At 42.1% G+C, this 72,089-nt stretch overlaps 2 protein-coding genes across 2 annotated transcripts in view; both read left to right on the top strand.

Moving 5' to 3' along the window:
- LOC308663842 (motor neuron and pancreas homeobox protein 1-like) overlaps positions 1-2,058 on the top strand; it is a gene marked incomplete at both ends in the record, with an annotated part of 20,287 nt that extends 18,229 nt beyond the window's left edge. Inside the window, 2 exons of the mRNA XM_081320587.1 lie at positions 261-421; positions 1,738-2,058. Coding sequence (XP_081176713.1) covers positions 261-421; positions 1,738-2,058 — 482 coding nt within the window. The remainder of the gene's footprint in view (positions 1-260; positions 422-1,737) is intronic.
- A 10,074-nt stretch (positions 2,059-12,132) lies between these two features.
- On the top strand, positions 12,133-57,438 carry CFAP65 (cilia and flagella associated protein 65). Its single transcript, XM_081327321.1, has 31 exons — positions 12,133-12,311; positions 14,427-14,529; positions 16,836-17,002; positions 18,457-18,653; positions 19,999-20,144; positions 21,424-21,646; positions 23,608-23,873; positions 25,276-25,476; positions 25,775-26,137; positions 26,479-26,616; positions 27,614-27,859; positions 30,369-30,593; positions 30,852-31,010; positions 31,308-31,473; positions 31,568-31,696; positions 34,561-34,777; positions 35,198-35,326; positions 36,075-36,251; positions 36,696-36,762; positions 37,717-37,827; positions 40,045-40,236; positions 40,874-41,032; positions 42,024-42,167; positions 42,927-43,043; positions 43,642-43,779; positions 45,333-45,398; positions 51,538-51,752; positions 52,495-52,665; positions 53,223-53,510; positions 55,655-55,792; positions 57,165-57,438. Exons 1-31 carry the CDS (start codon positions 12,136-12,138, stop codon positions 57,274-57,276), a joined length of 5,346 nt encoding a protein of 1,781 aa, XP_081183447.1. The 5' UTR covers positions 12,133-12,135; the 3' UTR covers positions 57,277-57,438.
- Positions 57,439-72,089: the final 14,651 nt, after the last annotated feature.

Genomic DNA, 72,089 nt, shown 5'->3' with positions numbered 1-72,089 from the left:
GAGCAAAGGATAGTGTACAGATCCTTGATGGTAATAAGAATACTAATTTAGTAATAATAGTTAACCACAAAATAAATAAAAATGTGTAAATGCTTCTGAATGTACTGATGTCACCTGCAAATAACTGCATCATAGAAACCTAAGCAATGATACAGGGTGTACAGTCTTGCAACAGTGGAGAAGTGTTAAAAAAAAGGTTGCATTTGGCGAGTGCTACTTGGATGCTCCCAACACATCCTGATTTTACTTTCTCTTTTCAGCTTCCCCACCAACCAACCTGATGGGCAAATGCCGTAGGCCTCGAACAGCCTTTACCAGTCAGCAGCTTCTTGAGCTGGAGAACCAGTTCAAGATCAACAAGTACCTTTCACGCCCCAAACGTTTTGAAGTGGCCACATCACTGATGCTGACGGAGACACAGGTATCACCCAGGAAAGAGGAATGTAATCTCAACATCTTGCCCACATTGTCAAGGTTGTTCGCAGCAGGGACACAATACACATACACATTTCACCTTATACCTTTTATCATTTTCGAAGTCTCCCTCGAGTCAAGAGCAAACCCTGGTGATTTCATGGACACCTCCAGGTGGCTTTCTAGTAACAATGTGAAAATGGTTTCTTTTTCGGTCGGGCTTTTTTCTTTTTTCTTTTTAAATCTTCCCATTTGCATTTGCAGCCTTGGGATTTCCTGATGATATCTCTGATCAGAGCTGAGCCAAGGTCTGCTAGTGCTGCCATCTGCTGATAGTCATGGGAGGAATTTTAAAAAAAAAGGAACCCATAACCTTGTGGAACAATAATACCACTGAGAGGCAACGGGTCAAAATGAATTTTTGCCTCTGGGATTCTACCACCAATATATCTGGAAATAACAGATATCTGGAAATGCCTGTATCTGGAAATAACAGAATGAAAACACTGGCCTATAATAAAATAAAATAAAATATAGCACATACATAAATTACTGATACACTCCCCCAGCTTGTATTCTTTAGCCCTCATCTACTTCATGCAGAATCATGTAAGCAGCACGTGCACTGCCCACTGTTCATCATGAATAGTAAGAATGGAGATCGCGCAGCCTGGTACAGTAGGTAGGAGAGATCTAGAGGTCCAGTAGGCCTCATCAGGTTTGCAGTGTGCAGCTCTCCACTCTTGACTCCTAGCAAGAAGTAGATGAGCTAGTCCTCTACATTTTGTAAGCAACGTCAGAATTGTTTCCTATCCTCAGAAAGTAGATATCTCATTCATTCAGTTTTTTCCCCCCATTCTCCTTCAGAAAAGGGATCTGCATCATACATAGACAAATGGGACAGCAATTATTAAAACAATTCAGAAATGCACATTGCCTCACTAAAAAAAAAAGAGGTGTATCTTCTTCTCTGGGAGTTGGATAGTGGGTACCCTTAGCAAACAGTTTGGAAACTTTCCGCCTTCTTTGATGAAACTGCAAGGCAATCTTGCGGAGAGAGTTTTATGGGCTGCAGAAACCGACCCAAAGTAGCTGTTTTACAAGTAATGAAAATAAGTACTTTTTATCCATCGGTCTCCGCGAGAGAGCGGTTAAGACGCTGGACCAACCTTGAGGGTTTTTAAAAGCCATTGGCAATTAAGGTGCAGTGAGGACAGTTTTTCACCCTTGAACTGTGCTTCACAAGGATAGTATAGAAGCTGGGAGAGTGCTGAAGGGTCATTGCTACGTGGTGGTCAGCCTTTGCCTGTTCATTTCTTTCAGGTGAAAATCTGGTTTCAGAACCGCAGGATGAAGTGGAAGCGAAGTCGTAAGGCCAAGGAGCAGGTAACCCAGGCTGAGGTGGAGAAGCAGAGAGTGGCAAGCAAGGCCCCAGAGAAACTGCTCCCCAGAGATGCGCGAGGGGAGGAGGAGGAGGAGGAAGAAGAAGAGCGCGGTGGTGATGAATGTAAGAAACACAGGGCCAGTGTGCAATTCCTGCACCATGATGCCGACACTTTCAGCTTCAGCTCAGACCCCTCGGGCTCAGAAGAGGACGAGGAAGTGCAGAACGCCACTCACAGGGAGAGGAATGTGCTGCTATGAGCAGAGGTTGTGGAGGCCCAAAAGAAAGACAGTGAGGAGCTTCCAGGAACTGGCTCTAGAGTCTGGACCATCAAAATTGGTTTGGTGCTCTTCTCCTGCTCATAGACTTTTAGAAAAGAAGGACTCTACCTGGGCCAGTGCCCTGGTAAAACTGTGCTGCTTAATTTATGTGTGTTTGGAAGATATTTATCGTGGAATTGTTCTGTAAGTGTATTGGGGGTGGGTGGATGGGATTAGAGGCACTCCTCGCCTGGGTGTTCCCTTTGTCCGGCTATAAAGATGATGACTTCAACAAAGACAAAACAAAAGTCTCCCTTTACTTGGTAGCTTCTACTAACTGCAGAAAAGAGAAACAGAACACTTGGAGACCGAGATGACAGGAAGCTGATCGGAGAACGAAGGAATGAATACATTAAGTACTCAGGGGCCATCTGCCACACAGTGTTCAGAAAAGGTTCAGAAAAAGGGAATGAAGTCTGGGGCAATAATAACCCTAGTAAGAATTCTGTCTACAGACATTTTTGATGTGATTTATTGAATACAATTCATTTAATTGTTTTGCCAGCAAAAAAGATATATAAATCAAAATGAATATAAGAAAGTCCTGCATAATATGCACTTTTACTTGGGAATAATCCCCAAGAAAATCAGTTGGATTTAATTCCAGGTAGAAATGCATCAAATCCAGCTGCACAGTACAACAACAACAACAATCCAATAGTAATGGGCTCCTTGGATGCAATCCCAAAACAACTGGAGAACCACTTGGACACCACTGGCATTGACAAATTTGCCACCAGTCAATTGCAAAAGACGGCCTTACTAGGAACTGCTTCCATCCTGTGATAATATCTGTAATACCATTAAATACCATCCACATCTGCCTATCCCAGCTCCTTGGTAAAGACTCGATACATAGACAAAAATGTCAAATCTAGTCTGAACATCTGGCTGACTGTGCGATAATCAATAATAAAGTTTATTTAGGCTAGGCCACAATTTATAGTAACCACAATGTTTATTATGCTCTCAAATTATAGGCATTCTTCAGGTGGGGTCTCCTGTTCCACAGTAAAAACCTTCTCTATAGATAATCAGCCATTTGGCTGAACACTTGCCAATATGTCCGGTCAGGAATTATCCATCCAAGTTATTAATCAAGCCTTTATTAACCTGTATACTCAATTCCTCAGCATCCAGACATGTTATCCAATGGATAAGTATTTTTAAAAAGGTTTACTTATATATAAAGGCCTGGAGTCCTTCTTCTTTTTAGATCCTCATATTCTGAAGCATTCCTCTGAGTGCCCATCAATCATGTATCATGGTGAGTTGAGCAAAATTTTTTAAAAAGGCGTACTCACAAAGTAACATATACAAAGCTTTGCTCCATTTAATTTCTATATTATATGAAAAGAGCAGTGAAGTTACTTTCAGAAAAAGAATTTTCAAGGTGATATGCAATACATTGCAAATAATGAGTCAAGTACAGTAAACCATGGCAATTAGAAAAAAGGGCAAAAAGGAAGGCACATCTGCTAAATGGCAGTAACAATAGCAGCAATCCATCATTTGACAAAAAAGAAACAGTGTGTTCTCTACCAGCCTACTACCGGCCCTGCAGAAAAGGCAGGGACAACCCCTTTTACAAGAAGGCAAGAGGCTGGAACTAAGCCTGCCAAATTTATTAACATAAAACAGAGCAAACAGAGCCAAGAGAGCAAACACGAACCATGAAACAGGAGCTATTCAAACGGTTGCCTTCAGCAAACCAGCCCTCCCACACATTCCCCTTTTAAACAGTTCAGGGCGTAGCTTCTCTCTGCCTCCTTCCGAGGTGCCCCATTGCCTTCCTCCGTTTACTCCTGATTGACTGCCTCCTGCATCGGGCGTCCTTGAACAGGGCCAGCTGTGGGTCATCTTCATCCACGCTGTCAGGCTCACACAGCTGGGTCTGCGTCGTGACCAGATGGGAGGGGCCTGGCTGAGGGCTTTGCGGAGCCTCAATACTATCCTCAGCAAGGTCTCCAACACCCCCCTCTTCCTCCTCTGAATCATCCGACCCAACTGCCGAACCCACAGGCTGACCCTGAATCACAACACAGTGCAATTCTAGCTGTAGGCAAGGGACAACTCAAAGAAATACAAGAAGGCAGTTTCAATAAATGAGGCAGATAAGAAGCTGAAATGAAAGAACCTGTAATAACAACAGAATGGTGAAAAAAGGGCAAAGAAGATCAAGCATTGGTCAGCACCAGGTGAAGATAAACTGCATGGTTTTCGGTTGGAAAATCTGACTAGTCTCCACCCACTCATTGCCAAGCAGTTTAACAACATACCGCAAGGAGATGAAATTGAAGATTGGTTACCAGCTGGTAAAGCCTGTCTGGTAATGAAAGATTCAACCAAAGGGCATAACCCATGTGGACATCTTGTTGCCCCAACAACAAATAATATGGAGATTGAACAATGAAATGGGAGGACAACTTGGAGATATGATGTAAGTTGTACTTCACTTTAGGAAAGTGTTGAAGTAATCTTTGAACTTCATAAGGATGGTGACTTAAAGATGTATATCAGCATGGTAACAGGTGTGCTCATTCTTCCAGATCACAACACACTGAAGCTGTGGGCCAGAGTTTTTCCAACTGTGTTTCGCAGAACCCTAACTTGATGATGTTCTGTGTGAGACTAAAGGCAAAAAGAAAAAGTTCATTCACAAGCACAGCTAATCTCCTATCACTAGAGCTTTGCCTTCTGATCAGGGGTTCTGGAAATTCTCTCTCTCTCCCTCCCTCCCTCTCTCTCTCTCTCTCTCTCTCTCTCTCCCTCTCTCTCTTTTCAAGTGGTTGAAAATCCTGGCTCTGTGGAGCAATACTGACACACACAGGGTGCAGTCAATAACTGCAGCAAAGACCTAGCTGCCCCACTGCCCTGAATTTTATAGAAATAACTTGAACGATACCAGCAATTACATAAAACAGCTCTGCACTATCCCCTTGGCCTTTCTTATTTTCTCAATCGTTGCTGCCTGATTTTGACCAGGTTTGAATGCGTTTAACAAAAAGAGGAGGAAACGGAGAAGATTTCTCATGGACATCTTAAATTCAATCTGTTGCTTTAGATATTTGAGGAAAAGTTCTCCAATGATATTTGTTTTTTGTTACGCTCTTCCTTTTCTGTGTTATATGTAAAGATATTTCCATTGTCGCTAGCCAGAACGGATCCTACTATGAGAAGAATCTTTCTAGTGAGCTGGATGTTTATCTTTCTATTGAAAGGGGTTTTAAAAAATAAAATACCACTCTATTAGCCTAGTACACAGGTCTGCAACCCGCGGCTCCAGAGCCGCATGCGGCTCTTTCAGGCGTCTCCTGCGGCTCCCAGTCCTCTGCCATGTGCAGTCCAAAAAAAAAAGCGACTAAAAAAGTTCAACCAATCAATTCAAATATGCAGGGTAGGTGCATATCTTGCCTTGTCTCCACTCTTCAGTCAAACCCTGTTCTGCACATGTGTGCATGTGCACACATTTTTTGCGGCTCCCAGTTTTTCCTTTTTTGAGGGAACCGGTTCCAAGTGGCTCTTTCACTGTATCAGGTTGCTGACCCCTGGCCTAGTATGTGTCTGCCACAACCCTTTTAAAGAATAATAGTGGTTCAAATATTTTCGAACACAGTACAGGCAGAAAAATAGCCACTTTGCAGTTTGCCTTTAAATCTAGATAAGGGACAGGAGGACTAAGGGTTTTGCAAGCTGATGATCCAGTTGGTGCAGTGGCTAAGGTACTGGCCTAGAAATTGGGAAGCTGTGAATGTTAATCCTCTCTTGGGCATGAACATGGGCAGGATGACTTCGAGCCAGTCTCTCAGCCTAACACATCTCACAGGGTTGTTGTTATGGGGAAAAATAGGAGACAGACAGGACTATTAGGATGCTGGCTATTTTGAGCTGAAAAATCTCTCTTTCTCTGTAAAAATCTAATAATAATGAATACATTTTCAATTGGATTCAAATATGCTCCTGAAAGTAAATTGATGTTCGGTTTTCCAGCATTCCTCCTTCTCCCATCCCAATTATTTTCTCACATTATTCCAGCTAAATCCAGAAACCTGGCTTTTCATTCCAGACATGGGTATTTCTGTGAATGAAGGCAAATATACATGTCCCAGACCCAGGACAATGTTGCAGGAACCAATCTGAGTCGGTCACCAGGACCAAAGATTTGTTCTTCCCAGCTTTTGAACTCATGCTGGAGCCCATCCTCAGGGAACTTCTCAATCTCCTGGATGTGTCTAATTCCCGGGATGGGTATTATCATCGCAAGTTCAGCAGAAATAAAATGATACTTTGGCATACTAAGTCCAAGTAATTACCCATATTTGTAAAATTTAGCTTCTTTTCCTTTGTTTAGTAAATTCTATTTTCCTAGTTTGGTGATGGCTGTTTCAACTTGATTTTCACTAGCTAAAGGATTTTTACCTGAGATGGAAGCTCTTTGGATGTAAAGATAAAAGACTTGTCTAAGACTAGCTCAAGTCTTGGTGGAGCAGTGGGCTAATGCCTCCTTAAGTAACACCAGCTGCCTGCAATTAGTGCAGGTTCGAGTCCCACCAGGCTCAAGGTTGACTCAGCCTTCCATCCTTCCGAGGTAGGTAAAATGAGGACCCAGATTGTTGGCAATAAGCTGACTTGGGGGGGGGGGCGAAAGCCCTAATAAGCAGGCATATACATAGAATGAAGGCTATTGCTAAGCACATTGACTTGTGCTTCTTAGATTGTAAGCCGCCCTGAGTCTTCGGAGAAGGGCGGGATATAAATGGGATTTTAAAAAAAAAAGTTCCTGCCTATTTGGGGCTGGGAAGATTAAAGGAAACTGGTTTGTCTTTGTCCACAATGATTTGACTTCCTCTTCTACTATAGAGCCTGGGGATTTCTTGGTGGCTTCTCATCTGAGGGCCGAATAGGTCTGACCCTCCTTGGCATTATTTTTGGAAATCAACCAACACCAGTTACGTAGATGCTGCCACCAATTATGAAAGATTTTAAAAATGGGACAGAAAAGATCCACTTATTTCCATCACCTATCGGGCTTTCCAAGACCGTTCTGAATTATCTAACATTCAATCTGCACGTGCCTGAAGGCTCCCACTCCATCAAGATTATGTAAGTATAGGCACAGATTGAAAAAGTAGCCACGTTTTTCCTCCCTGCCTTTTTCCTGGTTTATAAACATTCTGCCTGATAAAATAATATTCTAAGAACCCATAAATGTAGTTGCCTAATCAAAGTATTATCTCTAGGGATTTTTTATTTTTTCATAAAGCAGGACAAGGATTGCTTCTTATCTTTCCCCAGAGTCCTGCTTATCCCCTTCTGATAGCAAATGACAGGCCTCTTAAGAACAGCTTTGTTGGAATCTGATGGAAGACTCAGGGCCCTTCACTTCCTTAGAATCAACCTTATGGCCTGACTTCAGGGCTCCAGAGTATCAAGGGTCATGGGTTAAGTGGAAGCACACGGGGAAGGTGGCAAGAAACAAAGAAAGACGGGCAAGAAATGCGCATATCAGAATATCATGGGCTGAAACATTCCCTTTGATGGGCTGTGACAGGTTTAATTTCCAGAGTACATCCATTAAAGTGATAGATAGTGGCATTCAGCTCACACTCAGTCTGTTTGTGGGTCTCTGATGCTGCAGAAAGTATGTTATTTAATGGCTGTAATTTATGAGTGTTTCTGCTATATCTGGGCTCCTGTCCAACTTGAGGGGAGCAATGGTAGTAGAGAGAGAGGGAAATGGGTTGATTTAATGTCATACAGCAGTGTGATTCAGAAGGTAAACAGACATACCACATTAAATAAACATCTTTTGCAGTCTACCTCAAACCCAAGGGCACTTGCAAGGGTGTTTCTAGGATCCAGAAATTTCTTTCTCTAAGACATGAAACTTACACAGGAGAAAACACTTTTATAACTTAGCCAGTACAATTTTTTTTAAGTAGGGGGGCAGGGCAGAAGGAAGAGCTGCAACTAACATAATAAGAAATCATCTAAGGCAGCAATGCCAGACTAATAGAAGAAATTAGATAGAGCAAATAGATCTTGTTTGGAAAAGCAGATTGGGTATAATAAATTTGCTTCTTTGCTCAGACTTTGCTCCTTAATAGCAGTAACTGTGAGAGGGATCTTGGAGTCTTAGTGGATAATCAATTAAATATGAGGTAACAGTGTGCGGCGGCAGCCAAAAAAGCCAATGCAATCCTAAGTTGTATTAACAGAGGGTTTCAATCAAGATCACGTGAGATACTAATACCGCTCTATAAAGCCTTGGTAAGACCAAACCTAGAGTACTGCATCCAGTTTTTGACTCCACACTATAAAACAGGTATTGAGAGTGTAGAAAGAGTGCAGAGAAGAGCAACAAAGACAATAGGACTGGAGGATAAAACATATCCTCCAGTAAAGGAGCCTTGGTGGAGCAGTGGGCTAATGCCTCCTTAAGTAACACCAGCTGCCTGCAATTAGTGCAGGTTCGCATCCCACCAGGCTCAAGGTTGACTCAGCCTTCCATCCTTCCGAGGTAGGTAAAATGAGGACCCAGATTGTTGGGGGCAATAAGCTGACTTTGTAATAATGCTGCTTGGGGGGGGGGGCGAAAGCCCTAATAAGCAGGCATATACATAGAATGAAGGCTATTGCTAAGCACATTGGTTTGTGCTTAAATTGTAAGCCGCCCTGAGTCTTCGGAGAAGGGTGGGATATAAATGGGATTAAAATAAAAAAATAAAACATATGAAGAACAGTTACAGGAACTGTGCGTGGCTAGTCTAGTGCAGAGAAGGACCAAGGAAGGCACGATAGCAGTATTCCAATATTTGAGGGGCTGTCACAGGGAGGAGAGGATCAACCTATTTTCCAAAGCACCTGAAGGCCAGACTAGGAATAATGGATGGAAACTGATCAAGGACAGATTCACCCTAGAAATAAAGAAAATTTTTCTGACAGTGAGAACAATCAACCAACGGAACAGAAATTGTGGGAGCTTTCAGGAAGAGACTGGACTGCCATCTGTCAGAAATGGTGTAGGTAAGGTCTCCTGCTTGGGCGCGGGTTAGGACTAGATGACCTACAAGGTCCCTTCCAACTCTGTTGTTCTATTTCTATTTCTTTCCCTTCAGAAAGAAAGAAAATGTTGCAATTAGGAAATGCCCAGACTTCAGTCGGCTCTTCTGTACCAACGAATAAAGAATTACGAGAAAAAAGCGGCGTGTTTTTGCCTCGGGTGGGAGCGTAGTTCACAGCATCCGTTCAGAGACCACAGGGAAGCACCACTTTTACTTTTACTTTTAGGTTTAGGGCTAGGGTAGGCAACCTCGGCTCTTTTATGACTCATGGACTTCAACTCCCAGAATTCCTGAGTCAGCATAGCTGACTCAGGAATTCTGGGAGTTGAAGTCCATGAGTCATAAAAGAGCCGAGGTTGCCTACCTGTGGTTTAGGGGGTCGCCCCATTCCAGAGACTACTTTACCTGCTCACTCTCGTCGCGTCTCTTCCCCCCTCCCTCCCTCCCTCTGCACTTTCGTGTTAAAGAAGGGAGACGACGAGGAAGAGTGTTCCTCTCCGGCTGCCGTTCTTGGTTGCTCGGGAAACCGGCAGTTACTTCCGTGTATTGTTTCCCTAGCAACGCTGGCGTCTCGTGTTTTCCAGCTTCTTTGATCTTGTCTTTCTGTTCCGAAGCATTATTTTCCTGAGCTGGGGGAAGGTGCAGCTCCGGTAGGATCTTCCAGCACCCACGATCAGCGCCTACTAAAGGTTTACGGGGCTGGGGTAGATGCGATATTGGGTCTCCTCTAGTATTTCCTCTTAACACAATATGTGTGCATATGTATATGCGTGCATATACTGTATACATAACGTAAGGCATGTATACAGCTGTCTATATATAAGGCAAACGAGGTAGTAGCCAATGGATAGAAACAGTGATGGGGCCTCGGAATGGCTTTGGCTAGAATTACTATATCTGGTTGCAGACATCTGGAGAAACACTAGATGGCAGCAAAGAAGTCTCCGAATTCCTGCAGTCTGGATCTGGTAGCTTGCCTTCCCAAAGTAGTTCTTGCCCAGGCACTGTTTATCCATCTCTTCCTGACCTTCATATTACAACCGTTACAATTTGTATAGGGGTGTTATCAGATGGCCAGTGCAGGATGTTCTTTTTGCCTTAATGCTATGCTGTATATTCTTAAACCACCAACAACCCTTTGCTTTAGGCTCTGCTTAATAGCTGACAATTCATATGAAAGTATTTTACCCTATAGAATTTTTCTGGATCTCTCAAGCAGAGGCAGGATCATGGTGAACTACAGAAAAACATCCACTGGTAGTTTCCTCTTTTGATTTGTGTAAGTCTGGGTGGGGGATGGAGTGGTTCATAAAATTAGAAAGGATTTGGAAATGAATAATAATATAATAATAATATAATATTTTGTTTATAACAACTGGATCCTTAAATTGACTGAGTTTAACAGGAGTTACTTTCAAGTAAACAAGTGTAAGATTGGAGCTATACTATGATGATCAAATGCTTTTTTCACTTTGTATTTTTGAATTGAGAGATTATATTATAAAACTATCAAAGACTCCTGTTTTTGTAGCTTATTTGAGACTATGATATTTGAATTCAGAAACATCTGAATAGAATCAATTTTGAACTTCTTAGGTTTTACTTCTGAGTAAAGAATGGCTGTTGTCTGATGTTAAAAACTTTTTTGTAGTTTTTAAAAAATATTTTTTTTAATTCCATTTATATCCCGCCCTTCTCCGAAGACTCAGGGCGGCTTACAAGCTTAGCAGTAGCCTTCATTCTATGTATATGCCTGCTTATTAGGGCTTTCACACACACCCCAAGCGGCATTATTACAAAGTCAGCTTATTGCCCCCAACAATCTGGGTCCTCATTTTATCTACCTCGGAAGGATGGAAGTCTGAGTCAATCTTGAGCCTGGTGGGATGCGAACCTGCACTAATTGCAGGCAGCTGGTGTTACTTAAGGAGGCATTAGCCCACTGCTCCACCAAGGCTTTCCTGGAAAGAAACAATTAGGACCATAATTTCAATAAAATCATATTATTACTTTCTGTAGAAAGTAGCCCTGAATGTAAGCCAACCCGTTTACAAGGAAGTTTAGACAGAAGAAACCAGTCTGCCTTTATTTCTAAATTCTGAGCCAATCTAAGATACTCCCTCCCTAATTGTAAAATTACCGGTACATTATTAATAAGTCTGTTGAGGATTTGGCCTTCTTTAGGTAAATATAGTAGATGGTGTCACTAGCATGTTTAATGCTGTAGTCTATAGCGTTCTATAATTTCATTTTGTTTTCGATTTTCTCAGATGCAAAAATGCTCACTCAACTGCATGGATGTACAACCAAGAAAGATTCCCTTCAAAGACTCTGTCGTAATGGTACCAAGCAGGTGTGTAGATTTTCTAATTTAGTTAGTATGAGATTTGCCATTAGGTTGAAATCCAGTTTTACCCATACTGTCTAAACCCATGGTGGCGAACCTATGGCACGCATGCCACAGGTAGCACGCAGAGACCTCTCTGTGGGCACGCACGCCGTCTCCCCAGTCCTAGGCCTTCAGCTGGGTTTTATAAAACCTTTTTGCTTTAGGCCTCCACCACCATGTGCAAAAAAAGAAAGGTTCAATCAATGAATCAATCAATTTCAACTTCTCATGGGAGAAAAAAATATTTTGCAAAATTGGAATTGATTGATTGAACCTTTTAGTCCCACCCAGTCTGCCTTTACCACTGCAGCCACACCCACCCAATGGGCCACGCCCACCCGGCACCCGATAATACATAAGTGGGTTTTGGATTGCAGTTTGGGCACTCAGTCTCTAAAAGGTTCACCATCACTGGACTCTAAACTATTCCAGGTTAGCTGCTGGGAAACACTAAGGGGAGGGTATAGTTCCTTGGGTTAATTGGTTGAATAAAAATGGTTAACAGCCTTCAGATGAGATAATAAACTAAGCCATAACTTGGTTTTTCCACTTCTTCAGAAACTGATGGGGGTTTCCCAGACGTCTATAGATTCCTCTGTGAAAAAACCAAAGAAGAATATTTTCTGGGGTATTGAAGTAGCTGAGAGTCTCAACTGGCAAGGATGGTCCCTAGGAAGGGAATTCACTAAACACCTAATATTAAGAAATGTATGTCTGAAACCCCAGAAGCTGAAATTCAGGTTTGTAGACCATGCAATGGTAAAAGGAGCTTTCATTTGCTATTCTGTAGCTTTTTCTACTTTTTACTATTTGTATTCGTTTGGCTACTCCTCACTTAACCCAAGTTACATTTAGGGAAACACTCTTGAAATTGGATATTCATCTCTTGAAACTCAGCAGCTTTTTTAAATGTCATAAACCTAACTTTCTGTTTTGTGCAAAGCCACATTATGACTTGCTTGGTTTTGGCTTTGCTTCCTTTACAGACGTTTTGGTTTATAGACTATATTCTCTGGTTTTATACAAGGCATATATCCAGGCAACTGCTGATTATTCAACCAATCAGGATTAAACAATGGGTATGATAGCCCAATGTGTAAATCCAGATAATTTGTCATATTGCTTAGTTCAGATCTTATTGTTTAACTCTTGTCCCAGCCTGATCTTATGTAGAATTCCTTGGAAGTAATTCCTTGAGATATCAATAGGATTTTTCCTAAGTATTAAGTCTAGAAGTCTAGAATTATTATCTTATCCCTTCTAAAACAAACCTGGGTAAGTTGGGGCTTATCTGCCTGCCTTGCATATAGCATGAGGATAGTCCATTTACTGATTCTTGAGGACAGGAGTTCATGATCTCACACTTAACTTAACCCAGCCTACTGCCACAGCAACCTTTGCCCATGTTTTTTTTTCTCCGTATCAAAAATAGCATTTTCTGCAAGTAGGGCTATGTGGTCTGCCTATTGTGCTTCATTTCAATGTAGAACATTGCCTCCAGTCCAATTGGCAGCTTGTACAGTGATGGTGACAACCCTTCCCCTCTGGTCATTGTCCTCCATGGCTTTCATGGTACAATGATGGAATACTTGACTTTTTTTTTCTTAACAAGTTCACCAGTTGAATGACGAAATTGACAAGAGTTCTGACAAGAGTGAAATGGACAAAAGTTCTGACAAATTCCTCTTCTAGCTCAAGTGACAGGAAGAAGGTAAAACTGGCATTCCACCTTCATGAATCACTGGCAGACATGCTGGAAAAAAAATGTTAAGTATGAGGAGGAATCAATGAAAGGGGGGGGGGTTTCATAAAATGTGATGTACATGCATGGAATTAGTGGCTGTGATGCTTGCCATCAGGCAAAAAAACCTTGTTGGCATTATTGTCAAAGCTGAAGGAGGACAGCAGTTCCTTAAGCCAGCTTCATTTCTAGCCGGTTTCTGCCCAAGAGATAAGCAACTTAAAGCATCCATGCAGAAGAGCCTCTGGGTTAAATTGCTGACAGGGCAGGAGAGTGGTTCAAAGCTAATGGGGCTATGAGGCCAGTAATGGGAAAACACATATTCTCCAAACCTACCCATGCAGAGGAAAGCAGTTAGCATTAGCTTTCCTAGTCCTAGTGGAAAGGGTGTATAGACAGGGCAACCCACCAGTGAAGACACACCGTTGTCTGGAACACATGGACAGCATCATTGCTATATTGGAGGATCAGATTGAGCCTTGGTGGAGCAGTGGGCTAACGCCTCCTTAAGTAACACCAGCTGCCTGCAATCAGTGCAGGTTCGCATCCCACCAGGCTCAAGGTTGACTCAGCCTTCCATCCTTCCGAGGTAGGTAAAATGAGGACCCAGATTGTTGGGGGCAATTAAGCTGACTTTGTAATAAGCCCTAATAAGCAGGCATATACATAGAATGAAGGCTACTGCTAAGCTTGTAAGCCGCCCTGAGTCTTCGGAGAAGGCCGGGATATAAATGGAATTAAAATAAAAATAAAAATAAAATCCAAGATGGAATTCTTAAGCTGGTTTCATTTCCAGTTGGGCCCAGGACAGGACACTCACAGCTTAAAGCTGCCGTGAAGAATAGCTCTTTCTTTGTTTTTTTGTTTGTTTTTTGCTACTATCTTTTGACTGTATTTCTATGCTTTTCAGCCCAGTGTCAACTATACTTTCCATTATAACAGATTTGGAAATACTATTGTTATCTTTCTGTCTCTGACATTGAAATAGTTCAATTTCTTAAAATGTTGTGTGCTTGCTTTTGTATGCTCCATATAATGTTATTTATTGGATATTTTTACACAGAATTTCTTCAGCATCACTTCATTTATGCTTTTTGTGCTCCTTTTGTTCCAGACCTCCCACTACACGTTTCTTCATCACCATTTTCCCACAGCCAATTATTCTGACTCCTGGAATGTCCTTAACTTTGCCAATTATTTTCCGCCCTTTGGAAAAGGTAAGTCACGCTTATGCTTATTTCAGAGTCATAACTATTTAAAATAACAGCAGCAATTCCTCTTATCTCTTTCCCCAACGTGGCAGACAAAGAGATTTGGGGCACTGAAATAAATAGTCTGCATCAGGATTGGAATAATACAGTGCTTATTAATACAGTGCTACACAGTAATGCCTGCATCAAAACAAATAAAAAAGCAGACCACGAATAAGCCATGAAATCAAAGTCAAATCTCGCGCCTTTGTTGCCATACTAAACTGAGCCAGAACTACAGAAAAAAAACCATTGAAAAATATATTTTTGTTCTGGAGTTTACTGCTCTAAAGCAGGGGGGTCAAACGCAATTTCATTGAGGGCCGCATTAGCATTGCCCTCGGAGATGGGGGGCGGGTGGTGTGGCCAGGGTGGGTGCAACCTACTGGGTGGGCGTGGCTGGAGTGTGTGTGGCCTACTGGGTGGCCATGGCCAGGTCTACATCGTTCGTGTCAAGGCTGCCTATGGGGGCCTGGGCAGGAGTAGGACAGATCTGAGGGTCTCTGGCAGAAGGAGATGGGACCGGGGCAAGTGCCAAGGCATGGTCCACTGGAGGAGCTTTACTGTTCCTTTCAGGCCATGTGGGAGGGGGGGAGGGGCTGGACGGTAGCACAGAGGTCAAATGCCCAGCCCAGCCCTCAAGCACCCACGGCACTAAGCCCAGCCCCACTTCCCCAAGGTGGCGCCCAGCTGCACTTACCTCCTCCTTAAGGCTGCTGCTGCTGTGCTTGCTCTCCTTAGCCAGGTTGCTCATGATGGGTACGAGGGCAAAGTCAAGAGGGAGGCCCACTCCCTCTCCATGTGAGGAGACCTGGCTTTGTATCCAAAGCTTCCTTAGCAATAGGATGGGAGACCCCCCAGGATAGGCCAGGAGGAGGGGGCAAGGGGATGGTGAAAGGGCAGCAGGGAAGGACTTCCCTCAGAACTAGCTTCCTTCCCTCAGAACTTGCTTCCTTCCTTCCTTCCTTCCTTCCTTCCTTCCTTCCTTCCTTCCTTCCTTCCTTCCTTCCTTCCTTCCCTCCCTCCCTCCCTCTCTTCCTTCCTTCCTTCCTTCCTTCCTTCCTTCCTTCCTTCCTTCCTTCCTTCCTTCCTTCCTTCCTTCCTTTGAGTGGTGGGAAAATATTTGAGATGAGGGAGGGAGAAAAACAGGCAAGAAACACAGCTGGGGAAGTGTCACCCTTCGTGAGGAATGAAGAAATGCACCATTGCCTGGAAGTGGCCAGCACATGGCCCTCGGCTACTTCACCTATCCGGCTTCGTGGGTTCTGGGGGAGGGGATGCCATGAGCAGCATGAGAGTCGATGTTACCTGCGCAATGCTGCCCAGCCCCCAGCCTGCCCGGTTTTGGCAGGCAGTGGGACGTTCTCCTCACAATGCCAAGAGGCTGAGCTGGGTGGCATGAAACTGAAGAGAAGCGTAATGCTACCTAGCCACTGCCCAAAGTAGGCAAGGTCATGTGCTGGCCACTTCCAGGCGATGGTGCATTTCTTCATTCCTCACAAAGGATGATATCTCCCCAGCGCGTGCACAGGGGGTGGGGCCGATGCAGCAGGGGCTCATCCTTCGCTGTTTCCAGATGGCCTTGTGGAGCTAAGACTGAATGCGTTTCAGCATAGATGGCCACCACGAAATTGTACATTGGCTCTCAGCCAGCCTGGGCCAGGGCCAAGGCAGTGGGGGCCGTTCCCTCACTGTTTCCAGGATGGCTTCGCGGGCCACATGAAACCACTTTGCAGGCCGCATCCGGCCCCCAGGCCTTGTGTTTGACATGTCTGCTCTAAAGGAAGCTCTGGCTAATTCAATTTACACATTATACTAAGCCAAAAAGAAACAAAACCTCATTTTGGTTTTGCACAAACAGCTGGTTTGTTTGTTCATAGATAGAAGTAAAGAGTATTAAAGATATTGCTATCTTGTCATATCGATTCCATAGGAAGTCCAAAGTGCTCTCTTCTCATTTTGGGCTAATAGTTGAAAGAGGTATTTAAATGAAAGGTATGTTAAGATTGAATCTGCTTCTTATTTGTTAGTTTGGTTCATTTTATGTTTCATCATGCTTTTAGTTTTAATATTTCTACACAGCAACATTGTTATGTAAGCATTTCAAATCTTATATAAAAAAAACCTTGAAAAATAATTTACATAGCCATGCCTTAGCTACGTTCATCTGTCTGTCCACTGGTCAGTTACGCATAACAAGGAGATGTCCATCCTAACTACGTTTGAAATGGGACACATATTTGAACTGGTTATCTTCTTTTCTTCTTATTCAGAGAGAATATGAAGACAGCATCCTCTTTGAAAAGCCAGAAGGAGAATTTTCTGTTGCACTGCTAGCTAAGCTACCACGCCTTGAACTGCTTTTCCCACCCACCATCCAGCTTCCTGCCTGTGCTGTCTATCATTTTGTGGAATCCTCCTTTGCTTTGTACAATAATGGGTAGGTGCCGTTGGTTATACCCTTCAAAGTTGCTTACTTTTGGGTTGCCACCAAATCTTTTGAGATACAGAAATGCTATTTCTGCTCTAGATAGTGTAAGATGACCTTCCCCAGCATGGTACCCTTCAGATGTTTTGGAGTAAAATTCTCACATGACCTGTGAGGAATAAGAACCAATAGGCAAATTAAACCTCTTTACTTGACTATATGAAATCCATAATACTTCAGTTCCCAGACTTATAAAGGTGGGAGACATGTTCAGAGTTTTGAGAGCATGTCATAGATAGAGTTGTCGTTGGATTATGAAATGGCTATCTTTTACTGGTAGGAAAATTGATAAGATTCTTTCTCAACAAGCAATCTAGCCTGTACCCACAGAATTCTGTATCAGCCCAGTTTATTTTTGTCTAGAACATAAATCACTGGGACCTGATGGATGACATCCCAGAGTTCTGAAGGAGCCGGCAGATGTCATCTCAGAACCACTGTACCATATCTTTAAAAAATCCTGGAGCACTGGGGAACTACCAGAGAATTGGAAAAGAGCTGATGTGGTTCCCATCTTCAAAAAAAGGGGGGGGGAACCCAGATCCAGGAAACTACAGATTGGTCAGCCTCACATCAATACCTGGAAAGATACTGGAAAAGATAATCAAAAAAACAGATCTGCAAACATTTAGAAACAAAGTTATAACTAGAAGCCAGCATGGGTTTCTTAAAAGAGATCATGCCAAACTAATCTTATTTCTTTCTTTGACCAAGTGATTAAATTAGTAGACCAGCAAAATGCTATGGACATAGTATACTTAGATTTCAGCAACGCATTCGACAAAGTAGACCACAACCTACTTCTTGAAAAGCTAGAAAAAAGTGGGATAGATAGCACCACCATCAGACGGATTTGTAACTGGCTGACAAACCGTACTCAATGAGAAGTCCTTAATGGTACTAGGTCTACATGGAGGGAAGTAAGTAGTGGGGAACCACGAGGTTCTGTCTTAGGCCCAGAACTCTTCAAGATCTTCATAAACGACCTAGATGAGGGAATAGAAGAGGTTGTTCCCTCTCCCCAAATTTCAACATGGGACCAGGGTTTCTCCACAGGTGCTCTGACCCTATGAATCCTCTTCCTGAATTTAGAATGGCTCCTTTCTTCTTTCCCTGAAGATCATTCTCTTTTCTTAGGGTTTTGGAGGATGGGCTGATAGAAATGCTGACAACTAGACAGCTGTTGGTGTTTATAGTTTGATTATTAGTTAAGTAATAATATATACCTAATTGTATTTAACGGGACCTCTTTAATGAGATTTTACTACTGTGAACTGTCCAGAATCTTGCAAAGTAGGTGGCGTGCAGCTATTGTAAAATAAATACATATGTGCATAATACCATATTTTGAGAAACACTGTTTAGTTTTGACAAAGAACCCTTGGTTTATGGACTGTTTTTTGTAGGGATCTACTGACATGCTTTAGCTGGGAGGTGCCCGAACCTTTTTTTTTTATTCCTTCTCGTGGCATGTTGGATCCTGGTGAAGAATGCACAATGAAGGTGACTTTTCAACCTGAGATGGCTTTAGTATATGAGGTTTTAGCAACATGCACCTTTGGAGACAATCAGGAGCAGAAGACTCTTAAACTGAAAGCTGTTGGTAAGAACATTTACACTCTATCAAACACAAAGTTTGATATGTATCTTCAGCAAACTTTCAGCCTCCTGGTGGGAGCTCCACTCATCTTTCTGACATCTGAGTCAGAAACTAACCTTGAGCTAAATATACCGAATACTGTATTTTTCTGTCTATAAGACACACCCTTGTATAAGACACACTCCGCGCCAATCAGCTGAGCCGGCAAATCCGGAAGTTCAGCCGGCCGAAGATCTTGCCCCCTCCCCCCTCCCATCAGTGGCAAGCCCACAGGGGCTTCACACCTGCACCAGGCGGCATGGCAACGCACACAGGCATGCCCAGGGCTGTGGCGGTTGTCATCATTTTTCTGTGTATTAAGAGACACCTGATTTTTGAAGAGGGTGTTTGCAGGAAAAAATAGCGCCTTATATATGGAAAAATACAGTAGCTTAGTTTGTCCATCATCCCCACCTCATTTCCTGTCAAAATTGTTCCTTTGGTAGATAGCAATTTCTCCCTATATCACTGTAAGGGGGAAGAATGAAATTATATCTTCCATTCTAAATCTATATGCGTCTAGTGTATGTATATATGTATATGTATATGTATATGTATATGTATATGTATATGTATATGTATATGTATATGTATATGTATATGTATATGTATATGTATATGTATATGTATATGTATATGTATATGTCCTGTTGCATCTTCACCTATTGTACTAAGGACAAACAATGCATTAGGGGTTACATGTATAATGGGTGGTTGCCCATTTATCTGCAATGTTAAAAATATCATGAGCTTGGGAAGATATTTTGCAGGTATTTTTTTAAAAAACCTAATTTCAGCTTGGTTTTTGTAATTCATTCAATTCTTGTTTCCCTTGCAAAGTAACTAATGATAGCTATTAATCATTGTATTGCCTCTGAACTTTTATTCAGGATACATCCAAGTTGTTAAGAAATGTGTTATTTTCCTAATCATCATGTACAATTATTATAGCTAAAAACAATATCATGAAATGGACAGGTCTTTCCCATGCCTAGTTACTTTCTTGCAAAAAAAACCCCGACAGCTCTCTTATTATTTTTTTCATTTTCTTTTAATAGGAAATTTGATGTCTCTCATGTCCATGTTTTGTAGTCAATTGCCCATCGTTTAGAAGGCTTCTGAAAAACCCATATTGGGAGAGTTTAGGAGGGAAATTATTGTTCCCAGAATATATTTTTTTCTTACAAACACGTTTCAGGACAGAGCATGAATAGCTGCACACCATTGGTACGGTGATACAAATGTCAAAACTGACATAAATCCAGAACGCAGCCATCTCCATCACTAAATCCAATATTTTTTTCCCTAGGTAAATATCCCCACCTGCTGGTCAACGTGCCAGAAGACGCCAATGAAGATACCAACCTTATAAAGTTCCGGGATGTGCTTTCCTTTGGCTCAGTTGCCGTTGACAGCACTGTGGAGAAACAAATGGAGATACGGAATGTGTCTGTGGTATTTATTTATTTATTTTATTTATTTTAATTCCATTTATATCCCGCCCTTCTCCGAAGACTCAGGGCGGCTTACAAGCTTAGCAGTAGCCTTCATTCTATGTATATGCCTGCTTATTAGGGCTTTCACACCCCTCCCAAGCGGCATTATTACAAAGTCAGCTTAATTGCCCCCCAACAATCTGGGTCCTCATTTTACCTACCTCGGAAGGATGGAAGGCTGAGTCAACCCTGAGCCTGGTGGGACTCGAACCTGCACTAATTGCAGGCAGCTGGTGTTACTTTATCCATTGCGGCTTGTTCTTCTCACATAGACATGTTGCCTTTCTTTCGACTTTTGAAGCAGATGATTTTATCCGTACAGGCCACACCATTTTTTTTGAGGTGGGGGGGGGCGGCAGAGGACGTCTTCAAGCACCAAATGAGGCATGCCTCATTTGTAGTAACATTAGTGAGGAACAGGATAACATATTTGACTTCTTTGGGAGTTTTTGTAGGATCAGGTTTTTGAAAAAAAAATAAAATAAAATTGGTAAAGTAAGTGGACGTTTAACAGATCCATCTACTTGCAACTTTAGGAGAGAAAAACCCAAATATAGTGCTGAGTGTTGGCAATGAAATCTGGGAGGGCTTCCGGGTGCTTCAGAAAATGGGCTGGAAGTCATCCATCTTTGTTGTAAAGGGAGAAGTCTGGATGAAAGACTTTCTCCGACTATCAATTTTTTAGGGTCATCTCTGTTGCTAGGCAGACAATTCACGTGATGGACCCTTTTTACAATTTTCTTGGGTGTAAGAAACTGGCCAGGCATTGCTCTAGTTACGTGATCTGCTCCGAAATGTGATAGGAAGAGGGCAATGGCGTGTTTGGCCAAATTTCAGAATGCAGCTTTGTTTCACTTGTAGGCCTGCATTTGAGCTAAAGGACCTCTCTAATTCCTTTTCAGCTCAGTGATCCTTGATTGTAAGAATGCGTTAATAGACTTGAAAGACTGGCTTGGCCTGTTAAGCATCTCGAGCCTTACGGAGGAAATAATAAAAACAACATGGAAAAGAAGCAGCATCTCAGTGGTTCTTAATGTCTAACCACATCAGCTGCCAACGATGGTGCTTCTTTCGTTCACTTTTCCAGCTAGGTGTTTGGGTAGAAAAACTACTCTTTCAAGTTACAAGAGACAAGATTGTGAGAAAAATCTGTTTCAGGCTTTTTGGCAGATTCAGCCAAAGGTAAAACCAAACCTCTTTGCTCAGCGAAGGATTGCTAACTGTCTGTCTCCTGACAGGTCGATGCTCCATTCAGGATTGACAGAACGAAGGAGCCGATGCTTCGTGATCGTGTCTTTTCCTGCGACATTACTCAAGCCATTGTTAAAACTGGTGGCGCATCAGTTATCCCTGTTAGGTTTAACCCGCACACTGTGGGTGTGAAAAGTGTGGATTACTTCACCATTGTGCCTCTGGGAAGTAGCACACATTCTGTGCTGAAGGTGACAGGATCATGCAAAGGTATGTGCAGTGGGATCCTATTTGCTTCTTTATGCTGTAGTGAAGCACGTCAGTAGGGACTGGAGAGAAATTTAGTTCACATTTAAGTGCAAATTTAACAAATGTGCACTTCTCGGACCAATATGCAAACCACAGTATATTTCAGAATACTATTTTTCCAGATTTTGCAAAGCAGTTCTTTCATCAAAAAAAACCTCAAACAAGGCACATATTGTGGAAAATTTGTGTGGTTTCATTACCCAAAACCACTTATCAGAAAGTCTTATCGAACATTAAGGACCAGTTGTAAATCCCTTCCTTCATTACTGTCATAACTTGAGGGATACTTGTATTATAAAAACAATATCTCTGAATGATTTTGTGCCAAATTACATTGGTAATTTCACTGATTTTTGTCTTAATAGAAATTCTTTGGGAAATTTTGGAATGTATTTTCATGCATATGACATTTTTTATGTCAATTTAAATTCCCTGTGGTATTGGGTTATGAGTCCATGTGTCATTACCCAAAGAAAAAGTACTTTTATCCAATTTTGGGTAATTCACCTAGGTGTGGGAAGCACTGCCTAATGCTATGTGTATTAGGAAATATGCAAAAAATACAGGCAGGCACAGAAATGCAATTAAATGCCCTTAATAATATTTTTTAAAAAGGAGAAACTGAGCAAAAATGAATTTCACCTACCCCTATGTCTCAGTCTTAATTTTAGTAAATACAGATACAGAAACTTGCCTGATATTGGATTCTAATCATATTATGTACATTTTCTAAAATTGATTGGAAATATATTTGTAGCCAACGGAAACTGATTTGTTTCAATTCCTATGTTATTTTCAAGCCTGAAAATTTGCTGCCCTACCTACGAGGGCAATTCGGAAATAAACCTCCATTTTGTTATCAATGACAGACACTTGCAGATACAGAACTTTTATTATACACATTAGAAAACTACAACTTTACATTACTTTTCAACATAATCACCATTCAAATTGAGGCACTTATCATAACATCTTACAAGGTTTGAAATTCCTAAGTAGTAGTCGCTTGGTGCCAAATCTGCCCTATAGGGGGGGTGATCAATAACATCCCAACGGAACTGCTTCAGAAATTCTTGGGTGCGGTCTAGCAGTGTGCAGGCGAGCATTATCGTGAACCAGCACCACACCGGAAGTCAGCATGCCCCAATGCTTGTTATGGATGGCTCATCTGAGTTTTCGTAACGTTTCACGGTAGACTTCTGAATTGATGGTCAAACCACGCTCCATGAACTTCACTAGCAGTACTCCTTTGGCATCTTCAGATTTGGCGGGATTTTCTATGGAACCACTTGGCAGTGTGGTGTTGGCTTGTGGTAATGCTCGCCTGCACACCACTAGACACACCCAAGAACCTTTAAAGCAGTTCTGTTGGGATGTTTTTGATCGCCCCCCCCATAGTCCAGATTTGGCGCCAGGTGACTACTACTAAGGAATTTCAAACCTTTTAAGACGTTATGACAAGTGCCTCAATTTGAATGGCAATTATGTTGAAAAGTAATGTAATGTCGTAGTTTTCTAATGTGCATAATGAAAGTTCTGTATCTGCGAGTGTCATTGATAGTCCAACTGAGGTTTGTTTCCGAATTGCTCTCCTACTATCTTCTGTTATCTCAGTAGAACTACATTCCTTATTTGTTAGAAATATTTGAAATGACCCTTTTCTATGGAAAAGAGAACTGCTCACCAAAGATGAAGAAGCTGATCCTGTGCATTTCTGTTTCACGTATGCATGAGAATGGAACTGTGTATGTTTGAAAGCCTTGAGAAATAGGTGACCAGAGTAATTGTTTTATTGAAAACACGCATGACATCCATACTTCAAAGTAAAACATATTATTGGGAGTATTTTACTATACAAAAAGCCCCTTCCTTGGTGACAATGGCCATAGCAGAATGAAAATTGGATTTGTTTGTCATTCTAGGCCCTGCGGTAACTGTTAAACATCCTTTTGTTTACTTCAGTTACATTAAACTTGGTGAATACTTAAACCAGCCATTGGACATCATTAACAACTCTGATGTTCCAGCTTACTATCAATTTGACCTTGATTGTACACAGAGTGTGTTTTCCATTGACCACCCTTTTGGAGTCTTGAATGGAATGTCAACCATCACACTGAAGGTGACTTTCCAGCCTACCCACCCAATTATATGCTACCGGCGTGTGGTTTGCCTTGTGCATCATCAGGTAAGCGAGTTAAGATACGTCTTGCCCTTGTCTCTGAATAGTGCCACCCAGTCAACTACATGGCAGTCAACTACCAGTTCATTGAGCAGATAGAATAATTTCTTTTGTCCAGGCAATTCTGATTATATTGTATGACACGTTCCTACTGCCCGTAGCTCCTATTTCATTTCTTGTATAGCATTCTTAAGTTAAACCAAGCACTGGCTCTGATATGGGCCTAATTTCTCAGGCTCTGATAGGTTTGATTTCCCCTCCCCCTACTTATAATGAAAAATTCAGAAGTGCTGAGCACAACACTGAGGAGATCTTTGTTTATGGCAGCAAATATCGGGTTTAGAAGAAAGAGGGACCCCGAACAATGAGAAGGCAATGAGCCTTGGTGGAGCAGTGGGCTAATGCCTCCTTAAGTAACACCAGCTGCCTGCAATTAGTGCAGGTTCACATCCCACCAGGCTCAAGGTTGACTCAGCCTTCCATCCTTCCGAGGTAGGTAAAATGAGGACCCAGATTGTTGGGGGCAATTAAGCTGACTTTGTAATAATGCCGCTTGGGGTGTGTGTGAAAGCCCTAACAAGCAGGCATATACATAGAATGAAGGCTACTGCCAAGCTTGTAAGCCGCCCTGAGTCTTCGGAGAAGAGCGGGATATAAATGGAATTAAAATAAAAAAATGATTCGTATAGCAACTGAGGACTGTAAGGCAGGAAATTCTAGGCATTTGATTTGCTGGCAAATTTGGGGGAAGTTAGGCGGGTCCTTGTCCTGGTACCCGGCAGCAGACTTGGGAAAATCCATTGTTAAGGAGATGGAGTGAGATCATTAGGCTGATTGAAGATGGAAGGTTGGGATTTCTCACCTGGTTGCTGTGTTGGAACTCCTTTACCGGGGCTTCCTTGGGCTGCGCTGTGAGATGGTTAGACAGGCTTCTCTTCTTTGGTTTATCTGAGCTTTGTCCGGGGGCAAATTTGGGTCTGATAGGATTAGGCCAGGGGTAGGCAACCTCGGCTCTTTTATGACTCATGGACTTCAACTCCCAGAATTCCTGAGCCAGCATGGCTGGCTCAGGAATTCTGGGAGTTGAAGTCCATGAGTCATAAAAGAGCCGAGGTTGCCTACCCCTGGATTAGGCGAAGGCAGGAGCTGGGCTTGACCCTGCTTATCTCCAAGACACAGGTAGGAAAAAGGTGCCACCTCCATTTTGTTTGTTAGGTTTATTTTCTCCACAACACTGCCTAGTTGTTTTGTGTTTTGTAACCAGAGCATTGAAATTTTACACGTTGTCCTGTACCAAATTGTACGGATGACACTTCTAGGCAAAATTCAGAATGAAAGGATAGAACAAAATACCTCTTCAGGTTTAAGCAGACTTGTTTTCTTTCTTGTGCCCTTGATTGCTGGCCAGGATCCATTGTTCCTAGACTTGATTGGGACCTGCCACACAGAAACCACAAGCCCCAACCCTCTGAAACTGAAGGATCTGAGCAGGTACCAGACACATATGGCCAGAGGACTGACCTTTTTCCCACCAGACATCCTGAGCACCATGCTGAAGGAAGGCAAGCTGCTGGTAGATGAAAATGGAGCTCTTACACTCCCACCAGAGGTAAAGTACGTTTATGAGAAGCCAATTTATTCAACCCTGCGTCTCTTGAAAAGGAAGCCTATCATATGAATTGGTTCCCACGGCTTTGGCTGTTGCATCCTCATAATTCCCAGAATATACTATGAATATGGACACCCACTGTAAATTCAGTCTGTTAAATTTTATAGGCTTTGATCTCAATGTTGAATAACCCGAGCTTCCCTATGGACCTGGATACATACCCTTATTCCCTTACTTTCAATAAAGGTAAAATGAGCAGTTTCTCTTTTGGCTAAAGGCAGGTATTTTGTTTTTTAAGGTGCTGCAGGACAAACCCCCCGAGGAGTACCCTGTCATTGAACCCATGGTTGAATATTTCCACGATGGTGTATGCAGCGACCTCACTATATATCCTCCCCATGTCAGCCTCAGCATCAAGGAGTTTGATTTTGGCTGCTGTGCAAGTCTTCGAGAGATAGAGCCACTTCCTTTCTCTGTGACCAACCATACCAAGGGGAAAGTCACCGTCATATGGACGAGAAAGCCAGACAGTCCTTTCCAGGTGATGCCAGAGAGTTGTGACATCCCATCTCTAAAGAGTATGGCTTTCCGCATCGCTTTCCAGCCTCCTCAGGTCAATACTTTATATGCAGCAGAACTGGAAGGCTTTGCTTTCTATAAGGTGGGTAGAAATCAAGGTCCAAAAGGCCAACCTTTTGGATACGCAGCTTCTCATCCTGTTAGAGTGGATAATTTCTCCTGCCGCATTGGTGTGGTTGGCTCTCTGATGTGAAATAATGCTGGTAATAAGTAGATGCTTGTCCTGAGAAAGGTCATCTGCCCTCTCCAAACAATGGAGGGTAGGAAGTAACTGGTTAAAAAATGTAGTAAGCATGAAATTTGTTGAAAGGCATGTTCTGTCCTCTTCCTGCCTTGGAACTCTGACTTGGAACCTCTTTGTTTAACCTCACTCTAAAGGACAAATTAATAGGCTTCCCTTGTTCTGTTTCTTTTCACTGGTAGGTACTGAGACACTACAACAATGTTGAAGAGCCCATCACCATGTGTCCATCCTGGAGTTTGACCATCCGCTTGCGTGGACATACTTTTCAACCTGGGCGACAGCACTTTATCCCACAGTTCACCTTGGACTGTCACAAGGTGAAGAATGTTTGTCATCCCCGGCAAATGTCTGTGAAATACAAGCAGTTTTCTCATGGATAGTCACTTAGTTCTTGGCACAGTACTACTTTACAACCATTATTTACAGTGCCCACAGTGCAATCTTAACAGATCTGGCTCTGTTGTTTCCATTTAGAAATGCTGGGTTTGTCTAAAACGTACGCTGGCTGAGGAATTCTGGGAGTTGAAGTCCACAAGTCATAAAAGGGCCAAGTTTGAAGACCCCTGGTCTAAATCATGTCTTGAGAATCCAGATGTAACAAATTAAATTGATTCACTGGATCAAACTGATTTCCATGGTGTTAGAAATGCCAAGTTATTGTTCAACTCTCTGCCTTCTTGGAGTAGTTTAGGTACATGACAACTTATCTTAGAAGTACTTAAAACTGAAATACTTGCTTGTTGAGCTTAATGTGAAATGTGTTTGAAAAAAATGAAGCTTGAAGAAGACGGGTGGGTGACTTGATACTGCACATTTATACTCAGACCAGGTGTCGGAAAGATGTATGCATGCCACAACATGGCAACTTAGCATGCTGTGTTCTAAAGGTGAATGTGACTGGAGCCTTACATTAGCTTCCAAATCACTGGCCTCTCCATTAATTAATTGATAACAATTAATCAATAATTAATTGCTATGCAGGTGATGGTTTGCAATTACTGAATGGCCGGGCATGTTTGAGACCTGTATTTTTTTTTTTAATCCCATTTATATCCCACCCTTCTCCGAAGACTCAGGGCGGCTTACAATCTAAGCACAAATCAATGTGCTTAGCAATAGCCTTCATTCTATGTATATGCCTGCTTTATACATGGGAGTCATCTTGCAAATTGAACTAGATGTTATATAAATTACATATGGTCATTATGACTTTCCACGTTCCCTTCTAATAAAAGTTCCTTTAAAGTACAGAAGCTACGGAGGAAAATCAGAAGGGGGCTGTTTCTCCAATCCAAACCTCTTCCTGTCTCTCAGGTCTTTCCTCCAGTATGTCGGAATGTCACCACATATCGCAGCATGTTAGTCCGCAATGTGGGCACGACAGCCATATGTTTTAACATTGGCCGAGAAAAGTGTCCTTCTGTCTTGGTGAAGCCCAGCTGTGGATATATTATTCCAGGAGCCCATCAGATCTTTTTCCTTTCAACTTGCCCCACAGAAACAACTATACAACAGCACACTTTGCTCTTGCATCTCAATTTCTGGTCCTCTTTCACACAGGTAAGCAAGGAAATGCAATTTTTCTCTTTCTATTTTTTGCCCTATTTTATTATGCTCTCATGCCCCCTTCATCTTCTTGGCACCCTTTCCCCTAGTAGTTTTATTTTATTTTAATTTAATTTTGGTAAGGCCTTTAAAGCTGAAGAAACTCTTGCTATTCCATACCAAGGTAGGAGCTATTAGAGAGCTTAACAAGGACCCATAATTTAGGTAACTTTTTCACTTGTGGCAATGTGGTTATTTTATAATCCCTTTCCCTGCTTCCTTATCTAAAGAAAAGGGCAAGATAGCCAACGCTTAGGAATGTCTGCAAATATAATTTCCTATTTTTACCTGTTAATTAGAAAAAGGAAGGAAATGGGCTTATCCAGATCATAGAGCAGAACTGAATCTGATCCTTTAAATGTGGTTTACTTTAGCCAAAATCTAATGATACTTTTGGGGTAGTGGTGGTGGCAGAGGATGGTTGCTGTTTACAATCCTTTGACAGTTGTAACTTCTGGACTTCTTGCTTTTAGCTCAGCCTATATTTATTTCTCTATCATATTTATATGCCACCAGTCTCTCAGAAATGTGATTCTAGGTGTTGTATAAATCCCCATAAAAACCGTAATCACAAAAACGCTCTACAATTAAAACATCAATATTATTATGAAAAAAGGGCTAGAGAGAACATTAGATGTTACATGCAGTGTAGCCACACATTAAACCCCCATTTCCTTGAGACCTCTAAGACTGTTGACATAATCACGTTTTGAAGGACTTCCAGAAAGACATCAAGGATGAAGCCAGTCTCCAGAGGGGAGGGGGGAGGAGGAGGAGGATGGTCTACAGCAGGGGTGTCAAACTCGCAATGTCAGATGATGTATCGCAACATATTGCTACTTTTTTCCCATTGCTGGCGATGGGGTGGGCGCGATTTTGGCATGACGCATCTGGCCTGTGGGCCAGCAGTTTGACACTCCTGGTCTACAGGATGAGCACTATAACAGAAAAGGACCATCTCCTGGGGTTCATTAAGTGTAGATCCTTAACAGAGGGGATCTGTAGCTTGCCTCATCTGCCAGACCAGATGGGACAGGCAGAAGTAATTGGGAAAAGGTAGTCCCTCAAATTACCCAGCTCTGTGCCATGAAGAGGCTTCAATAACAAAACCAGCACCTTGAAATGGATCTAGAAGCAAACTGGGAATGAATGCAGGTTGTGGGGCAGAAGTGTAACATGTACCATTCTAGGGGCACACATACTATAGCTGCCCTCACCATTGCATTTTATACCAGCTGATGCTTCCAGATTCTCTTCAAGGGTAGCTCCATGTAGAGTAATCCATTCTGGAGGTGACCAGGAATAAGTGATGGTGAACAGAACCTTCTGATCCAGGAATGGGTGCAACTGGCGCACAACCTGAAAATGAGCAATGGCCCTCCTAGCCACGACGGCCACCTGCCTTTCAAGCAGGAGTTGCAAATCCAGGAGGACCCCTGAGTTGTAGACTGGGTCTGTCTGGGGCAGCGCAACCCCATTCAGTACCAGAGATGACATAGTTCCAGAACTGGAAAGCCCCAGAACCCTGAGCCACTCAATCTTCCCAAGGTTCGGTTGAACACTGTTTTTCCCCCCATCCAGATCCCACAGACTTCAGGGACAGGGACACCAACAGCATTACCTAATTCACCAGCGGCAGCTGCACGTAATTGGGTATCCTCTTGTCCTCCCATCCTCACTTCAAATCTTCCACATTCGCTTTGTTGGCTTCAGCCAATCTCTAGCTTTTTTCCATTGAACACTCCAAATCCATGTGTTCTGTACCAGCCTGCTACTGGCCCTGCAGAAAAGGCAGGGACAACCCCTTTTACAAGAAGGCAAGAGGCCTTGGTAGAGGCCTACCAAATTTATGGATACAAAAGCAAACAAGACACGAACCATGAAACAGGAGCTATTCAAGCGGTTGCCTTCAGCAAACCAGCCCTCCCACACATTCCCCTTTTATACAGTTCAGGGCGTGGCTTCTCTCTGCCTCCTTCCGAGGTGCCCCATTGCCTTCCTCTGTTTACTCCTGATTGACTGCCTCCTGCGTCGGGCGTCCTTGAACAGGGCCAGCTGTGGGTCATCTTCATCCACGCTGTCAGGCTCACACAGCTGGGTCTGCGTCGTGACCAGGTGGGAGGGGCCTGGCTGAGGGCTCTCATCAGCAAGCTCTCCAACCCCCTCAGCAACCTCTCCTCCTCCTCCCCCTCTGAATCGTCCGACCCAACTGCCGAACCCACAGGCTGACCCTGAATCACAACACCATGCATGTGTTTCGGAGATTCCAGTGGTGTATGTTTAGTGGCATTTCTAGAACGTCACGGTCTTACAGTTTTATTTGGCTACCTTGCCTAGGTATTTCCTTCTTGTATAGGTCCAGTCTTTTCATGCTTGCTCATGCCAGCTAGGACCAAATTGAACCTCCATGGATGTTTTTTTTTTAACATTGGCTGATTATTTCTGTTGATCTTTGCTTCATCAGGAGATTTCCCTTCAGAGCAATGCTGAGCCTCTGGCACTACTCTTGGAAGGTGACGGCAAACTGTACTTCAAACCCACTTGTGTGGGAACCTGCTCTTCACGTACCTTCACCATCAAAAATTGTACCCGATTGCCCATGCTTTTCAGATGGAAAATTCAAAAGTCTGACCAAAAGCTTCTGTCTGTCCAACCTGCTGAAGGGACACTACTACCCAATGAAGCTTTAGTAAGTAGGACAATTAACAGATACATTTAGCAGTTCTTCCTTGGGCTGATCATGATGATAACTACTGACGTTGCCTTGCTAAATAATGCATTCACACTGTTACAGTTCTGCACGTTAAAAGTAGCAAGATACTGGCAGCGAGAGAGAAAGGGAAGCTGTCTTGGGTTCCTCTTTGGCTCTTAACAACTTACTGATCCATTCCAAAAGTTCAGAAGGATCTTTGGGTCCTTCAGCCTCCTCTTCTGCATACGATTTCAGGCTCAGACATGGACCTTCACTCCTGCTGAACAGATCAAATATCTCCTGCGGAGCTGGGTGATAGTTTGGAGAGACCAAGAAATGCTGGATGACAAGACTTCCAAGAGTATTCACTACGTTCTGCGAGTTATTGGGGAGGGATCATTTGGCACCATAACAGTGAGTGACAACATCTACTCTGCGAAAAATTAGTATAGCCCCATTAAAGTAGGTGGCTGCCATTTAAAGCATATTCACCTGACACTCAACCATTGCATTGCTACGGAGTGTAGTAAGTGGGTATACTGCTACATAATGCCATGTAGCCTAAAGGAGGAAGCCTGTTGGCTATTTCATTGAATGGTATATATGTCCTAATAAAAACATCGATTTACCCTTTTTCCCCCCAGAACTTATTTACATAGAAAATCTACCATGAATATTTTTTCATATCTTTCTCTGTTGTTTGGCTTGTAGGCAGAAGAGAAACAGATAGATGTTGGCAGCATCCTGGTCGGTAGCACACAATCATGTAACCTTGTTTTATTTAACAATGGGTCCTGCTGCTTAAAATATGTCCTTAGTGTGGAACAAACAATCACTGGACCATGTGATCCTGAGGAAGTTGCCAGTGATCCTTTAGGTATTTAATGGGAATGTGAATCTATGGTGCTTTGTACCATTGGAAGTCTACCCTTAGTAATTCCATTGTCTGCTTTCTTACTCCCCATTCACAGCAATAGATCTTGATCACTACAAAGGGACGGTTTGTGCTCGGGGAAAGATCTTCTTGCAAGCAACTCTAAAACCAGCTCACCAGTTGCGTTACACATGGACAATCTACTGTGCCATTTCCACTCCCAAAGGTAAGATTCTGGGAACAGCTGCTACACCTTAGCTATTGCTAAGTGGCCTTGCAACAAGCAATATATATGTGTGTTGGGAAAGTAGGAAAATCCTCAGCAGATTTTTAAAAAAAGACTCCCCTTAGTCTGATACGTGTTGGGTTTATAGAAAATTTGTGTGTTACGCAATTGAGTAGTAACTTAATGGAGAACTCACCTGAACTGTAAAGTTGGAAAGCTAATAGAACTTGTTAGTTGGCTATCCCATTTCTATTCTGCCACAGTCTAATCAACTTGGAGGAAATTTTGTTTTTGGAGTTCAGGATTAAGAGCTCTTCTTCAAGTGAAGCATGTCTTTAACTACCTTCAAGAATCTGTAAAAGACATCTGAAGGCTATTCCATATAAGGTAGATTGGACAGAGAAGAAAATGACCATGTCGCTTTACTCTTAAAAGATATACTAGCTATTGTGCTGCAAAATAGAATGATGGCCAGGAAATCAGAGAAGCCACAAGAAGAACTAATATAAGCCCTACCCCCCAAATAAGCCCTAGTTTTGGGGCGGGGCACACACCTAAAAATCAAGCTAGGGCAGGGGTGGGGGTGGATCTGCCCTATGTGCCCCGTACCCACTTACCTTGCAGCCAGGCCTGTCCTCGCCAGCCCACTTCTTCTGTGGCGTTTTCTGCAGCCAGGCCTGCATTTCTAAGTCACAGGCCTTTCCAGAAGGCCACTACAGCCGAGAACGGAGCTATGGATTGAATCCATAGCTCGGTTCTGCAAGACCTCTGCAGCCGAGGACCGAACTATGGATTGAATCCATAGCTTGGTTCTGCAAGACCTCTGCAGCCGAGGACCGAACTATGGATTGAATCCGTAGCTCGGTACTCGGCTGCATGGGTCTTCCAGTAAGGCCTGACTGCAAAATGGAGGCGGGAATGCAGCTGCAGAATGCAGCTGCTCCTTCAGCCCCAGAAGAAGTGGACCGTCTGGGCAGGGCTGCCGGTGCCGTAGGTGAGTAAGACATCTTCCCAAATTAAGTCCTAGTGCCTCTTGGAGGCAAAAAAAAATTAAGATCCAGTCTTATTTTTGGGGAAACCCAGGTATGTATGTAGCATGTGTATATGTGTGTTATGTGTGTATGGGTAGATATATACTTTTTTTTGAGAGCAGGCAACAGAATTTCATTTTTAATGCGGGCCAGTATGCTCATAGTAAAAAATGACAATAAAGGTTATCATATTTTACTTACCAATAGAGAGAGCTAAACAGGGTTATCTTAACTATTCTGTGCTTATTTCTTCCATTCTTTCACACCACAAAATATCCACCAAGAAAGGAAAGAAAGAAGAGTTACACAGCTTCTCCTCTATTCTGGAAACTGAGGAACTTGTAACATTTTTACAAGAGAGCTGCAATTAATAGGAGAGGCACCTGAGGAAGTCTGTCAAGTTTTATTTTATTTTTTATGGATAAATCTGTAATGGGAGATAAAAGATTTAAATTTATTTATTTACTTTACTTATATCCTGCCTTTATTAATTTTATAAATAACTCAAGGCGGCTAATATATCTACTGATCCACATTTGTCCTATTGTTCCTATAAAATCAACCCTGTGAGGTGGGTAGGCTGGTCCAAGGTCACACTGCTGACTTTCATGGCTAAGGCGAACTAGAACTCATGGCCTCCGTTTCCAGCCTGGTGCCTCAACCAGTAGATCAAAATGGCTTTCTCATGGGTTTCAACAAGTGCCTTTGTATTTATTTTATAATATAAGCCCTCATTTCTTCCCATTCAGACCAGTGGTTTCATTTAGAAGCCCATTCAGGTAATCATTCCATTTTGGATGCCCATGATTTCTGATGTCTGATGAGTTTTTAGAGTCTCTGTGTTATTCCTGGTGTTTGCTGAAGTGCATATTTAATCCAGCGATGAATATGTTTTATATATAATATATGAGGACTGAAGAAAAAAAAAATTGAACAGATTCCATTTTTTCCCCATTTGTACCTGGTGGAGGAAGATGTGAAGGACCTATCAAGGGAAGTAGAGATATTGTTGGCTACTGTCTTAATTGAGATCAACAGCAATTGATGTAAACCAGAAAGGAGACATAACATCGTAATTAATTACAAGCAATGACCGAAAACCAAATCCCTTCCTTACCATTTCCTGCATCCCAAATGCCATATGTTTGTACTTTTGGTGGTAATAATAATAATTAATAATAATAATAATAATAATAATAATAATAATAATAATAATAATAATAATAATAATAATAAGAAGAAGAAGAAGAAGAAGAAGAAGAAGAAGAAGAAGTAGTAGTTGGAAGGGACCTTGGAGGTCATCTAGTCCAACCCCCCACTCAGGCAGGAAACCCTATACCATTTCGGACAAATGGCTGTCCAGTCTCTTCTTAAAAACTTCCAGTGTTGGAGCATTCACCACTTCTGGAGGCAGGTTGTTCCACTGGTTAATTGTTCTAACAGTCAGGAAGTTTCTCCTTAGTTCTAGGTTGCTTCTCTCCTTGATTAGTTTCCATCTGTTGCTTCTTGTCCTGCCTTTGGGCTCTTTGGAGAATAGCTTGACTCCCTCTTCTTTCTGGCAGCCCCTGAGATATTGGAACACTGCTATCATGTCACCCCTAGTCCTTCTCTTCATTAGACTAGACATACCCAATTCCAGCAACCGTTCCCTATATGTTTTAGCCTCCAGTCCCCTAATCATCTTTGCTGATCTTTTCTGTACTCTTTCCAGAGTCTCAACATCTTTTTTACATCATGGTGACCAAAACTGGAGGCAGTATTCCAAGTGTGGCCTTACCAAGGCATTGTAAAATAAGGTTGATGTACTGACTGTTTCCTTGCTTCCCTTGTAAGCTGCAAACCCTTTGGGGGAAAAGCTGTCTGTCTGCTGTGTGGTAGCAACTGGCATCTACCCTTCCATCTGCATCGTTGATGCCTGTGGGACAGGCAGCGCCTCTGGCATCAGCAAACTGCACCTCTGGAGGCTCTTTTCTTTGGAGAGACTGAACCAATATCTGGAGCGAGAGCCAACACCACAGGAGCTCACTTTCCGAGTGCCTACCAGACACAGGTAAGAATCCTTTTTTTCTTAGTAGTTTTTATCTACGGTGATGATGATGATGATGACGACGACAATGACGACAATGATGATATCCATTCAGTCATGTCCACGTCTTGCCAATTCTATGGACCAAGTTGCTCCACATCTTCCAATCTTGCACTACTTCTTTGAGTTTTTCTATGCTCTGGCTGGTGTCAGCTTTCATGGTGCCTTAGTCTTTAGTCCCTCCATACAGAAATGTTCTTGATTACCGTACATCATAGTCTGCAACCAATACTTTCTTTTCTTCCTTTTCCTTTTTTTCTTTTTTTTGCTTCAAGCAAGAGACGAGAAAATACAATATGTAAGCAAGGCAGATTCTGGGACTATTGAACATAGGAACAATTCCTCCAACGTTCTTCTTCCTTTTCATTTCTCTTCAACATGCAGCACTCAGCGAATACCCCCAGTTTACACACCTGTCATGGTGGATTTCAATTTTGGAGCTGCTCCAGTTGGATGTGAGCCCTCTATGGTTGTGCTGATGATACAGAACAATGGAAGGATACCTGTAAACTGGTACGTAATGCTCAATGACTGACCTAACCAGGAACAGCTTCTGTCCTTTAGAGTTCAGAATTTTTGCACTATCTTCCTCCTGCACTTGCGTTTAGGATGGATCAGATAAGTATCTTCATGGTATGGATTTAATTTGGGGGATATTTTTCTCTGCAGTTAAGCGCAAATGGTATCCCTCATGCCTGGTTTGTTTAACAGGCCAAGTGGTCTGATTTATAAATAATATTGAGGCATAATTCATGAATATGCAGGTTAAAAAAAGGTTCTATTAGAATGGCATCTTCAATGGTGCTTAATTTATATTTCTGGTGTATTTCATAGAATGGCTACGAATGTAAGATTTGACAATGGGACACGTTATTTGGGAAAATAGAAACTGGCTCTTCGTTGCTTAAGAGAGGTTTGCTAGTAAGGATACTGTAGCAATGCCTTTCTTGGCATTGAGAAGGAAAATAATTAGATGGCTACCATTTATGATTCTGTAGAGCCCTGTACAGAGATGTTGTAAAGTTCTTGAGTTCCTGGATCTGGTTAATCATAGTCTGGATACCGGATAATCTCAGTCTGGATATTGGAATGGACCATGGATACTCATCAACTGAAGGGAGAATGATCAGAGCCTGCTTAGCAGTGAGGAAATTTGTCAGCTGAACAGTCTCCTAGCATTTAATGTTATTCTGTCTTCTAATCTAAAGATCGGATCTGTGCATTTTCTTCCTCCTTTTCCCGGCATTAACTGCTTTTGTAGGGATTTTCTTTTTCCTTCTGACCAGAAGATTGACATGGAATATTGGGCAGAAAGTACTGAGTTTGATCCCAGTGAGTTGCATCAGATGCGAATCCAGGATAATCAGCTTTTCACCATCGCTCCCAAGTCAGGAAAGCTTCCTCCAGGGCAAGAGCAAATTATACACCTGTCTTACAGGTATTCGTGTACTATGGTTCCTTACTCATGTGGGAGCTGAGCTCACCCAAATGTCAATTTCAGCTCCTATGCTAGATAGGGCACACCAACTTAACCCCCAGTTTGGGACCCTCTTATGATCACCTGAAGTATGAAATTCCAACAAAATTCTCTCAACACCATTCCCAAAGCAGAGGACTGCATGATTTTACCTTCTCCAGGACTTAGGTTTTGAATTCTTGAATTTATTCAGAACCCAAGGCAGCTGTAGGTTAACTTTACATTGTTCTTTCTTATCCAATGCTAACCTTGTGCCCAGGAAGCTCTTTACGCAACAGGGCAGTTCTGCAACAGGGAAAGAATTGTTTCTGATCTTTTATTTGATATAGGATTCATCAGTTAACAGTTTGGAATGGTTTCATTTATGCATTTTTCTAATGCTTATATCTGTTTTTCCTTCAACAGACATGATTTCATTGGCACTGACCGACTTCCAGTCCTACTAAAAGTATCCCATGGTCGAGAAATTCTGGTATGATATTAAGTGCAGAGGTTCATAAACTCCCCAGGAGGAAGCGATACAATTCTTCCCTAAGGCCTCACTAAATTCTTTGGCTGCTATAGCTATAGTAGGCAGTGCACTGGTGAAATGTCCTTATCTTGGACACAGACTGTTCTTTTTATGATTCACATACTCACCATAACATATTTGAGACCTCTGGTTTTTCATCCATAAGCATCATTATAGTTACTACTCCAGGCACTATGGGGGTTGAATAGTTCCGATAGCAGAATTCTCTTTTTAGCGGTTAACTGTTTGAAAAAAGTGTTGTCTTATGATTTGATTCAGCTTCTCTCTGTTTTAGTGACAGTCGAGAGAATGTGATTTTATCTGTGTGGTTTGTGGATGGAGACAAATGAAAATGAATCCCAATTTGGTATCTTTCATGAGAAAAATAGAAATCACGGTGCTGATTTTTATTTGATATTAATTCGATTTTATACTGCTAGTGGTTTAATCATATCCTTGATCTCCAAGGTTGTTCTTAAGTTGCCTTTTCCACTTTGACCCTCCCTAATTTTTCAGTTAAAATCCAATTCCCCTTATTCCCCAGTGATGCCTCCCTCCTTTCTTACTGGCCTTCCATTAGATGCCCATTACACATTCAAGATTTCTAGGTATTCTTGAATGCATTCCTTTTTGTTTGTATGTTTTTCCTCTTCCAGGAATTCGGAATTTCAAAAAAAAAAAAAGGTGAAAATCCAGACTTCTGTCCACACCAACCCTTGGTGTGAGATTTAATGAGGAAAAACCTTGAGAATGCTGAAGGGCTGCTGCCTTTAACTTTTAGCTTTGGCTTTAATGTTTTTAAGAATGAGAGTGGGGGAAGGCACTATTTGTGGTTGGTATGAATGCAGCCTGTAAGGTATGGTGCAAGTAACAGCCCATTATTTCACCTCTTTTCTTTTTATTCTGTGTCTGCAGCTGAATTTCATTGGCGTGACCCTGAAGCTGGGATGCCACTACATTCACTTCACTTCAGCTAAACATATGTTCACACCCATTGCTATTGGCACATATAATTCTCCTAAGCAAGTGAGTCATCAAAAGCCCACCTTGTTTCTTCGACTGCTTTTGATTTGCTGGTGCTGTCTCCTCTATCTTTGCAGGGAGGTAGGACTTATCCAATCATTTTGCAATGGATGGACCCAAATAATTTCAGGGGGAGTTTTTGGGTTTCCCCCCTGGGAATCTGGTAGGCAGTTCCAGCGAAGTCTTAATTCCTGCCTGGAATGGGTGTATGATGAGAGCCTTGGACCAAATTGTGCCTCTGCAGCCTCTCTTTGTGCTTTGATCCCATGCTCCTCCTTGATAGTTCAAAGAGGTCCAAGAAATTAAGCAGCATCTTTTTTATTATTTAGTTTTATTCATTTATAACATAAAATATGAAAAAAACCAAAGCAAATAATAGGGGACAACAGTAGAAAAAGGGAAAACAAAAAAGGGGTGAAGAAAGGGACGGGAAGAAGCAAAAGACATTGACTTCCAACTCTCTCTGTTGCAGTAAAATCAGATGTTAAAATCAAATCTCAACTTTTTACATTTCTATAGTAATATGCACTAGCCATTTCTGCATCGTCAAATCAATCCAATCGATAAAACCCAAAATCATGGTATCATTTTTTTTCACCTCAAGCACAAAGTCCAGAAGCGGTTTCCAAGTAGAAACAAAAATACTTATGTTCTTTTTTTTTATTCAGCACAGTCAATTTGGCCATCTCTGCTAATTCCATCAGCTTTTGTAACCATTCGTCCATGGTAGGAATCGAGGCATCCTTCCACTTTTAAGCATAGAGCAATCTTGTTGCTGTCACCATATTAGGCCCCAAAGGAAAGTTTCTAATCTTTATGTTCACTTTAAGAATTTTCTGCATCAATATATGAATCCTACTCCAATATTTCTTTGCCTCCAAAAATATTGGAGATTAAGCAGCATTTTAATGCCTATAGGACAGACATGTCAAACTCATGATGTCAGGTGACGTCACGCGACGTATCGGGACTGTTTTGCCATTGCCGGCAATGGGGTGGGCGCGGCTTCCGCTTGATGTGTCCAACCCGTGGGATGGCAGTTTGACACCCCTGCTATAGGACTATTGAAGAAAAACAAAGAATCTGGGTAAACTTGTGTAAGAGCTCATATTTGAGACTAGACTGTAGCAATAAGAGTGGCAAAATGTAGTTATTTTTCTGCTCTTATTACATCCACAGATGGTTTGGTGATAATAATAATAATGAGCAGGTAGTAGGTAGCAGCTATGGCCAGGAGGGCCTTTGTGCAGATTTATGTGGTAAATTAATTGCACCCTTTCCTGGACTGTGAACCCTTTCTCACAATCACCCACACCCATCACCCACAATGAGGATTGTCCTTGAAGATATCTTGGAAGCTACAGCTGATCTAGAATGCAGCCACACAAATGGTTAAGGGCACATCCCAAAACACCCATGTAAGATCTATACCATGCTAGTACACTAGTTCCCAATGGGCTTCTGAGTGCAATTTAAAATCCTTCAAGGCCTATACCCTGGCTATGTGAGAGATGACCTCTCTCCCATTATTTCTGCCTGCCCAGGCAGGGAGGGTATTTCATGTCCCATTCATTAATGTCATCTAATGGGACCTAGGAACTATGCCTTATCTATTGTGGCACTTGCCCTTGGAATGTTATCTCTCTGGAGGTTTGTACCACCCTGACGGTGCACATTTTTAGGCAGTTTTTAAAAATGTGGCCATTTCCCCAAGTTCTGGGATAGATAAGTGATACACCGTTTGCTATGTATTGTTTGTTTGTATTTTATGTTTCCTTTGCCCTGTGATATTCTTTATTTATTTGGCTTGCTTTTGTAGGTTCTGGCCCTGGATAGATAGATAGATAGATAGATAGATAGATAGATAGATAGATAGATAGATAGATAGATAGATAGATAGATAGATAGATATGCATACATATATAAATCCAAAGCAATAGTATTGATAAATAGCTTGGGAATTCTGCTGGGGAATATTTTTCATTCATTCATGTTACATCCATGTAAGAATACATTTTAAATTTTAAGATTGCTTCATAGTATCACTAATTAACATTAAATATTCATGCGGGCCAAATTAATTTCCCCCTAACAATGGTTATATAACTGAGAGGTAAGAGGCTGAAGTTATACAAAATGGAGATATTTGCGCATCTTGTCAGAAAATATTTAATAATCTTTGCCAATAGACCAAATGGAATTGGATTCTCTCTCCTGCAGATTTATGAATTGTATAATGGAGGTTCTACCACTGCAGTCTATGAAATTCAGATGGATGCCCTCCGGCAAGTAGAGAGAGAGAATCACCAACATGCAGTTTTTACCTGCCTGAATCCAAGAGGAGAGATTGGCCCCGGATTAACAGCCCACACTGAATGGATTTTTTGCCCACTGGAAGCCAAAATGTACTCGGTAAAATTTTTATCTTTAAGAATAAGCACTTTCCTTTAGGAATTCATATTTCTTGCCATTCTTGATGCCATCTAGCTAGCCCACTGAAATGCATTAGGCCTTCATGAATCATGTGAAATCCAATTCAAATTATCGATCTAATTTGAAAAATCAGTCCAGTTCTGAATTTATGAGTGAAACTAGGTTGATCTAGATTTCCAAACTGATTAGCAAAAAATGTTCTGCACACACACAGGAACATCTAAATCATCTCAACTGCCAAATCCAATTTTAGTCACCTTTAGAATTTACATTCTGGTGACTATTATTCAATTAAGCTCTGATATTTAGTTCACTTCAGCAAAACTGCTTTGTGTCCAATGTTTTAGCTATTACAGCTATTTTATTAATTTATAAAATTTGTAGGCTTACCTCAAGATAAGTCTGATCTATTAATGATTCCATTTTCCTCAATCTCAATTCTTCATCTTGATTTGAGCAATATTTTGCTTTGTATTTTTACCCCCAAACACCCCAAGATCTGCTACACACATCTGTTCCCCAAAGTAAATTGATAGAAAGGTTAATTTCAATCCCTCTTTTGTTACGGCCATTGTTCTTTTAGCTGCAGTTTTCTTTTCTTTTCTTCTTTGCACAGGTGGACGTACCTATCCATATCCTTGATGGAGATTCTGCTTTAATTACCTTTCAAGGAGTAGGCTTTGATCCACAAGTTATGGGAGAAACAGCACAATTTGACAAAGTTGTGTCTGCTGCAACAACACCAGTCTCTGCCAAATTAACAGTACCTGGTCTGGTAAATCTGGGAGTTTACTTGTTCCAGTATCACACAAGAGAGTGTTTAACAGAGATTTCAGATTGCCAGTAGGAGTAAGTGAGCCACTGGCGCTGGGAAAGCCATTCTTATATGATGCTGTTTTATCTCAAGTAATGTCTTTTTTTCTTTTTTAAAATAAAAGAAATAATGGTTCTTATTTATCTGATGGCAAGGCACAGAAAGGATACACTTTTCAGGCTGTGTCCATTGGTAAAACTGTACATTGTGCAGGCTGTTATGTGTTCTGAGAAGGTCCAGTATGATCTCTTTAACAAAAAGCCAGGCATGCTATGACATGCAGTCCAACTGAATGAAAGATGAATGCATTGCTGTCGGTATTATTCTGTTGCCATCTGTAGGATGCCAGAAAATGTACCAGCAGGTATTTCTCTCACACTTCGGATAACCTGACCTTGTGACTCTTGCCCTGATTGAATTTATTCCTTGGTATCATATTGGCTGCTCCCAACAGCAGGGGAAAAACAAAATTTGCCATCGTTTCAATATTTGTCGATCGGTTACGCAGAATTGTTGTTGCCTCCACATAGAGGCAGAAAGCAGTGCTAGATTTGCAAAACTGAGAATGGTGACCTCTTCAATCAGATTCTTTTGTTACAAGCTAAGGATGTTACATTGGCAATAAAGCTCCTGAGACTCGCAGGTGGTTTTTTTTTCTTTTCAAAAGGTAACTGGACGGTTCCACATTTAGAACATTTCTGTATCTTTGTATTATTCACTAATTTTCTAAGTCTTTCATCACACATATTCAAATCAATCATGCTTTTTGATTCAGTTCTTCCTTTGCAAATATACTGTACCTGTGAGTAGGCTTATACGTAGGTAAATGACATATGTGAAATATCTACATACCACTATAAATCACCTAGTTTCCTTCCACTAGTTAGACCAAGAAAACAAAGGGATCCTTCCTTATTAGGCTAGCAATTCATTCTGTTTATTTTCTTTCCAGGCAGTATATTTATCTCAGCCTCGGATATGTCTTGGCAATATCCCTGTTTACAGCAAATGTAGTCGCCTTTTTTTCCTCAACAATGCTTCTGAGGATGAGGCCATCATTTTTACCTGGCACATAGGGATCTCTCCTGCCATGGTGGTGAGTTTCACCTACATGATTGTTTTTTTTTGCTTCCTGGTCTTTCTCCTAGCTAGTGATTCTGTTCCTTTCAAGCTTCCTCCACTTTGATCTGGCAACGTTACAACACTTGATCAATTGGCTTCAATTTTATCAACTCAAACATCTGAACCGGGTTACACCACAAATGGAAAAATCTCCAAAAGTTAATATAAACACTTGCTAAAGAGAACAGCATGGCTCAAATGCAGTCTTGTATTTTATGACTCCAAAACAATCTTTCTTTATCAGTATTCTGCTACTCTGGCTATATTCAACTATTCTAACTCCGTTTTAATGTACTGTAAGTAGGAAAGAGTCTATTTGCAGAGTGACAAACAAAGATATTTGTTTTTATGTACTCATTTTATGTACTCATTCATTTATTTCATTGTTTTATATGGCCACACAATTTACAAGAGTGACCCTGAGCAAGTTACAGTTTAAAGAAATACAAAGCCTAGAATTAAAAATATAATATATTATGTCATGTCATGTCATGTCATGTCATGTAATATAATATAATAGACTTAAAGGCATAAAAAACAAGATAATGGAATAACAATAATAATTATAATAAGAGAAGCAACTGAGGCCAACTTAACACATATCTCATTCAAGGTCCTTGAATTCTATGTGGGCTGATGCCACAATCTTTAGGGCCTTGTGGAAGGACAGAAGGATGAGGGCTGTCTGAGACTTCATATATTATGATATAATAATCCATTGTTTTATTTCAAGGCACTGAAGATCATACCTCAAAATGGAATTGTGCAGGCCGGAGAGAGCACTCACTGTGTTCTTACACTGCATGCTGGTGAAAATCCATGCTTCTACAATGTGGATTTGATTTGTGAGGTGAGACTTAGTTGATACCTCAGATCAAAATTTCCTTTAACACCAAAAGCCAGGGGGTTTGGGTTGCTTATATGCGATATAAGAGATCTTGGTGCCAAGCAGAAAGGCTATAGCTCTAAAGAGTGTGAGACTGCACTGAAGTCCGTCACTGATTAGTTCATTAAAAGTAATAACAAATGTGGGATTTATATAATAGAGTAATTAAGGCTGAATGGCTTTTGTCAAGGGAACATCTGCATAGAAGCCTCAAGAAGACAGAAATAATGTACACTTAACACAAATTATATTTTTCCATGATGTGTAGGTCAAATAGAATGCTCTTGAACATGCATGATTTCATTTTTGTCCTCTTTCCTGTAATCCAAACATGTTGGCTTAACTGTTCTGCATATAATTATCTTGTTTTCCCTTTGGTGAGATAGTTGTTTCCAGTAATTTCTATAAAGAAATCCTATAAAGTCATAACATTAAACTAAAGTGCTGCCAGAAATTAAGTTTCAGAAGGCACGTAAGGGGCGACATATCTCACCAGTACAGAAGAAGAAAAGTAGCAAAAATCCCAGCTGGATGATGTTAATCTTAGGTATTTTCCCCGTAGATTTTTACTCAGAACTCATTGGATCAATATGAGAAAGAGCTGCAGGAATGGGAGACTGAAAAAGCTCGCCAAGCTGTGGAGTTTACCATCACCGAGAAAGACCTGGATATAAAGCAGGCCCAAAAGGAAGCTTTCAAGGTAAAAACTAGCTTGCTTTGAAGGGGCATCTATTGTATATCTGAATTAGAATGTATTTCTGAACTTTTTTTGTTACCACTTGATTCTGTGTTTAGTGAACATATGTTAGAAGATGGCTAAAAAATACCAGGCGATGTTTTCAGTTTACAGCAGGGGTGTCAAACTCAATTTCATTGAGGGCCGCATCAGCATTGCGGTTGCCCTCAGGGGGCTGGGTGGGTATGGCCAGGGTGGGCGTGGCCTACTGGGTGGGCGTGGCTAGAGTGCCTATGACCTACTGGGTGGGCGTGGCCAGCTCTACATCGTTCACATCAAGGGTGCCTATGGGGGCCTGGGCAGGAGTGGGACAGATCTGAGGGTCTCTGGCAGAAGGAGGGTCTCTGGGCCAGGGCCAAGGCAGTGGGGGCCGTTCCCTCACTGTTTCCAGGATGGCTTCGCGGGCCACATGAAACCACTTCGCGGGCCGGATCCGGCCCCCAGGCCTTGTATTTGACATGTCTGGTTTACAGGATAGTCTGATATAAGACTTAGCCACATCATTTAGATGCCAGAATCATTCTGCTCCTCAGAATTAGCAACTCCTTGTTCAGACATTACAATATATAGATTTGCAAATGATTGTAGATGTAATTTGCTGACAGTGAGAGCAATTAACCAATGGAACAATTTGCCTCCTGGAATTGTGGGTGCTGCATCACTGGAGGTTTTCAAGAAAAGATGGGACATTCACTTATCTGGGGGTTGGACTAGAAGACCTCCAAGGTCTCTTCCAGTCCTGTGATTCTATATTCTATGATTCATATTTTCCTGAATATATTTTCTGGACACACCGGGGAAACATAAGTCAAAATTAGTGTTCAGGTTTTATCTACATATTTTTTTTTTAAAACATCGATGGTATGATATATAAGTGGTAAAATGCACACAGCACATTTAAAATATCAGTAATAAAGCATGCACAATAAATCTGAAACACTTACATTACAAATTTAAAGTGTCCGTGGTCAGAACCAATTCCATGACATAAAAATATAATTAAATTATAATGATTGCAATGTTAAATAAGTACATTTATTTACTCGAATGCAATGTTTTGGATTTCTATTAGCACATCTGTTTGCAAGGATTTAGGAATCAACAGCCAGCCATAGGGAATGGTAGAGGGAAGATAAGAACCTTACAAAAAAAACACCCCTCCTAATACTGTATAATATGCCGATGCTTTACTAAGCCCCAGGAATTTTTACAGTAAATCCACGGCTTGATGTTGAGGGAATTTTGTGCTTAGAATCCATCACTGATTTTTCTCCACTCTCATCTAGACACCCACAAGGAGAAAAGTAGCTTGGAGATTGCCCACTTTGAGCAGAAAAGGGACTGGCAGAGAGAAGATTAAGGTTTCTTTATTCAGGGTTGCATCCTTCTTTTTTTTTTTTAAAAAAAGGCTACATCCTACAAGTTTGTGTGTTTGGATTAACTTGCTTCATTCAGGTATATATCACATCTGTTCAATTTCTGTAACTTTTTGCTATTATTATCTTCTTTTTCTTTAGGGAGCTCCAAATGTGCCAGGATTATCAAAGCTTTCTAAAGAACTCACAAAGATCAGAAAATATAAGGTAATTAGTTAAACGCCTTAATGTAGATATAGTGAGATCCCTTGTTGTCAACCTCCATTCCATAAACTGAGCAGGAAATGTAAATCTTCCAGGCATATTTCTTTATTGTTTCATACCTATAACCACACCTATAAACAGAATCTTCCCAAACTATACTCCAGGAAGCCTATACTCTGGGAACTATTAGGGAGAGGCTGGCTTCTCCCTCTTTCTCTCACACAAACTAAATAGAGGTACGTTTCCCTGTCCAGTCATGTCCGACTCTAGGGCGCAGTGCTCATCGCCGTTTCTAGGCCAAAAGAGCCAGCATTGTCCAAAAACATTTGTGGCCAGCATGACTGTAGCAATAGCAAAAGCACTTAAACTTATATACCATTCCATAGTGCAGGGCTTTTCAACCTTTTCACCCATTGTACCACTTTTAGGATATGGCAACATCCAAGTACCACCAGTCGCCTAGCAAGGTGTCAAAAACTAGATGACCCCCCCCAAAAAAGGAAAAAAGTGATGAAGTACAGGTAGTCCTCAACTTACAACAGTTCGCTTAGTGACTGTTCGAAGTTACAATGGCCCTGAAAAAAGTGCCCTCCAAGCCACAGCCGAGCAAGACACCTGCCTGCCCGGTGGCGCTCTTCCTCCTGTCCGAGGTTTTCATTGTTGTGAGCATTTCTGTTGAGGATTGGCAGTGGGGGTGGGGTGGGAGGGTTGGTTTTTTATTCCCCCTCCCCCGTCTGCTGGGTGGTTGCAGCAGGTTTTGGTCACTTCACATGACCCTGGGACACTGTGACCATCATAAATATGAATCGGTTGCCAAGCATCTGAATGTAAATCACAAGACCCTGGAGTTGCTGCATCATTCCAGCTGATCAGCGCTTCTTCTGGGCTCAGAAATGCCAGGATCAGCGCCGAGCTCCAGCTGGAGACTGGCGCTGATCCTGGCGCTTCCACTGAGCCCTGACAGCCCTGTAGCTCCAGCCATCTCTCGCTCAGGCTTGTGCGGTGCTGCCATTCTTACCCTTTCATTTTGCCACTGCACAGATGGGACAGCTAGCCACATAGCTTTCAATGTCCTTTATGGATGGCCACCAAAACTATCTCTTTACTAGATGGAGCATTTTTATGAACCAAAATGTCCAGCCATCTTTGAGTTGTGACATAGTTGCATAAATTTCTGTCTCTGGGCTTTCGGTACACATAATTTTCCACCCACCCAAGGCAGTCCATCATCCATCGAACAGAGGTTCTTATGACCCAGGAACCATTCATCTGTTTCCAAAGCCTGTCTGAACTCTGCTCCTGCTTCGCTATCTAGGAGCTTTGGTTTCTTAGCTTGTAAGTGTGTGGTTACTGGAGTCCCTAATTGTTTAGATGGCATGAGGGGGCCCACCACTTCTGTTTTGGTGCTGTTATACTGTGGCAACCTTGACAAAGCATCTGCTAAGAATTTTTTTCCCCAGGCATGTATTTGATAGTAAAGTTAAACCAGTGGAAGTGTTGAGGCCACCTCGCTTGTTTTGATGACAGTTTTTTGGGGGGTTTTAAGGCTTCAAGGTTCGTGGTCAGTCCATATCTGGAAGGGGATTTTATTCCCTTCTAGGAAATGCCTCCATGTGAAGAGGGCCCAACACATGGCATAGGCTTCCTTCTCCCACACTACCCACCTCTGCTCCATCTCCGTGAGTTTTCTGGATGCATATGCACAGGGCTGCAGTTGGCCCTTTTGGTTTATGTACTTGAAGTAGTACTGCGCCTACTGCTTCATTGCTAGTATCTGCTTGTACGACAAAAGGCTTCTCTGTGTCTGGGTGTTTCAGGACCAGCTCAGCTGCGAAAAGTCTTCAATTTTCCGAACGTAGCTTGACATTCCATAGCCCATTCAGTTTTGGTTTGCCCTCCCCTCTTGTTTTTAGTAAATTTGTAATGGGACGTGCTTTTTGGGCAAAAGAAGGGATGAATTGGCAGTAGAAATTAGCAAACCCCAGGAAACTTTGCAGTTCTTTCCTCGTGCGTGGCGGTGCCCACTCCAGCACTGCCCTGACCTTTTTCAGATCCATTTCTATCCCATTCTGAGATATGCAGTATCCTAAATAGTCAATTTTTTCTTTAAGGAATTCACACTTTGATAGCTTGGCGTAAAGTCAAGCAGCCCGCAATTTATTCAGTACTGCCCTGACCAGTTTTACGTGCTCCTCCCTTGTTTCAGTGAAAATTAAGATATCCAGGTACACGAGAGCCCCCTTGTAGAGGTGCTCCAGGAGGACTTCGTTAATTAGCTGCATGAAGACTGCTGGCGCTCCCTGCAGTCCAAACAGGAGCACCCTAAATTGGAAGCAGCCCATGGGGCAGTTAAATGCCGTCTTCCATTTGTCTCCTTCTTTAATGCTAACTCGGTAATATGCTTCCCTTAAGTCTAATTTTTAGAATATTTTCCCCTTCGCTAAGTGGGCCAAAATATCTTTCATTAGCAGCAGGGGGTAGATATTGTTTTTGCTCACTGTGTTCAAAGAGCTGTAATTCATGCAGAGGGAAAGAGACCCATCTTTCTTCTCCTGGAACAAAACTGGAGCCACCGTTTTTGGTCTCACCAGCTGTATGAAGCCTCATGCTAAATTTTTCTCTATGAACTTCTGCAGTTCTCCTAGTTCCTGGGAGCGGGGGTGGTCATCAAGTACATTTTTGGCTTGGGTAATTTGGCCCCCAGTAGGATTTCAATGGTGCAGTTGGTGGGCCGATGGGAGCTCGTCGGACCGCTCTTCACTGAACGCCTCAGCTAAATCCCAGTTTTCCTCGGGTACCATTTCCAATCCCCGATGTTTCGCCTTTGCTACTACCTCCGGGGTTCCTTTTCCCTTTGTCCTTCACTCTCCACCCCGGGCGACATGCTTTTGCTTTGGGAACCTCAACTCTCTGGTTCTCCAGTCCACCCTTGGATTCCACTTTCTCAACTATGCCATCCCCAAGATTAAGGGCCACTCCATGCCTGGGGTCACTATAAAAGTTAAAGACTCGCTGTGATCCCCCGTAGTGAGTTGGATTGGCTGGGTGACAAGGGTGACTGGGATCCCCCCTGCGATGGACCCATCTAATTGGCCAAAGGAAATTGGGTCCTCACCAAGATTCCTAGGTTCCCCGCCAAAGTTGGGCTTATGAGGCAACGGGTACAACCCGAGTACACTAGGACCTTCAGGGTTACCTTTCTTGGCATCCCTGGACTCAATAGCTCTAAGGTTCTGGTGAGAGGTGTGATGGGTCTGCATTCTCAGGGATGACTCACACCCTGGACGGTATCTCTTTACTCTACTACCATCCGGTAGGAGATACAGGAATATAGCCAGCCGTACCAACAGGCTGAAAAATAGCTTTTATCCGTGGGCTGTTAGGCTTTTAAATGGGACATAATCTTATGCAGAATTGACTTGGGAGACCGGTGTGTGGTGTAGTTGGTTCACATGGTGTGGTAGGATGGAGGGTTTGTTGTCACTGTGTGTTGGGGGGAGAGAGCACGGGGGAGGCTCAGTTAATCTCAATGTACACATGTTGTACTTTGACAATAAAGGTTTATATTATAGGGGTTCATCTTCGGAGTCGCTGTCAGGGGATTCAGGTGGTTTTCCAACTGTAATCAGAGTTCCTTCCCCCAGGGCTCCAGGGGATAGGACCTCAGTGACCTCAGCGCTCTTCCTGGTGGTCTCTTTGGGTCTCTGCGGCGTCTTCCTAGGTTTCCCTCCTCTGGCTCGGTCGGGCTTTTGCACGGGAGACTTCAAACAGCATTCAGCAGCTCGGTGCCCTCCTTACCGCACTTGAAGCTTCTTTGGCCAGGATACACCAGTTGTGGAGTCGGTCTGGATCTCCTCTGGGGATGTAGGCATGATACAGGTCATTGTTCAGCCCATCTTTGAAATAGCCCACTAGGACATCCTCTGTCCAGTTGAGTTGGCTTGCCAGGTGTCTAAATTCTTCCGTATACTCGGCTACCGGGCGACGACCTGCCTCACTGTTTTGATGTGCTTTCTAGCCTCCCGGTCAGCTAAAGGGTCCCCGAACCTCCTCCTCAGAGCAGCCATGAAATGGTTGACGTTTCGCAGCTCAGGGGCGTCAGCGTTGTGCAGGGTCACCATCCCCTGAGCTGCTGCTCCCTCCAGGGCCATGGTTACGATTCTCACCCATCCACTGTCACTGGGGATGTCTCGGCCGTATTCTTCCATGTAGCTCAGGACATGGGCTAGGAAAACCAAGAAATGAAAAGTGTCCATAGTAACCCTAACCCAAACTGTCCATCTGGACGGTTCAAACAGGCCAAACCGCAGGTGTGAAAACGCTGTGGGAACAGAGTAATAAGGTGCCACTTCCAAGGCTGTTAGGTGTCTGTGCCGTGTTTCTTCCACGGTGGGAGATAAGGCAGATGGCTGGTAGTACATTCCATTCTCACCCTGTTAGAGACACATCAAAGAGGACAGAGCAAGAGACAGAGCAGAGCAAATACATATCGGCACCTCAACCTTCCCCCTCCCCCCCCCGCCCCTGCCCAGGAGAATGGCTGAGCCTGAAAAGAATGAGAAATCCCATGCATAGAAATCCCAGAACACAGATTTCTGACAGCCACAAAATGGAGCAGAAACTTCTACTGATGTCCATATCAATCCTCCAAAGCAGGTTAGTACTCAGCACATACTATTGTCCCACACAAGAGGCTAAAGCTGACCTACGGATAGAAACGGAATTAGAGAAAAAGAAACAATAAACATAATTTCCTTTCATGTAAGCAGAGTTTGGGGGAAATGAACGCTCTGGAAAAGGACTAAGAGACCTTTTCTAAAATTTCTAGATATTCTAAATAGTTGTACACTCAAAATCTATTCAAAAAGCCAACAAGAGTAGTGTTTTGCATATTATATACTTGCCTTATACATTTTTGGTCAACATTTTCCAAATGTTCTTTTTGGTTTTCATACACTGCATCACTTATCTTAATGCTAAGCCCAATTCAGAATTTTGCCTAAGAGATGTGTTGAACCAACTGACAATCAAAAAGCTATTATCTTCAGATGTATCTAAGTGAATATTTGGCTGAAACGTCCAACACAGTCAAGTGTGACTTCAGAAGATCAAACTTTTTTAAAAAAAAAATAAGTGGATTAATGAAAAGAAGATTGAAAGCAAGAGTCAAAGGTCAGTCTCTAAATGTTTGGCAATTTTTCAAAACGACAATAATAGAACCTCAGCTATAATGTCCAGAAAGGGTACCATTAAATCCCAAGACAATGCCAAAGTGCCTAACAATATGAACAGAGATGCAGTTGAAGGCAAAAACCTTTCTCCAAAAAATGGGCATCTTTCCCATATGAAAACAGAAAGGAACATTTGGAAAATGTTGACCAAAAATGTATAAGGCATCAATAAAATATGTAGAACACTTTGTAAAGCACACACACACACACACACACACAAAGAATATTAACAGCAAATAAAAATCTTCAAAGATATTTGGAGTAGGAAGCCTATCAGTTAAGGCATTGGAGAACAAGAGCATTAAAGGAGTGGTCAAGCTGGATAGGAAGATAGCAGAGAATTTAAATGAATTGTCTGCTTTGGTCTTCATTGCTGTGAAAGTATGGCAGATGCCTGACTTTTTTGACTTTTTAAGCAGGAAGGTTGAACCAAGTGAAACAAACAAGATTAAATTATAATCCAAATTGACAATTAAAACTAACTAACTAAAGATAAATTTGGAGAAGATTCTGCCACAAACTATCCAGGTTTCCTTGGGTATTAATTTTGTTGAACCCCAGGTTTTCTGTGCTGTAGGCTCTGCAGAACTTGATTTGTATTCCACTTTGTCCTCAAAGATTGGAAAAGAACTGGGGTGGGAATAAGGAGTGTGTGTGTGTGTGTGTGTGTGTGTGAGAAAGAAAGCTGCAGTTCCTGGGCAGTTCAAAGGAAAGGCTACAAATAGGAAAGATATATGAAATGAAATAAAATTAATTCCCACCTACACATCCCTTCTGTTATCTTCTCACAATTCTCACCTACACATTCCTTCTGTTATCTTCTTATTTAGCAAGATTCTTGTATGTTACAAGTTAAATTGGTTAGATAGCCTCTTTTTGGTAAGCGGTTTATTTTAATTTCTTCCCAACAGACTCTTCCTCCTATTAAGAACATCTGTGAGCCAAATGCCCCTGCTAGCCGAAGCCAGAGGAGGCACATAAGGGACAACGAGGCCAGCAGGTTTTGGCCCAAGCCCGAACTCCCCAAGCCCTTTCTCATGCACCTAGGCTTTACAGCCAGGTCCCACTCAATTGATGATTTCTTGTCCAACTTCTCTAGTGATTTGCCCCAGCACTTCCTTTACCGGTAAGACACACGGTTTTACTTGCCTTCTCCAGTTGTGACCTCTCCACTTAGAGACGTTAGGTGATGCTCTTTATAATTTATTTATTTACGGCTGGATGTATGCCTTATATACTAAGCCACGGTTTATTTTGGAATTGTTGAATATACCGTAGGGGCTAGACGTCCGTATTTGACCAAGCCGTGAGTTTACAAGACACAATTGTGAGCTTATCAGATGTACTGATCTGTTTTAGCATTTTTTAATGAGACATAAAACCACCTAGCTTTTAGCACTGATGATGTTACCTAGTTTGGTAATGAAATGCCTGCAGGAACACAACCAAGCTCAGAGAGCGTCAAGGGCCCCATGGAAATCCATTTAGTACTTGCTTTAGTTTTGCTTGAATTGTATTATTATGAATGAAAATATTGCTTGTCTTAATGTGGAAATATTGGAATTGGGAAAAACCATCTGATTACCTTCCAACTCACCCCTGTGGTATGAGAATATTTAATAAACTGAGCTGGAAGACAAATCCCGTCTCCTTGTTTCCAGGCATCTCATGGTTGTAGAAAGACTTAGATCAGAGGTCTTCAAACTCGGCCCTTTTATGACTCATGGACTTCAACTCCCAGAATTTCTCAGCCAGGCATGCTGGCTGAGGAATTCTGGGAGTTGAAGTCCATGAGTCATAAAAAGGCCGAGTTTGAAGACCCCTGACTTAGATCGTTTAGAAGAGCAGTTTTAATGTTTTCTTTATAGCCAACTGAAGAAGAAAACAGCAAGAAAAGATTCTGTACCTAGGACATCGCTATTCTCAATTCCGAGCAAAACTGGGAAAGGACCTATAAAGGATGGCACCTGGATGGATCTGGAAAACTGCACAGAACAAGAAGCCCAGCTGCTGACGGACATGCTCGCTATGGTGATCAAGTAGGTGGCTTGTCTGTCAAAAGTCCTGAAATATTTAGATGATGTCACTGCGTAGCTCGTATAGTTTATAAATATATAGACTGCAGAGATAGGATACATTTACCATACGTATGATCTGCTGTTTAACCAGGATGCTGAAAAGAATGGAGTTTATTCCCGTCTTCTTTCAGAATAACTTCATAAGAAAGGTTAAATTAAATCAATTATGAGAAATGCAAGGCCTGTTAGGAGATTGGATTCCTTATCCAGCTTCAGGGTCCCTCACTGATAGGAATCGCCCAGCTTCAACTCCATCCAGCGTCAATAAAATTTACTGGGGGACTTTGCGCCCGTCATTATCACTTAGTTCAACCACTGTCTAGCTGAGCTGTATCTCTGGCAGAGTAGTGACGGCTCCCGGTAATTTTGCCTTCTTTTATCCCTGACACATAAAGGCATCATCTTAAGCCTGCATTAGCTTTTATATTACCAGGATTTCAGGTGCTGTGGGCAACGATACAACGAATCTGAATGGTTCTTAAACTGAATTGCGATAAATATCCTCTTTGATATCCCAGGGGCTTGTTGGAGGAGACACAGTTCCAACAAGCAGTGGCCAGAAGCCTTACAGAGCCCATACCCTACTTCTACCAGTTCTGGAGCGAAAAGTCAGCCAAACAGAAGAAGAGCTCAACTGGCACCTCTCCAGAAACTCCTTCCCCAGATTTCAATGCTAAAGGTGGGACAGATGATGAAGACTTGGGAAGAGAAACAGTACCTCCCAGAGTCCCTTCACGTGTTACAGAGAACCTAAGTGTCATTATTCGCAAGGAACAGTCCCGGGAAGAGAAAGAATTCATTATCAGGTGAGACACAATCTCTAAACTAAAAGTTGAGGCAAAATAGCCGTGTTCTAAGCTAATATCCCTGTAATGCAAAAGAAGAATATCAGATGCATGTATTGATTCTATTTATGAGGCTGTCCCAACTCAAAGCTTTCCTATAGAAAAATATTGACCAGGGAAGCTAATGATCAAGAGGCCGCATTTGTCCTGAGATTCTAGAACTAAGTATCAATATGTGCAATTTGAATCACAAAAAAGATGAACTTAATACTATACATCTGTGGTGGCGAACCTATGGCACGCGTGCCATTGGTGGCACGCAGAGTCCTCTCTGTGGGCACATGCGCCGTTGCCCCAGTCCTAGGCCTTAAGCTGGGTTTTATAAAACCTTTTTGCTTTAAGCCTCTGCCACCATATGCAAAAAAAAAAGTTCAATCAATCAATCAATTTCAACTTCTTGCGGGGAAAAAAAAAGATCTCGCAAAGTTGGAATTGATTGAACTTTTTAGTCCTCCCAGTCTGCCTTTACCACCACAGCCACACCCACCCAATGGGCCATACCCACCCAATGGGCCACACCCACCCAATGGGCCATACCCACCTGGCACCCGATGATACATAAGTGGGTTTTGGGTTGCAGTTTGGGCACTTGGTCTCTAAAAGGTTCGCCATCACTGCTATACATAGTTTACTGGGAAGCCTCCTCTTACTTACAGATGAAGGAAAAGGTCTGGCAAACCTGGTGGCAGTGTCTTTCCAAAGCTTAGGTCCTCATAATGGCTTTAGGCATGGACCTTCAGTGTCTTAACAGTTCTCTTTTTCTGCCCATGCTTCCTGGAGGTCCGTTTCATGAAGCATAGTCAAAATCAGGCACCTTAAATTCCAGCCGAAGGGTATTAGAATAAGAATCTAAGGGACCAGAGGCAGATATGCAGTCAGAACCAAAAAGATGTTCAAATTCCTAGACAAATGGTACAGAAGGACTAGGAGGAACCATATAGTCAAAGTCAGAGGTTAGGATTCGAAATATAAGTACTGGGCTGGAGAACCCAAAAGCAGAAATATGGCTAAATTCAGTCAAAATCGCAATCTGGTTACAATATAAAGCATGGGTGTCAAACTCGCCACGTCACGCGACGTGTCATGATGTATCGTGACTCTTTTTGCATTGCCGGCAACGGGGTGGGTGTGGCTTCAGTATGATGAAATCGGCCTGTGGGCCGGCAGTTTGACATTCCTGATATAGAGTATGAGAAGCTTCCTATACGTATGTTTAATGTTCTGGCATTGGTACTGAAGTTTGAATGAAAGCTTAAATCTGCCAGGCTTGTTGTGAAAGTACAGATAGTCCTCAATTTATGACCACTCACTTAGTAACTGTGTTTAAATGTTAAAATGGACCTCCCTTGAAGTATTTACAACCCAGTTCCAAAGTTACAAAAGCTGCCACAAAAAAGACTGTAAAATTGGGTCTGTTGTGCGTATGACCCAATTTATAACCATCACAATTTACAAGTCATAAGTCGAGGACTACCTGTAATATTAGAGCCGCGGGGGCGCAGTGGTTAGAATGCAGTATTGCAGGCTAATTCTGATGACTGCCGACTGCCAGCCGTTCGGCAGTTCAAGTCTCACCGGCTCAAGGTTGACTCAGCCTTTCATCCTTCCGAGGTCGATAGAATGGGGACCCAGATAGTTGCGGGCAATAGGCTGACCCTGTAAACCACTTAGAAAGGGCTGTGAAGCACTGTAAAGTGGTATACAAAGTCTAGGCAATGGGCTATTGCTATTGCCTCCTTGCAATGTTAATCCTGGATGAAGTTTTCCAAATCTTTCAATATAGAATATTGCCAAATTATAATCGTTCTCTGGTCTTAGGCATTGCCAAAGTATATCTCATTAGTAGACAATATTCCCCCCCCCGATCAATTTAGTTTCTCATTATATATAGTATTTTCTATGTAGCTGACTTTAAATACACCAAGATCAGGGTGCTTTTTTTTCCCCGCAAAAATATTATCTTGGGTGATGCATACTTGACTGGGCATGAGTTTCCACTGTTGACCGTGGCATTATAAAAGGTGCTGTGGGTACAGTCCCTGACCGCAACATAGGAAACACCAGCATCAGTGAGCATAAAGATCTGAAATGTGCTTTCTGTGAAGGATGCCGGCATTTGCAAATCTGGCAGAAATGGTGCTGGATAACACCATCCAGAACATTCTGGTGGAGGCCAGTCGTGGGGAAGTAATGCTGACCGCACAGCCGAGAATCATTGCACACTCTCCTGTGTTCTCCCAAAAGTGAGTAGATCAGCAGAAGGGAAGGGGATAAGGGCTCATAGCATGAAAGGACTGGTTCAGAATTAAAATGTAATCAAGTACACCTCGAGAGAGTTGTAGCGTGAGAGTTTAGGAGTGGCCAAAACGTGCTTCTGCACAGGTTCTCTTTTGTAGTCCCTGGGTTTCTTCTTTGGCTGCCTCCTGCTATTTATTGGGCTGTATAAGGTCCAGAAAGGGACGCGGTGGCTCAGTGGGTTAAGACGCTAAGCCTGTCGATCAGATGGTCGGCAGTTTGGCGGGTTGAATTCCGAGTGCCGCGTAACAGAGTGAGTGCCTGTTACTTGTCCCAGCTTCTGCCAACCTAGCAGTTCGAAAGCACGTAAAAAATGCAAGTAGAAAAATAGGGACCACTACGGTGGGAAAGTAACAGTGTTTCGTGCGCCTTTGGTGTCTAGTCATGACCACGGAGACGTCCTCGGACAAGCGCTGGCTCTTCGGCTTTGAAACGGAGATGAGCACCGGCCCCTAGAGTCGGAAACGACTAGCACGCATGTGTGGGGGAACCTTTACCTTTTATAAGGTCCAAAAAAATCCCAAGGAGCCCTTGAAAAGGAGTGTGCAGAGGAAAGGCGACAACATAGAACGGTTGCTAAACAAACTGTTCTAAGTTGAGGACAGGTAGTCCTCAACTTACAACAGTTTTTTAGCAACCACTCTGAGTTATAATGGCACTGAAAAAAGTGACTTATGTCCATTTCTCACACTTGTGACCGTTGCAGCATCCCCGTGGATGCATGACCAAAATTCAGACGCTTGGCAACTGACTCATATTTATGACGGTTGCCATGTTCCGGGATCAGGTGATCCCCTTCTGCGACCTTCTGAACAAGTGAAGTCAATGGGGAAGCCAGATTCACTTAACCACCATGCTACTGGCTTAACAATTGCCGTGATTCACTTAACAACCATGGCAAGAAAGGTCGCAAAATGGGGCAAAACTCTCTTAATAACTGTCTTGCTTAACGACAGAAATTTTGGGCTAAATTGTTGCTGTAAATTGAGGACTATCTGTAATTGGGAAGAAATCATAAATTAGGGCCATGGATTCAGTGGGTAGAGAGGTGAAAACTAAAGGGAAAATCTCGAGCAACAATTCTTTGAAGGAAAAGCATTCCTCTGCCAGAATAGGTTTTCTTGCAAAAATTGCAGTTGAAAAACAAAAGGCAGAGTGTGGGAAATCATCACAGCCAGTACTGTTAATCCCCAGAGGTGGCATTTCCTTTCTAGAAAAGGACTTGCCAAACCTTGTTCTTTAACAAGCAGGGACTTAGGAAAAGTAATTTAAACAATGGTTGTGAAATTGTGAAAGTTCAAAAGAGTTTTTGTCTTTCAGAGGTGTCAGTCCCATAGTTTCGATGTACAGATCACCTACAATGCAGGGGACCAATACTTCCAGTGAAATCAAGAACTGTGAAGGGCAGCGGCACATTGTCTTGGCCCCCTAGGAGCTCACGGAAGACTTTGGGATCACTGTGGATATTACTGGTGGGAAGATGGCCCTCTGTGATCAATATCCCTGCTGGAAGATGGCCCTGCAGAACTGGGTCCAAGGAGAAATGACATTTGTGATAGAATCTGATCTGATTTTGTTCTGTGCAAAAACTGGAATAGCAGAGGGTCTTATCCTGGATTTAACATTCAAAATAAAAATTCATTTTATATCACAGGAAAAGCAATTCTAATTGTGTCATATGAAAGAGATCGAGCTTTTTACCTTTCCTATAAACGTATATGAATCTTAATTCACTTTTGTGTGGCAAGCGTTTAGTTTTCACTCCAGCAGGGGGCAGCTTAGGCTTCTCGCCCAGTTTGTCAATAGCAGCTTTCACTAGATGTTAAATGCAGAGGACACTTTCCTTGGTTACTGTGATCTCTGGGTGACAGTGAAGTTTAACAACTGCACATGAATACAAAGCTATAGCAACTATAAGGAATAATATTGACTAGGAAGGAAATTGGCTTCATGGCGCTGGTTAACAAACAGGCCATACGCAGGAAGAGTCCTTTATTCCTTTGTAGTTTTAATATGGTGCTTCACAGTTTCATTTCAACTCTTTCCGTGGACTTTGCTTTGCCTTATAATCAAATGTTGCGGAGTGTAGTGCATCATTAAGGAAAAGGGTACTTTCCTTCAAATCATGTTGAAATACTGATAAAGTCACGGACACATCTACATAACGTACATGCTAATACGGAATAGATGATACGGATGGAAAGTTCTTGGATCAAAGGATCTAGTAGGATTCTTTTCAGGATCATTTTTTTTAAAAAAAAGATCAGAGAACGTTCTGTGTGATTCAGTCATCAATCTGGCCTGTGCTGGACATCACTTCATGCTTGGAGGCTTGGAGCAGACACACCTTTGGAGCACATGATTGGTGGCAAAGAGCCATCTCAGCTCAAATGGAATCAAATGGAATTGCATGAGCGCTGGAAACAATGGCAGCATTCAACCTTTTCAGAGAATTTGCCTTCCACTGTAAACACTTCTGTACTCTCCATACTACTAGCACTTTCTCATGTAATTTACTTTAGCAGTAGAGTTTGACTATCACGGGAGAATGACTGAACTGCCCCAGCTCATAATCCTAATTTTTTTTTTAAAAAAAAATTAGACCGAAGCTAATTTATTTCAGTGAAACCACATTGGCTTTAATATAAATACTTTTGAATGTGTAGGGTGTCTACATAGGAGTCTCATTATTCACATGCAAATCAAACACTCCCGATCGTTTTTTTACAGGGGTCTTCAAACTTGGCTCTTTTATGACTTGTGGACTTCAACTCCCAGAATTCCTCAGCCAGCATGCCTGGCTGAGGAATTCTGGGAGTTGAAGTCCAGAAGTCATAAAAGGGCCAAGTTTGAAGACCCCTGGTTTTTTACATACTGCTGCATTTTGGCAACACAAACAGCAAGATTTTCAGGTATAGATAGAAAACAATTTCTTATTTAGAGAATTTATCTAGTTTGCTACTGTGGTTAAGGTATCAGGCTAGAACCCAGGGAGACCGAGAAGTCTAGTCCCACCTTAGGCGCACAGCCAACTGCTGACCTTGGGCCAGTTATTTGCTCTCAGCCCTAGAAAGCAGGCAACGGCACTTACGGAAACAACCTTGCCAAGAAAATTTGGTGGATAGGCTCCATTTTAGTATGTTCAGGGTGGCAACTTTGAAAAACTCCTTCTAAAACAGAAACTAGAAATAGGGAAATATACCTGCCATTAAAGTACAGCCTAAAATGATTAAATCCTGAGAATTCCTGAAAAAGCCGCTGGTATTATTACACCAACCCTCTCCCCCCCCCCCCACGCCCCTTATTTCTTTTGCTTACTGCCTCACTTTTCATTTAGTACAGAATAAGGTGATTTAACCTATCTGGGATAAAGAGAATTCAGTCTAAAAAAAGCCCAGGACCAAGTCCTCTCACACTTTCACCTTGCTACAATAAGCCACCTGATCATTTGTGACTATTCAAAATAATATAAACATGAAACTTACATCTTTGGATACTTCTGGGGTGTGTGTGTGTGTGTGTGTGTGTGTCACATTGTTGATTATATTCTATCATTGTCAACTCTTAGTTACTACACAGAATTTCTCCATGACTCTCTGTTCCTAATTTGGTCTTTCACATCTTCCACTAATGCGCTCATTGCCACTGGATGATAATTTTATGAATGCAGCTAAGCTGCGTTGCCTTGGATGGGGGAAAGGCATATGTAATCTTCAGACATTTTAAGCCCCCCCCTCACCCCGAATCTGTTTTCTACTGCTGGTTCTGAACATGAATGGGAGATTTCATTGGCACTCAAGTAGTAAGCTTTGCTTCCCATCTTTACCCCTTCTATCATTAAGGCTGTTCAGTTTTTCTGCCACCATTATCATTGGCTCCGATTTGGCCTTCAGGCTTAGCTCTGTGACCATTTCAGATTGCTGTTCCCTAAATTTAATGAATGTTTGGCAATTTAACTATCTCCTAATAGCATAATGACTATGAAGAAAACAAATGCCATTTGCAATCACAATTTAAATCTTTGCTTTAGACTCAACGTTTCTCTATGAAAGTCATCTGGAACAAACCTCTGTTTGTTGTGAAACAGACACTCTCTTGGAGGACTTTCCATTTAATCCCCCTCTGTACTGTGCCTTTACCAGTAGCTACATAATAAATTTCATTATACAAAAAGCATTATCTTTCTTGTTGGGTTCATATATCCTAAGCCAGGTAGTACTCTAGTTTTGGCATATTGTGTTGTGCGAAGCCAACTGTTTCTCTTGGAAAGCTTCTAAAGTGAACGTCTGTAAGTCAAAAGGTTGCTGAGGTTGAATTGCCAAAGTTGCTTGTATTTGCATTGAGTCAGCTGGCAACTATACACACCATGACCTAATTGCAATGGCAATCCTGTAACAATCTATTTTTTTTTCTTTCCAGAATGTGCACAGCCCTCCCTGTTATCTTCCTCTATGTACAGTATAGCTTTTGCTTTTCATCCCCTACTAATTGCACAGCAACCCCTGGATTTCCAGGCTACTTTAATGTCTCCTTAATGCTGTCCTCGGTGGCTAGGATTGTCAACTGCTGCTTCCCTGATGGGATCCTATAGCTTTAACCACACGCAGTAAGGAGAAATTAAATAATTGAATGTTTTCTATCACAGTCATGCTGTCTTATATCTGCTGAACTTTTGCATGTTGTAATTTAGGTAAGAGCCAGAAGCCTTTCTAGAGCAAAGATGGCTATCCTATGGCTATAGATCTGCCCACATTCAGAATCCTGGGAGATAAAGGTATCTGTTTCTCAAATAAAATACTATAAATACATAGGCAGCTGCTTTCTTCTTTATTGCCCTATCCAGTGGCTGGAGTAAGTTGCATTGGCAGTTCTTCAATATTAACTAATTGTGACAACACTCAAGATATAAAAGTATAGGATATTTCTCTCTCTGTGTGTGTGTGTGAGTGAGTGAGTGAGTGAGTGAGTGAGTGTGTGTATACAGGTACTGAAAGAGGAAACAGTTCGACATTATGGATAAAAAGCTAAGTAAATACATAAAATTTAACTGTTTAAGTTTTCAAAGTTTATTGGTATAGTGTATTGCAATATCTTCTCATATAATTTACAGATAGGGATAATTAATACAGAGTGGAAGGATGAGATTTCACACATAGTAATTATATATATTTAAATTAAAAGATAAAGGATATCACAGTTAAAGTCTAAGACCCAGGAGCCTAATTATTACAAAATAAATTCTGCTATAGAAGTTGGTTTAAAATTGCCATTCTAATACCATGACCAGGATAACATCAATAACCAAGTAATAATTAGGTTATGTGGTTTCCAGTTGCTCCCAAAGAAAATGTGTTAAAACATTAGCATATATGTTATATGGACTGTTCTTTACCATATCTGTGTTTAAAGCTTAATCTATGCTGCAAAAAGAAATAATAGTCAAATAACATTTAGCAACTAAGATGCTTAGAAGAATTCTGCTGGAAAAAGGATTTCCTTGCTTTTCTAATTTTTGTAACGTTTTCCATATATTGTCTGCTTCCTCTTGTAAAAACCACCTTGTCTTTTAATAATTTACAGCATAGAAAATCCTTTTCTGATACCTACTTTTCATAGGAGTCTCTTTTCTGACATTGTTGTTTCTTCTTTAAGAGGATGTGAGCAGATATCCAGGTTTATTGTCAACTCACCACGCCCCAGGAACTTTGTGGCTGTAGGATATGGGTGTCCTTCCTTTAAGGTCTCTGCGGGTAGGAAAACCGGTTTTGCTCAGACTAGGACTTCCTAGCAATTAGCAACTGTCATCCCACTCGTTGCATCAGTTATACTTTTATCAGGTTATTCTTGCATATTTGTCATGGGTACATCTTGAATATCACTTACAATAAGAGGGCAATGTTCTCTCTCTTCCCATAATTTTAATACAGATTTCTTAAGGACCCTCTCCTCTGTATGGCACTCACATAGTTGTTTAGAAACCATTTTCCAAATTCCTAATGTAAAAGAGTTGATAACAGACACAAGGTTTCCACTTAAAATACAACTGAATTTCCCATAAAAGGATGCACACACCCCACTTGTTGTGAGGACAAGAGTAATTCAATTTCTAAAGTCTGACAACGCAATCAGGTTATTTTATTTATCAATTAAATAATTATGATGAAATATGTGGAGATTTTATCTAAATTATAATAGAAGTGCTGCTACTGTCATTCTTGATGCAAGTGACAGATTTAAGATGATTTTAACAATAGGCAACATAATCTAAAGTGTACTATTTAAACAATCTTATTATCGCATAATGTAATATGTCCGAAAACACAATATTTATTTTGAGTCAAAAACTTGCTTTTAAGAAGATTTAGGCAGGGAACACACACAACATTAGTGTTTGTCTAAGTCAGGGATCCCCAAATTCCTCAGTTCATTGACCCTTTTGTGAAGTTTTAGATTGTTCATCAATCCGCAAACATTTACTATATGAAAATAAATTAATACATTCTACTTTAATCATACTATGAATAATGAAAGCAGCAAGGATACCTTGGATAGTCCCTTTGACCCTTGTGGGTTGATATTGATCATTTTGGGGGAGTCTTGATTCTAGGATATTCTCTTATTTAACAAATGTGCCTTTAGATCAGGGGTGTCAAACTCACAACGTCACCTGATGTGTTGTGACATATCACGACTTTTTTTCCATTGCCAGCAATGGGATGGGCACAGTTTCGGCATGACGCATCCAGGGGCCAGCAGTTTGACACCCCTGTTTTAGATGATTCCAGTAAATAGAATAAAAAAACCTATATATATATATATATATATATATATATATATATATATATATATATATATATATATATATATATATATATATATATATATATATATATATATATATATATATATATATATATATATATATATATATATATGCCGGCCATCTTGCTTCAACATTCCATATTGCCAGATACAGTACAGTATGGATTTTATTATACCTTACTATACTTATTAAGTAAATAAGGATTAGAGCTATAGTAGACATAGCAGCCAAGTTAGAGCAGATGGCGATTTGCTTTGGCTGATATTAAAATCTCAGCAGCTTTGGTTAATATTTGGTTGGAGGCCACCACCTATTTAGTCTAGAGCAGGGGTGTCAAACTCCCGGCGCACGGGCCGGATGCATCATAGCGAAACTGTCTCCACCCCATAGCCGGCAATGGCAAAAAAGTCACGATATGTTGCGACACGTCACGCGACGTTGTGAGTCTGACACCTCTGATCTACAGCAATTTGTAGACTGAAAAATCTTTTTTTTGGTGGGGGGACTTTTATACCATGCTAAGATAATTTTTCCTTCTCAAACGAACCCCCCCCCCAAAAAAAAACCCCACAAGGAAGCCAGATCTGATGCCCTTAATTAATTTTAGGCATCTCATATTGTTCTGAGCATGGTTGGTTACTTATGATTTGTTGAATAAGTCACAATGGTTAAAATCAAAACAGGATGTTAAATCAAGATGAAACAAACCACGAAATGGCTTAGGGTTATGTGTGAAGTCAACTTAAGATCAGAAGGTTGGCAGTTTGGCGGGTCGAATCCCGAGTGCTGTGTAACAGAGTGAGCGCCTGTTACTCGTCCCAGCTTCTGCCAACCTAGCAGTTCGAAAGCACATAAAAATGCAAGTAGAAAAATAGGGACCACTACGGTGGGAAGGTAACAGCATTCCGTGCGCCTTTGGCGTCTAGTCCTGCCGGCCACATAACCACGGAGACGTCCTTGGACAAGCGCTGGCTCTTCGGCTTTGAAACGGAGATGAGCACCGGCTCCTAGAGTTGGAAACGACTAGCACGCATGTGCGGGGGAACCTTTACCTTTACCTTAGTCCAGAAATGGCTTTCCCTAATTTACTGCCTCCTTATCATTCAGCCTCTAAACCTATTTCTTTTTTTCTCAATTAGCTAAACTTAAAGCGGAATCATCTGGAAGGGGCAACCAATCATTACAGCTCAAGTTCACATAACTGGACCTTGAAGGATGTGTTTTAAGATTTTGGCTAAATCAGTTGCTCAGTTTGTTACCTAATGTATATGGAGTTTCCCTTGCCAAAGTACAGACCCAAACGTTCATTTACAAGGAGACCTTCGGCTAGCACAGCTCTCGGGAAGAGCCCCTCTGCCTCACTTCCACGTACAAGAGAAGAACCCACTCTTGCTGCTTGCCACCTGACAGCCATATAGGGAGAGGGCTCTTTACACCAGGTGTGATCCTGAGGCCTGTTAAACATTTAACACCTGCTGAATCCCTCCATTGTCAGGCTGGAGAGAAAAAATGAGCAAAGGAACAAAAGCAGCGGAGGGGATCACTTGGTGGAAATCTGCAGGTTTAGATGAAGCTCTTCAGCAACAGGAATATTGATGTCCACTTTAGAGATGCTTTTCTAAGGCTTCCTTGTTCCGGAAAAATATATGTGCCGTTGTCTAAGATCATATTGTTAGCTTGTTAACGTAACTGTTAACTGTTATAAATATGTCCCTGCCTTCTTATTCACAATGATTTCAATCTAATGTTCCTATAATTGGGTCTAGTGGTTTAAAGTATCCAGCCAGAAAGTGGGAAAGGGTGAGTTCACGTCCCACCTTGGCCACGAAAGCCTGCTGGATGATCTTGGGCCAGTCATTCTCTCTCAGCCCAACCCACCTCACAGGGTTGTTGTGGTGGGGAAATTAGGAGAAGGAAGGTGTCTTGGATATGTTCGCTGCCTTGAGTCATTTGGAAAAATAATATAGGTGGGATAGAAATAAATAATGCAGTAAAAGGTAAAACACTAGGAGCTGTCATTATTTTACAGTAATCTTTCGTATTGCAAGCTTGGATCCTTTTGTATTTTTGAAATGTATTTTGAAAAACTAAACAATGTCTTTTTTTAAAAAGAACAAACGAGAGCACCTGAGATCCAGGTAAAGCTGTCGTCATTATTGTCCATGGAATTTCACATATGAAATACTGTATTGTTCTCTCAACTGTAAAGTTTTCAGTTAGAGAATATTCGGGGTAAGCATCACCTTGGAAATAATTTGAAAAAGATGCGTCAAAGCAGCTGCCATAAGATCCTAGAAAAACTATGGATGCTTTACACAGGGGTGGTCAGGTGCTAGGTTTGTGTCTCTCACATGCCGAAGGATATGTTTGCAACTGATTCTGAAGTGTTCACAGCCCTATAAAATGCAGACTACTGTAATGTCCACCGAAAGGGTTTGAGGACCATCACATTCCTCAAGCAATAGCAACTTAGAGGACCTGTGAACACCAGGGGACATTCATCTCCTCATTGATGCTTGGGACCTCAAACACACACACACACACACACACACACACACACACACACACACACACACACACACGAGAACTTGAGAGATTCCCAAATATGAGTTATTCCCAAATATGAGTGCTCCAGCTTGAAGATAAGAGGATTAGAAACTAGCTTCTGTGATGTGTAGTTGAAAAAATTAGAAATAATTAGCCTTGAGACTCAAAGATACCTGAAAGGATTTCTCACAGAGAGCCAAAACTTCTTCTCCATCATTCGGTATGCAAGATACAAAATAATTATTTTGGGTTATAAAAGTTTCATATTGGTTGTTACAAAAAAAATATAACCTACAGTAGATGTGAGAGCAGTTTGACCATGGAGCCAGTTGCTGAGTTCTCCATCTCAATTTATTAAACTATTTTGTACTAATGTAAGCACCGAGCAACAGGTTGGACCTGATAGCTGAAGGTTTTCTTCCAGTTTTAATATTGTTGTTGTTGTTGTTGTTAGCTGCGAAGTCGTGTCCGACCCATCGCGACCCTATGGACAACATTCCTCCAGGCCTTCCTGTCTTCTACCATCTTCTGGAGTCCATTTAAGCTCACGCCTACTGCTTCAGTGACTCCATCCAGCCACCTCATTCTCTGTCGTCCCCTTCTTCTATTGCCCTCGATCTTTCCCAGCATTAGGCTCTTCTCCAGTGAGTCCTTCCTTCTCATTAGGTGGCCAAAGTATTTGAGTTTTAGCTTCAGGATCTGGCCTTCTAAAGAGCAGTCAGGATTGATCTCCTCTAGGACTGACCGGTTTGATCGCCTTGCAGTCCAAGGGACTCGCAGGAGTCTTCTCCAGCACCATAGTTCAAAGGCCTCAATTCTTTGGCGCTCAGCCTTTCTTATGGTCCAACTTTCACTGCCATACATTGCAACTGGGAAGACCATAGCCTTGACTATACGCACTTTTGTTGACAGGGTGATGTCTCTGCTTTTTAGTGTGCTGTCTAGATTTGCCATGGCTTTCCTCCCCAGGAGCAAGCGTCTTTTAATTTCTTGGCTACAGTCCCCATCTGCAGTGAGTTTTAATATTACTATATGAAATGCTGTGAGATTTGAGGAAAGAACATCAGCATTTTGTGATGAATCTCTCCATGTTTCTTTTCCCATTTTGTGGCTCAATTAAAAACGGGATATACTGTATTATATAACGTTATTATTTTGGTGCTTTCCAATCAGTGTTGATTCCTAGTGACTGCCTGGACTTTCTTGGCAAGATTTCAGAAATGCCCCCTTTCTAGCCTGAGACAAACTGGCTCCAGGTCACCAAGCTGGTTTTGTGTCTAAAGTGGGACTAGAATGTGCAGTTTCTAATCTGATGTCTTAACCCCTACTCCAATTTGGCTTTATACAATTAGATGATTCACCTAAATCTCATCAAGCATAATTTGAGGAACTACAGTTTATTGAATAAGCCAGAGTTAACTAGGTTCATAAGGTAGCTACAGAAATGGTTTAAAGTCACAATACCTGGGTTCACATGACATAGTAAACTGCACTGTGTTTTATTGAGAAAAGGGAGAATCAAAACAGAGACAGCAATTCATTTTTTGATGATCCTTTTCTCCTGGATAGGCCATTGATTGTGAGAGTTCTCTGTATTCAGATGTTTGTATGATGCTCTAAAGCAGGGGTATCAAACTCGCAATGTCACGTGACGTGTTGCGACGTATCACGACTTTTTTTCCATTGCTGGCAATGGGGTGGGCGCGGTTTTGGCATGACGCACCCGGCAATTTGACACCCCTGCTCTAAAGACAGAAATCGGTATTTTTTAGTTTCTGATTATGATGTTTTTGTTTTGTGTTTTTTTAAAAGTTTGCTTTGGTAAATCACATTCTTCATTAATTCAATCTGGGATTTTTTTATTTGCTGCATAAAATGAGAATCCAATAATATTACACTCACACACTGGATCCACACGCTATCTGAACAGAAAATTTGGTTTGGTTCTGTGTTAGTATTATGTATAATCCATCTATTAAGACTCAGTGAACAAAATCATTGTTCAATTAAACCATATCTTATTACATGTGGAAAATAGCTTTACCTAATTATTTTTGTCCAGAAACTAGAAGTAGCCCATAATATTTCTACCGGCAGATTTAGTATTTTCTTAATGCCTGGCTTTAATAATAGGCATTTCATTTTTATTTTTATTTTGGTGTCCACACAGTTGTGGTTTGTTTTTTTTAGAGTGAATGGGACCACAACGATGCCAAAAAAGAGAGAGAATCTAAGGAAGATTAGTTGGTAAGAACAGAAGCCAAAGTTAGCTAGTCTAGGAGCTCCTTCCTCCCAATTCCCCCTGGCCATTATTTAATTTACCCCAACTTTATCAACCCATATTCTCAGCCAAAGCAAAGGGAGACGTTATCTGTGGCACATTCTTACAGATGTACCCCTGGAGTTTAAGTCCCATCTTGGTATTCACTGAGGGAATCCCAGAGGAAAAGCACATTCCTCTCAGCCTCAGGGTTCTGCCTGTACAATGGGCAGATTGTACAGGGGCTGACTGAGGCGAATGGTGAAAAGCATTCAAGAGGCTAAGAAAACAATTAACATGAAGAATGGCCCTTGTTTTCTACTGGGTAGACCAGCATAACAACTTTCCATAAGTCTTGCAAAGTTTTCCTAGTGGCGTGCATTTATTTGCACTGGGTTGTTAGCTTGCTGAGTCCCAGCCAGCCTGTGACACTCGCTAATCTTTCCAGCCCATCCCTAGGCTGCCGAGCCAAAGCACCAGAGCGCTGTTCCTCCTTCAGCAGGATTTGAACACCTCAGCCTCTCCCCGCATGAAGGAGCAGACCGCCCGCCTTCCTGCCCCACAACCTGCAGTCCTGCTCTTCTCCCAGGCGTGCAAGGCCAAGGGGACTAGACTCTCTTCTCTCTTGATCGCTCTCCCGAACCCTACTCCCTCCCAGCACCTGCCAGTCCTCCCCTGCCCTCTGCTCAAACCAGGATGTGGACGTTTTCCCCTTCCCTCCCTTCCTCCTCCCCTCTGCCCTGCCTCTGCCTGCCCCTGGCCATCCCCTCCTTCCCCATTCCCAACAGCACCCCACAGCTGCCCTGGCCTCTGCTCCCTCGCCACTCTGCCAGCCCTGGGGCAGCAAAGAGAGAGAGGCAGGTGGGTGGAAAGCGACAGCTGGTGTTGTTCCAGGGAAGGTTTAATGAGCATCTCTTCCCTTCCCTCCCCCTCTGCTCTTTGTGGAGCGAGTTGCCGGGGCTGCTGGCTCTAATCAACCCCATTAGCAAAGGCTCTGGTGCTACTCTGGGGGGCTCCCAATGCCCCCTCCCCCTGCATGCCCGGCTTGCCTTCCTGCCCTGCTGTGTCAATATTTGCCCTGAGTAAATGCAGAGCCCATGACAGGTGTGCAGGGGAGACGGCACTCTCAGTGACAACACAGCCCTCCGGCTTGTCATCCGTGCAGCCCCCAACACCCCAGCCCCCCCCCCCGCTGCCTGCCAAGCCAGAGCTATTTTTATCGGGCCTATAAAAGGCACTGCCAGGCCAGCATCACCCTCATTTTCCACTTGCTTGGCTGGGAAGGTGAGTCGCTCACCTGGAGCTGCCGACGTGTCACTGGAGCCAGGTGAGATGTTCCCAGACTGAGGCTTAAGGGGGGAAGGGTGCTGGGAGGAGCTCGGCACTGGAGGCTCCAAGTGGGCACTGCGCACCCCAAGCAATGGGGGGCTCCTTTCAGCTATGAAGCAAGTTTGGGGAGGGGGAGGCTAATAAGAAGACTTCTTCTCAGAATAAGAGCTGCAGGGGTCGATCGCCTTAGCGCCGTACTGCTCGGCTTCCAGTGGCTTTTCAAGAGAGAATCTAAGTCAATAAAACTCCTGCCAGCATGGTGGGAATAATTACATTTGCCAAAATCCTTCCATCTGACATCGGTGTTACTATTATTCAACCTACAACAACTTAGAAATTAATTACTTGGGTGAAATTGAAACTTAAGCCTCAATCATCTGTTCTACTTCTAAGAGTAAAACTAAAGCTGCTGGATCCTACTCTAAAGGTTTCTTGCCTGCCAGTTATGGCTATTGCACCTCCGCTTCTTTTATTAGTTCATTTTAAGTGTCCCTTTCTTCTCTTTTTTTCACTGATTGCACCATTTATTCTATTTCCCCTCTTCCCCGCTTTATCTATGTATGCTTTGTCCTTCACAGATGCCATCTTGCAAGAGGGCCATGAGACTGCAGGGGGCATATGCAGTGGCTGATGGGCCTGGCAGAGCAGGACCCCTTCCTCATCCTGGGCGCTAGCTGGGCTTGCCTGGCGTCGAGCCCCACGCACAAGACCTGACGTGAATGTTTTGTTCGTTCGGCTCGCGTTAGGCAGGTCCAGCCTGTCTGCAAACAGATGCGCCTCTTACATGGCATACATGTGTGATGAAAATGTGGCACGTATATAGCATTCGTGTCTATGTGCGTGATTCAGAATGCGAAGCGTGTATAAAATCGCACACTTATCTCCAGCAACTTATGCCTCAAGAAATCTTCATTTGGCACCGAACCCTACTGAGGAATGTAGAATAAAATTGTCTGATAAAATTGCTTGCCTGTCCAATGCAAGTCCACCTGCAGTGGGATGTTTTGAGATCTGATCTCCCTTTTTTTTCGTGGCAGCCAGGCTTAGACAAAGACATTCTGGAGGCTACAAGCCCCTTCAGGAACTCCTTTCAAAAGCCAGCACAACTTTACAAGGGATGTTTGGGTGCTGCCAATTTTGTTCTCCATTTGCAACATCTACTAACTTCCTTTAACCATCCCAAATTCTGTCCCTGTCACCAATTTCTCAGTTCCCACCAAGCCCAAGGGCTTTGGGGTTCATTTCAAAGAAGGAAAGTGAATGCATTTGGCTCTCAGATCCCATCAAATCCTTCCATGCAGTCTTATCTCCAGTTTTTGGGAGTTTAGCTTTCCTGGCGGGTATTCACACTGTCAGAAATTCGGAGTCTTTCTCCCCACTTCGCTTATTCTTTTTAGACAGAAAAGATGACCTTCCCTCTGGGGCTGTGACAAGAGAGAGAGTGAGTTCTTTCTTTTCCTCTCAATGGTTTGCCCGCTACAAGATGCCACTGAGAGACTGGCTGTGTTTGAGAGGTTCAAAAAAGGGTCACCAGTCCCTTCTGCTCAGACACAAAATTAGATTAGGAATCAAGGGATCTGGATGGGATGGAAGACTAGTGGGAATGGAATTTCTAGTAACAGGCTGCTATAGAAGGGCTGTATATGTGAGCCTGAGACGACACCACCACCACCCGCCCCTCAACCCCATTGGCCCAGCCTTCTAGGAGGTTCCTAGAGTGCCTCAAGTAGGCAAAAGGGTCCAAGGATCTTCTCTTTCACATAAAGTCTCTGTTCTCTCTGAGAGAAACCAGAGGGGTCATTTGCATCTGGAAGGATTAGTGCAGCCAGCTCCAGTTTTGAATAAAAACTACCTACCTGACCGTGAGCTATTTTGGGAATAGCCAGAGTACAGGGATAGACTTACTAACATGTGCAAGAAAATACACATCCACGGAGGGCGACAATTCAATGTCAGTAAAATTCTTTACACAGAGCAATGTTTGCTACTGCTGTAGTTAGGAAGAAAAGGTAGCGACTTCCTTCAGCACAACTAGATAAAGATTTTAGGGCTGAGATATATTACATGGGTCTTATTGAACTAAGCTATCTGATTAACAGACTAATTCTTTATGTATATCTCCTTGGTACCATTGTTTCAGATACATATTCATATGATCTCAGTTTAAAAATGCCTGTTATATACCTCCTTGACATTTCAATAAATGACATGCACAGAGCTTTCTTGAACTCTAGCATGTCAGTAATTCCATGCAATATTTCTATTGTAGTCAATTCTTTCTTGTCATAAAAAAATTGACATTTTCTCTTTTAGATCTTACAGACTTCCATATCAATTTCTAGTTATAATCCACCTACAAATAAATTAGAGACCTGGAACAAATGGCGTATATTAGGAATCTATCAGATGGCATAATATTTTAGTGCATGATCATATATACATTATTGTGCATACAAAAGCTCCCTTGATCCCAATCCCTGTATTTTCAGAAGACAAATAGTTTCAGATTCACTACTCATACATAGCAAGTGAGGGCCCAACTTCAATATGAATTTCTTAATTTTGTCAGAGCTCATTAGTAGCCCTGTTCTTGGCAGGATTGTTCTACTTTTAAACCAATGACAAACAGATATACAAAAATATGATGATCTTTCAAGCATGGCTAGGGAAAAATAACTATACAAAAGAAATAATGAATGCCACCCTTCTTCCTGAAACCTTGGCCCAAGTCTCATAAAAACAGCAGAAAACTTCTAAATCATTCTTCAGATGCAATTAAATGGGGCTTCTGCACAACAACTAGTAAATATTCTTAATTTTCAAGCAGACCTTGTAGCTGCGGTTCGAAGTGTGTGATGTGCAGATATTAGGAGGTGAGGATGCTGATCTCCATGTTGTAAAGATTTTTATCTGCTGATTTCTTGCCTCAAGTGGATGTTACAGGCATCAATGTGATCAAGACATTTCTTATCCTTCTGGTGATCAGCCTCTGCCTTCTGTGGTCTTTCCCTAAAGATTTAGAGATTCAATATAGGTTATTCAAGCGGGAGCACCTGGTGCCTTGGTGTCCGTACAAAATCAAGTTGATCAGCTATTAAACTTGGTTCACTTGTCAGAATCCAAATCCAAAGGTTCATAATATAGAGTTGTGGTCTGGAGATGGCATTTCATTGTATAAATGCCTTTGTTCCTTCACATATTATTTCTTTGCTTATTGTGTTGTGCTTAGCAGAAACTAGTTTTCTCTCAAAAAACAAAACAGTTCTCCCTCTCCCTCTTTGTGTGT

This window comes from Vipera berus (assembly GCF_964194415.1).
Source record: "Vipera berus genome assembly, chromosome: 1".
NCBI lineage: Eukaryota > Metazoa > Chordata > Lepidosauria > Squamata > Viperidae > Vipera > Vipera berus.
Note: the sequence above shows the minus strand (reverse complement) of the source record. Positions and strands in the feature narration are given on the sequence as shown.

Bases quoted from the DNA above. Each gene is read 5' to 3' on its own strand.
- CFAP65 (XM_081327321.1), top strand. From the start codon at position 12,136: ATGGGGGTTTCCCAGACGTCTATAGATTCCTCTGTGAAAAAACCAAAG. The intron at 26,138-26,478 runs GTGGGTAGAAAT...TTTCACTGGTAG, and splicing joins AAGGCTTTGCTTTCTATAAG to GTACTGAGACACTACAACAA. The intron at 53,511-55,654 runs GTGAGACACAAT...CTTTCTGTGAAG, and splicing joins GAGAAAGAATTCATTATCAG to GATGCCGGCATTTGCAAATC.